The sequence below is a fragment of the Miscanthus floridulus genome, chromosome 1 (genome assembly GCF_019320115.1).
Source record: "Miscanthus floridulus cultivar M001 chromosome 1, ASM1932011v1, whole genome shotgun sequence".
NCBI lineage: Eukaryota > Viridiplantae > Streptophyta > Magnoliopsida > Poales > Poaceae > Miscanthus > Miscanthus floridulus.
Window position 1 is genome coordinate 178,776,245 of NC_089580.1, and position 72,089 is coordinate 178,848,333.

At 44.5% G+C, this 72,089-nt stretch overlaps 3 protein-coding genes, 1 long non-coding RNA gene and 1 pseudogene across 4 annotated transcripts; 4 read left to right on the top strand and 1 right to left on the bottom strand.

Annotated features, from left to right (window-relative positions):
* The first annotated feature begins 7,073 nt into the window (after positions 1-7,073).
* Positions 7,074-17,211, top strand: LOC136503730 (probable E3 ubiquitin-protein ligase ARI2). Its single transcript, XM_066498718.1, has 7 exons — positions 7,074-7,533; positions 7,637-7,669; positions 7,794-8,070; positions 8,752-9,232; positions 15,459-16,007; positions 16,087-16,259; positions 16,385-17,211. The coding sequence occupies exons 1-7, from the start codon at positions 7,360-7,362 to the stop codon at positions 16,537-16,539; spliced, it is 1,842 nt and encodes a 613-aa protein (XP_066354815.1). The 5' UTR covers positions 7,074-7,359; the 3' UTR covers positions 16,540-17,211.
* Positions 17,212-22,319: 5,108 nt separating this feature from the next.
* Positions 22,320-30,478, top strand: LOC136503739 (uncharacterized; annotated as a pseudogene).
* Positions 30,479-32,495: 2,017 nt separating this feature from the next.
* Positions 32,496-33,738, top strand: LOC136503748 (anaerobic nitrite reductase GLB1). The gene is made up of 4 exons (XM_066498732.1): positions 32,496-32,733; positions 32,857-32,971; positions 33,089-33,205; positions 33,370-33,738. Exons 1-4 carry the CDS (start codon positions 32,612-32,614, stop codon positions 33,508-33,510), a joined length of 495 nt encoding a protein of 164 aa, XP_066354829.1. The 5' UTR covers positions 32,496-32,611; the 3' UTR covers positions 33,511-33,738.
* A 1,668-nt stretch (positions 33,739-35,406) lies between these two features.
* Positions 35,407-38,219, top strand: LOC136503756 (uncharacterized). The gene is made up of 3 exons (XR_010770758.1): positions 35,407-35,925; positions 36,161-36,322; positions 37,994-38,219. It is a non-coding gene; the product is annotated as an uncharacterized lncRNA (long non-coding RNA).
* A 30,369-nt stretch (positions 38,220-68,588) lies between these two features.
* LOC136503763 (allene oxide synthase 2-like) lies at positions 68,589-70,496 on the bottom strand. Its single transcript, XM_066498739.1, has one exon. The coding sequence runs from the start codon at positions 70,319-70,321 to the stop codon at positions 68,876-68,878; it is 1,446 nt and encodes a 481-aa protein (XP_066354836.1). The 5' UTR covers positions 70,322-70,496; the 3' UTR covers positions 68,589-68,875.
* Positions 70,497-72,089: the final 1,593 nt, after the last annotated feature.

Consider the following 72,089-nt stretch of genomic DNA (forward strand, 5'->3'; position numbering starts at 1 on the left):
TAAGAACACAAATCTTTCCAATTCACCATGAAGTGGCTCAATGTTACCTTTTCTCATGCTCTTGTCCCCTTCAAATGATGTTCTCAAAGCTTCCCAAATTTGCTTAGCACTTTCTATTCCATTCACTTTGTTGAACTCATTCGAACCCAAACTTGAGACAAGCAAGGACACGGCTTGTGCATTTTGATGGAGGTCGAATGCTTCTTCTAGAGTTATCTCTCTATCTTCTTCGATAGGAATCATCACACCAACATCCACAACTTCCCAAAGTCTTACGGCGATGAGGTGCATCTTCATCTTATAAGCCCAATCGATGTATCTTGTTCCATCAACGTAAGGTAGCTTGCCAAGGTTGACGGAAAGAGAATGTAGAGGTGGACCTTTGATGAGTTATCCATAGTCGAAGCCCATGTTTGAATACATTCCCTTTCCATGAGCATGCTTGCCTGCTCCAATTTCATTTGCGGTGTCTTTGGTTGCATCATTCTTGCCACTTATAGCATCTTCAACCTTGTTGCTCAACTCTTCCTTCATCTTACTCATCTCATCTTGTATCTTCTTCATTTTATCTTGGAAAATCTTTGCTTGCTCGGCAATCAACTCCTTTGCAATTTGCTTGGCCATCTTGGTGGTATCGGCTTGCATCTTTTTGGTGTCCGACATTATTTCTTCTCACCCGGTGAAGCATTAAAAGAAGACCTTGCTCCGATACCAATTGAAAGGATCTAACAATGCCTAGAGGGGGGGGTGAATAGGCATATCTAAAAATTTACTGCAAATGCTAAGTTCAAATTTGTCAGCCACTATAGGAAGTCCCAACAGTTTGGGTCGAAATTCCTGACGTCGTCAGAAGTTTCGGCATAAACTGTCAAAAGTCCCGATGCCTAAATGAACTACAAAAGCAGTACCAAATTTAACTTTACAGATAAATAATCTTACAACCCCACTTTCTAGTGGTTTGATGTAGATGTTGGGTCACTCCCTTGATGCCAAAATGCCTCCAAATTGTAAAACGAGTCCAAACCCTAAAATAAAGTTTGGGAGAGAGAAAGACAAATAAATACAAGTAATCTTGAGCAAACACAGCAACAACAAGTATGCGGGACACACGGATTTATCTTGAGGTTTGGCAACCCCACAAAGGAGCTCCTACGTCCTCATTGTTGAGCTGACCATAAAGGTTAGAGTCTCTTTCACCTCCTTGCCTCTCTCAAAGCAACCACAAAGGTCACTTGAGATTTTTACTAAGAAATCAAGGGTAATATAAACTTTTCAAGGCTCTTTCATAAGATGGAAGCTCTTAGGCGATGCCTAGCCAGCTAGAGGCAAAGCCCCAAGAGTAATAGACGCAAATCCAACTGGCTTGATGAAGAAATCAAGTGCTCAAGCTTGCCAAAGTGATTTTCTCACTCAATCCACTCTCCTATCACTCAAATCCTTGGGGAATCGAAGTTAGGAGCAAAGGGGAGAGGAGAGGGAAGCCTTGAATGCTTGGAAGCAGATTTGGACGAAGGTTGGTGACAGTGAATGAGTGGGTAACGGTTAGAAGAGAGGATAGAGCTATTTATACTCATAGTAGAGATCTAAGCATTCAGATCTACATCGGAAGTTTCAGCACAGATCTCAGGACTTCCGACCTCTAAAGAAAACACTGTTCATAGCTAGGTCAAAGTCACTACGAGCAAGTCAATGTTGGAACTCCTGGCGTATGTCGGGACTTCCGATGGTCGGGACTCCCAACGTACGTCGGGACTTTCGACGAGTGCACATAGTAGGACAGCGAAGTGTCCAGGTGTCAGGACTCTCAGCCTGAGTTAGGACTTCCGACTCACGTTGAGACTTTCGAGGGCCACAATTAGTGCGCAGGCTAAGTGACTGGGCGTCGAGACTTCCGACCTCAGTCGGGACTTTCGACACCAAAAGTCTCAAAAATATTCTACGTGCCCGTGAAGTGCTAGAGTGTCTCTCTTTTGAGTTTATTTTTATACTTGAGCACTCTATCTTCCTTAGACCACCTAAATTTGTATCCCTCTTAATAGTGCAGCAAACCTAAACTCAAAAGCATGAAATTTAAACTTGAAGAGCGTTTTGAGTTCGTCTACCATTTGTACTTGAAGAATTTGAGGGATACCATTTCATCTTTATCAATTCCTTGAATCTTTAATGGGACTAATGACGGTGACATATCTCATTAAAAACATATTAGTCCCTAATTTGGATGTCATCAATACACCAAAACCCACATAGGGGGCAAATACACTTTTAGTAGGGCTTGTGTACATGTGTTCATAGGGGTGAGTATGCGTGCGTGTTATGAGCGTCTGCGTTGTACTGTGTAATAATTCTAAAAAATACAAAATCCTAATGTGCACCACACCTAAGGTTTTCATTGGTGATGTCTTTTGTCAAAAACTCTACACACTGTAGGATTTAGGGCCTTATTGGTTGGCTTCCAAAATATGCCACGCCGAAGATTTAGCAAGCCATGATTTTGGCTATTGTTTAGTTTGCTACTAAAACTTATCAATCTCTCACATTTGGCTCCCATGGCAAATTTTTTACCTAACTTTGGCTTGCCAAATCCTTGGCATGGCAAATTTTGCCTACAAACCAATCATGCCCTTATACTCTTAGAAGCATTTAAAACTTCGGTAAAGACTGAATTATAAGAAAAGGACAAATTGGCTCAGAACATCTGCGAAAAATGAACAACCCATGGAGGCCCACTAACAAGGAGCATGTAGACCATGATGGCCAGTGATTTTGTTCCTCTAGTCATTTGTAAAAAAATCTTTGTGGTCTCACATACTCTATCAACAGTCAAGTGATTTTTTTTGTTTTGTTTCATCTCAAATTTCTTCTCATCCAATAGAAATATGGCTTGCCATCATCTCTATTTTGGACTTTTGCCTCATTGCTATTGTTTAGTTAGATGCTTATCTCCCATTTTTTTTCCTTAATCATAAGCATTCAACATCTGACCCATTCATAAAAAGTCAGTGCAAAGTGCATATAAATTGAGAAATTATTGCTGACAAAGTTATCTAATTGAGCTGAAATTTAAGACAACCTGCGTGATGGGCTAAAGTGAGAAGCAAACATATACCACAACATGTCAGAAACATACTCCAGATGAAACAAAACAAAACATAAAAAATATATAAGTAGTAATGGCAGCACTTTGCACTAGGAAATGGTCGGAAAAAGAAAAGCCCAAAAGAAAGATAAAACCCACAAGGAAAACAAGGCAGAAGGCACACATAGTAAGCCTAGTAGTATCTCTATCTCTTCTTTACAACTAAAACATACTGGTTGTCAACATCTACTCGACAGCACCAAAACCACCATGTGATCCATGACTACTCGGCATAGAAAAAGAAATTTCGGCAAACCCCTCACCATGCAGGTAGATAATCACATGGAAAAAAAATCCAACCCATGCATGGAAGGAAAGAGACAAATCAAGGGGAATTGCCCTTCAATCACGCGATCATACGTGTTCGACCCTGCATACACGCCTGACAGAAGCCTCGCGCGATCACTGTCGCCTCGCCCATCAATAGATGCCACGACTAATTAGGAAACAGATTGCCTTCCTTCTCTCGCTAACATCAATCACAACATTTTTTCTCTACAAAGACCACACTAATTAGGAGATAGGAGATCACGACTAATTAGGAAACGGATTGTCTTTCCTTTGATCTCATGATGGCATCAATCACAGCATTATTGCTCCTAAAGGCTGAAGCTCTACTCACGTAGTTGTCAATCGCGCCTTAGCTCGTCCACCCATCATTCCAATCGGCATCTACGCACCCAACACGACACCAGCCAACCATGTACCGAACACGAGCAACGATATCACAGTCCCCACCGTTCAAATCGAAGCTTACCCCGATAATAGGAAGCAGCCGACACAAGCATTCAACTGCCTCCACCATTTCGGTCTGCTAGCTAATTGGCTAGCCCTCCATGAGGAACAAGGCCAGCATCATCTACATCTACGTAAGGTTGGTCCCTTTCTTACGTATTCCCATGATAGGTTACATGGTAGCCGAAGCTAGCGCCTTCACTGGCACTGTTTAGATCGGTGTCGGTGATAGCCTCTTGCTGTCTCCGGGGCCTGTAGCCTGCGCTCGCTCTAGAGGAGGAATCGGCGGCGCCGAGCTCATGCACAGCAGCACCGGTGCCACCACGCTCTACTGTCCTTGGTGGCCGTTGGGCTCTTCTTCCATACTATTCCAGCATGATCTTGTTCTCCTATTGTTGTGTTTATTATATAGCTGCACGTCTCATTCCTACTGCTTTCTTTTACACCATGGGGGAAGAAGCCCTTGCATTGCATAAGCATTAGTCTGATGCATGTCATACATCAGTCTCTGTGTTTTATTTAGACTGGTCATACATCTAAATTATATTTTTGCTAAATATCCATAAGTTTGTGATGCTTAAGTTTCTTGTATACTTGTACTATCTAAAAGGAATAAAAGATGCAACCTATTCAACACCAAGTTTGCGAGATTGATTGGTCTTTATGGAACTCTTCATAGTTCATAACATCAATGGTGGTTGTTCATTTAATCATTATTAATGGATGACACCTGCCACGTTCCTGTACAAAATCCAACAATAGGTGTGTGAGATTTTGCATATAGAGCGAGGAACCAGCTTTTAAGTTTCTGAGGTTTCATAGTGCTTTAGCAACATGAGTACCTCCCTGGTGTAAAAGAACTACCAGCCCAGCATCTGTATTTTCAATATTTTTACCTTTTAATGATAAATTTATTATCATGTTTGATTTTATCACTAACTCATTGTGTTTTTTCCATGGTCAGATCATTTGTTCTCTAAGATTGTAGATTTTCTTACTAAGCAACCAATTAGCCAGATTTGTTCTCCCTAGGTGCTTGTAATCTTGGGTCGATCATTCGAATGCCCTCTAGCTCACACAATCTGATCATCAAGAGTAAGGGTTTTGGCCTTCTGGGTCTTGGGCTTTCACATCGTATATGGGATTAAAACCTGAATAACTATGAATAGGCCGATCAACTTGGGCATTGGCTCGATTGGCTTTAAGATCTTGCAACAAAGCGCAATGGCCGAGCATTGTTTATGGGCAGATCCTAAGTGAGGGCATGACTGTAGAAGATGTTACTGTAATAAAGATAGGAGGGAGAAGGCGTCAATAGAGCGATGGCAAGGTAGGTAGATTGACCAAGATACTTAATGGATAGTTGTATGCAAACATGCGATTGTTGTAGTATAAAACTGACTGTTATAGCATAACTAGGTCCTTACAATATACATCAAAACTTCAATTATGTGCTAATTGTTTAAACTTTGTGAAGACTCGTGTAACAGTGACTATGGCTGCAAAACAAAATGTTGCGAGCATCACACTCAAAGTATCACTTTTTAGCAATGCTCCCTCCATATTGTTTTATAAGGCACACAACATTCAAACATTAACATCTTTGATCAATAACTTCAAAAAAATTTAACTATCAATTGTAAAACAAACTTGATACGATTAGATTTATATCAAATGTACTATATATCCAATTATCAAAAGTTTATAAGCAGCTAAACAATATAATATAATAGATTGTGTCATGTCAAGCTATGGAGTACAAGCATAAACAATCTAAGCTGAAACAGAGGTAGTAATACAACACACGTTTAAACTAAAATTATTGTGGTTATTTTGTTCCCGTTGCAACGCACAGGCATGTACCTAGTAAAGCAAAAAGGCCGAACTGTGAGCAATATTAAGAATACAAATTTGATTTTACTGAGTAACAAACACAAACGAGATTATAATTTTCTCTGAATCACATTACATAGGCATGTACTCGTATATGTACACAACTATCCCTATACACGCATGCATATACATCCTATTAATATGAATACCTCAGAAAGACTGAAATTAAGCAGTTAGACCTTGAGATTAATAAAGTCATCATAGGTGTTTCACCGTTGACGAACACGTCACCTGCTATTGAAAGAACAACACTGGTAAATTCAGAAAAATATGAGCACCTACATCAAATCGAGGATTTGAACTTGTGTGGACAGAAACCCAATAAGATTTTGATTCTATAATTCGGTATACATATAAAGCAAATTCATTAACTCAACAATTTGCAAGAAAGTTGCCATTGTTATATACAAATTCTATTGACGGCAACATATATTATTTGAAAAAAACGTTTCTCAACTTTGTAAGTCGACCATAAAACCGTTAACCAGATGTTTATTTTTTGAGCTGGAATAAGAAATATGTCTACCATGTGAGTTAAGTAAATATGAATCCACTATACAATACTACCTCTCTCCCTCAGAAAAATATATCTATAAATTTAATTTAAGTAAAACTCTTAAGTTAGTTAAGTTTATAAAAAATAGTATCAGCATTTATATGACTTAAAATATATACTAAAAATATATTTATTGAGAATTTTAGTGAGATTTATTTAGTATAATAAGGGTCTGTTTAGGTACCCATGGTCTATAGTTGTGCCTAAAATTTAGTTAATCTCACAAAAAAGACAGTGAGCTAAATTGGTTTAAAGTTTAGTCCGTAACTTTAGTCTGCTAAATCGTAGACCATAAAATCTAACCGCCTTTTAATATTTATAAATTTCTCCTCCACCAGACTCAGATCACCGTAGATCAGCAGTACCAGGTACCGGATCCACGATGAACAGTGCTCGGTTCCGTGACAAACAGTGCCAACCCGATAAAGAACACCGCCAACCCGATACAGAACAGTACAAACCCGATACGAAACAGTATGCACCCTTTATGAAACAGTGCACACCCGTTCCATCTTTTTTTCCCTTTTTTTTCCCGCCCTCCTTCCCACGCAAAGCGTGGGCACCCACGCTAGTTTATATGTAAGTTTGGCAAACTTAATATGATTTGATTTAGCACCATTCTGTAATCGTTGATGAATGGATTATAATAAATACTAAATAGTAAATGAAATGGTATCCCGTAGGTTAAGGTTTTACATTCACCTCCCTTCATTTTCTCACATGTATCACAGTAGGCCGCATTACATCAGCCCAGCCTTCCCCAATTCCGGCCACACCCACACCCACACCCGCTACGCCTGCGCCGCCGCCTCCCCTTCTCTTCTCTTCCCGTGCAACTGTGCAAGCTTCACAGTCGCCAGCTCCCCCTCCCTCCGCGCCGCGCCCGCTTCCGCGCCGCGATTCCTCTATCCCCGCCTTCCCCGCCCGCGCCGGCTGTTGCACCTGACCCAATCCGCCAATCTGTTCCCCTCTTCCGTGCGAGGGGTACTATCACCGCCGGCCGTTTTGATTCGGGTTCTGATCGGATCAGCGTCGGCAGATGGGTCGCGACGCCGAGGGGACCTCGCCGCCGGTGTCCTCGTCGGAATTGGAGCAGGAAGAAGACGACGACGACTGCTACCTGAGCGATCAGGAGGACGATGCCCTAGAAGAGTCCGTCCTCCAGGTCCTCGAGGACGAGCACCTCGAGGACTGCCATTGGTCCGCCTCATCCGTGCGTGTCCTATCCTGATTTTGTCCTCCGCATCTGTCTCCGTCGTGAGACCACCCTCAGCTGCTTCCTCTTCCTGACGCATTCCTTCTTTGCTTGGTTGCAGGTGATTACCAAGGAATCCCTCTTGGCGGCGCAGGTGACTGCGGGGGCTCTCCCCCATTCGGTTTCTACACTACACGCTATTTCTGATACTGATGCTTACTTTCATCTTTTTTTTTTCTCAATTCCATTTTGTGGTTTGGGCATTTGTGGGATTGCAGAGAGAGGATCTTAGGAAGGTGATGGAACTGCTAGGGTTGAGGGAGCACCATGCCCGGACGCTCCTCATCCACTACCGCTGGGACGTGGAGAGGATTTTCGAGCTTCTCGATCAGAAGGGCAGGGATAGGCTCTTCTTGGAGGCCGGTATTCCTCTTCAGTACACCAATAATGCTGGCACGACCTCCTCGGTGGAGGTGACCTGCAATGTTTGTTATGATGATGTGCCACCCTCGGCTGCCTCCGAGATGGACTGCGGCCACAGTTACTGCAATGATTGTGAGTAATGTCTGTTTAGGTTGGCTCAGATGATTCCGCATTTTCATCTTTTGCATGTTCCAGTTAATATATTCTGGTAGAGAAATGGTGTAATGCATTGTTTGTAGGGTGTTTGTAACAAAGAAATACTGAAGAATGACACCTCTTAACCACTATTCTTTCTAACAGTTTTGGCTCTTGTCTATTAGAACTTGCAAGATCTGTTTGGTATTCAGAAGCTGCTTTGTTTGCTAACAGCTTTCAATCCTCATATATTATCAATAAAATAGTTCAATATTGTTTCTTCCTTTAGCTCTGTATAACTGTATTGTATCATTTTGGGCCTTTGGGGCATTTGTATCTGTATGTCATGCATGAAACTGGCCTTGTGATTTTGGAGCTACTGATAACTGTTGCATGTATAGTAATAACATACTTTTGCTTCAAATCATTTCATATGTGTCGATTCATACACACCCATCATATATTTTATTTTAAAATCAATCTAGAGTGGGCTTTTTAATTCTATCGTTATATTTTTTATGTTTACACGAATCATATTATTTTTTCTTCCTACCCCTTACCACCAGTCCACCACCACAAACATAGAGGACAAAACAGAGAACAGCCTTTCTATGAATGATCTTTTGCTGCACCTAGTTTCTTCCTGGATAGCTACTAACTTTCCTGTCCCTCTCCTAGGTTGGACTGAATATTTCATTGTGAAAATAAATGAGGGTCAGAGCCGGCGTGTCAGATGCATGGCTCCAAAGTGCAATGCTATTTGTGATGAAGCAATAATTCGAAAACTGGTCATTGCGAGACACCCAGATATCGCAGAACGCTTTGAAAGATTTTTACTGGAATCATATATTGAGGATAATGATACAGTCAAGTGGTGCCCAAGCACACCACATTGTGGAAATGCTATACGCGTCAAAGGCGATATTTATTGTGAGGTGGAATGCACATGTGGATGCCAGTTTTGTTTTAATTGCTCCTTACAAGCACACTCACCGTGTTCCTGCTTGATGTGGGAGCTCTGGATCAAGAAATGTCGTGATGAATCAGAAACAGTGAATTGGATAACAGTAAATACTAAGCCCTGTCCCAAGTGTCACAAACCTGTGGAGAAGAATGGTGGCTGCAACCTGGTTGCATGTATATGTGGACAAGCATTCTGGTTAGATCTATGCTTCTTCATCTTGTTCCATTTCCAATTCATACTGTTGAAGTTGATTAACCCAATATTAGCATTCTTTGTATGATGAAATTTTCCACTTGATTGTTCTTTTGGTCTTGGCCATACAACACCGTTTTCTTGATCTCCTAGTTTTTCTCCTTTATATCATCATTATAATTTAGATTAGCCGTTGTATACTTCTACATGGCGTGGTCACAATTTCATATATCTAGTTAGAGGATGTTTCGTTAAAGAATCTGGTAAATCTACCTCCTTGTATCAAAATCTGGGAGGCAATTCATGCACAGGTTATTAGGTTGTCTTTTATGGAATATTCAGATAAACATATTAAGTTAACTGTTGCCAAGGGCACATGTTATGATGTCAGCCTTTTTATCTAAACCACAAGCATATAATTTAGGACTGATTGGTGAATTGCCTATGAGATGATTGTTGTGTCAATATTGGTACATATACATATAAATATATTTTAGTACCTTAGTCTTAGTATTGGTTGCTCTTTTCCATGCTCTTTTTTTTGCAAGAATAAGATATTTGTAATTTGTAAATCTAATTTCTTTTGGATAGAGACAATCATTTAAATTTGCTACATAAAATTAGTTGCTAGTGGTGTGAATGATTCCAGTATTTTGCTTGTAGTATAATACACAACTTGACAGAAACATATGTGTGGCTGGTCTTAATGGTGTATGCTAAATACTCTTTCTCCTGATTATAGGATGAGCATATAACACTTAGGCCTTTTCCCCAAGGGGATTGAGGGGGAAACGAACTAATATCCCCTCACCCATGTGGCAGATGTTGGTCGCAGTAAGCTTACCAGCGCACACACACTCACTCACTATGGCTAGAGGTAGAAGAAGGGGTGAGCACAGGCACACACACAGCACAAGCATCAGCGTTGGCCAGAGCTCTGCTCTTTTGGTTTGTGGCAACTGAACTGCCTGTTTTCATTGCATAGAGGTAGAGTATATACAACTCATGTACCAACTATAAGGTACACATGAGCATGGCTGAGTATAGCCCCAACTACTTCTAGTACTAGCAGTACAATTCCTACCTCAGCCCACTACCAAGACATGGCTGATGTATTAGCTACCAACTAATGTACCAGTTGTGGCCTATTGCCCTACTGCTACAGCAACTAGGACAACAGAGAATGACCTATTGCCAAATCTGTTGTGCAGCAAACAAAGAGTGAGAGGTCAGCAGTAGATTATGTCTTACAATTCTTTCCCTAATCCTGCTGCTAACCAAAAGCCTTGACCTCATCCATGCTAATCATCTTCCTCAGCTTTATGAACCGCAGGCGCCCAAGTGACTTGGTGAGGATGTCAGCGAGCTGTCTGCCGGTCTCGACAAACTCGATGACGATCTGCCCTCCATCGACGTAGTCCCGGAGGAAGTGGAACTTGATGTCGATGTGCTTGCTCCGATCGTGGAGGATAGGATTCTTGGCGAGGACGATGGCGGGCTGATTGTCCACCATCAGAGCTGGCGGGTGAGCTTCCTCGCCGGTCAGCTCCCCCAGCAGCCAGTTCAACCAGATAGCCTGGCACGCCGCCGTGGCCGCTGCAACGTACCCCGCCTCACACGTCGACATCGCCACAATCTTCTGCTTCAGCGATTGCCAGGCGATGGGGGCTGCTCCAAGGAGGACAAGGACACCAGAGGTGCTCCGTCGCCCGCCATGTCTGCGTCGCTGAAAACAGTGAGCTCCGGCTCACCTTCCTTTACCTTGGGGGGTGCCTCACTGAAGACCGTGAGCCGCAACCCACCCTTACCGCCGCTCTTGGGGAAGACGATCGCTTGATCGAGCGTCCCCTTGACGTAGGGCAACAACCTTTTCACCGCCGTCCAGTGATCCTCACGCGGTTCCTCCATGAACCGACTAACATACCCGACCGCGAACGCGATGTCTGGCTGAGTATGCGTGAGGTAGCGCAGCCCGTCGACGATGCTCCGGTAGCGCGTTGCGCCCACCTTTGCCGCCATACTGTGCTTGGACAGCTTCAGCCGCTGCTCCATTGGAGTTGCGCACGGCTTGCACTCCACCATGCCGCTGCGCTCTAGTAGCTTCTTCGCATAGGCGCGCTGGCCCAGGGGGATGTGCTCCTTCCCCTGCCTCACCTCAATGCCGAGGTAGTAGGAGAGCGTGCCAAGATCGCTCATTTTGAAACAAGCAGCCATCTCGCGCTTGAAGCCGTCAATGTCCTCCGCCCACGCTTCAATGACGATCAAGTCGTCCACATACACACCGACGACGAGCTCATTCCCCCGTCGCCGTGTGTACAACGTGTGCTCTGTGGCGTAGCGAGTGAACCGAAGCTCGCCCAAGGTGGCGTCGAGCTTGGCGTTCCACGCCCGAGGGGCCTGCCGCAACCCGTAGAGCGTCTTGCGCAGCTTGAGCACCTTGTGCTCAGCACCCTTGACGGCGAAGCCTGGAGCTTGCTTGATGAAGACCGTCTCCGCGAGCTCGCCTTTGAGGAACGCAAACTTGACGTCGAGGTGGTGGACGCGCCAATCCTTCGCTGTTGCCATGGCCAATAGCAAGCGAACGAACTCCATTCGCGCCACCGGAGCAAAGACTTTCTCGAAGTCGATGCCCTCGCGTTGCATGAAGCCACGGGCGACAAGCCGAGCTTTGTACTTGGCAATGGCGCCGCGCTCGTCCCGCTTCACCTTGTAGACCCACTTCAACCCGATCAGCTTGCAGCCCATCGGTGGATCCACTAGCTCCCATGTCCCATTGTCCTCGATCGCCCTCATCTCCTCCAACATCGCCTGGCGCCAATTGGCGTCGCGTTCAGCCACTGTGAACGTTGGCGGCTCCTCTGCGTTGACAAGTAGTAGTTCTGGGTCATCCAGAAGCCGGCTAACCAGCCCAGGTGCTCCCCTTTCGCCGACAAGGTTGTCCACATGCCCGAACCGAACTTCCTTGCCGTCATGGAAAGTATCCACGAACTCGTCGATGTCTGTGGGTTGTGATGCGAACTCCAGTGGGGGTGTCCCCTGTGCTGCCGTCGTAGGGGACTGTGGTGGAGGTGAATGCGCCACTACTGGTGGAGACTGCTCTCTAGCAGCAGCCTGTTCTCCAGCAGCAGCCTGTTCTCCAGCGCCATTATCTCCTCCTCCTTGGATCACCAAGTGCTCGACAACAAATGTGCTGCTGACACCAGCAGCTTCCCCGGCGCCTTGATCCTCCCAATCCCAAGCAGCCATCTCGTCGAACACTACATCCCTAGAGACCACCACCCTACCTCCCTTGGGATCATAGAGCCGATAGGCCTTGCTGCCCTCCTCATAGCCCAACAGCACCATGGGCGTGCTTCTGTCCTCCAGCTTGCCGAGGTGGGGGCTTTGTGTTCTTGACATGGCTAACGCAGCCAAATGTCCTGAGGAAGGACATATTCGGCTTGCGTCCATGCTAAGCCTCGAATGACGTCTTGCTCTTCAGGGCCTTGGTGGGCGCGCGGTTGAGGATGAACACCGCCGTGGTCACCGTCTCTCCCCAGAACTCCGCCAGCATCTTCGTAGCCTTCATCATCGACCTCGCCATGCCGACCACTGTCTGGTTGCGCCTCTCCACCACGCCATTCTGTTGCAGCGTGTACGGCGTGGTGTGGTGGCGCACCACACCTTGATCTGCGTAGTACGTTGCAAACTCTACAGAGGTGAATTCGCCGCCGCGATCAGTCCACAGCACGCGCAGCTTCTTGCCGCTCTCCGCCTCCGCGCGCGCCTTGAACTTCTTGACCACTTCCGCTGCCTCGGTCTTGCTGGTCAGAAGCTATAGCCACATGAACCGGCTGCAGTCATCCACCAGCAAGATGAAGTACTTGCGCCCATCGTGCGTCGCCGGCGTGATCGGTCCGCAGAGGTCACCATGGACCAGTTCGAGGGCCTCTGCCGCACGGTACTTCGCCGTCTTCGGGAATGGCAGCCTTCTTTGCTTCCTGGCCAGGCAATTGTCACACAGCTCGCCTGCGTGCTCGATGTGAGGCAGCCCCCAGACCATTTTTTCCAGCTTGCCGAGGGCGTCGAAGCTGAGATGGCTATAGCGAGCGTGCCACAACCACGGCTCCTCCGTGCGCTGCGCAGCCAAGCAGATGGACATCTCCACCTTCAAGTAGAGTAGGTACAACCGGTTCCGGGACCTCTTCACCTTTTGGCAAGAAGCCGTTGCTCCCGGTCCCTGATCCTGAGGACGCCGTCTTTGATCAGCACCTCGCTGCCGTGCTCATCCAGCTGGCCAATGCTGATGATGCTTGAACGTAGCTGCGGGATGTAATATACATCCGTCAGTGCGTGGTGCTCGCCGTTCTGGCACCTGAAGATGATGGTGCTGCACCCTCGGATCGCCACCCTTGAGCTGTCACTGAACTTCACCGTGCCGGTCATGTTACCGTCGAGCTCGGAGAAGGCTGTCTTGGAGCCCGTCATGTGGTTGTTGGCGCCAGAGTCCAGGTACCACCGCTGCTCCTGCTCGCCACCCACACGTTCGAGATGGACTTGGACGCGCGGTTCGTCGAGGTTGACACCCTTCATAGCCTTCCTGTGCTCATCCACCGCCATCATCTCTCCCTTCTCCTTGGCCTCAACGTTGTGCAGTGCACAGAACGTCGCCATCAAGAGAGTGGTTTCATCATTATCATTAGCCTGTGCCAAATGAGCCTCAACCTTCTTTCTCCTGCTTGCGATTTGGGTACTCCTTTGCCCAATGTGCTGATGAGCGCCGGCAAGCGTTGGGGTCGATCTTCTTCTTCTTCTCTAAAGAAGCCTTGCTGCGACGCTTGCCATCGCCACCGCGGCTGGAGGAGGCTTCCCCGGACTTCTTTTCCTTCATCCGGGAGCCCACTCCTCTGTCAGCAGCAGCTTGCCGCTGTCCGTTGTTGCTGTGGCCTGCTCCATGCGCTCGTCCACCACCCGCAGATAGCCTGTCACATCTTTAATGGTGAGGGTGGACAGGTCCAACATCGTCTCTATGGAGAGAGCGATCTGGATGTACTTCAAGGGCACAGAGTGGAGGTACTTGGAGACCGCCTCTTCTTCGTCGATGGTGATACCGTGGCTCCCCAGCTTGCTGATGAGCGACTGCAGGCGGAGGGAGAAGTCCTTCACCGACTCACCATTCTTGAACTTGAGGTTGTCGTACTCCTGCTTCAGCAGCTGGGCCGTCGCCTTCTTTTGCGCGATCAGAGCCAACGCGCATCGCTACAATGGCCTCCCACGCCTCCTTAGCAGACTTCTTCGCCCCCAACGGCTCCCGGTACTCCGCAGGCACAACAGCGAGGATGGCCTCCAGCGCTGACATGTCATCTTCTACTATGTCGGTGCCCTTGTCGATGGCGTTCTAGAGCCGTCGGGCTCTGAGCTTGACCTTCATGGTCACCGTCCACTCGCCATAGTTGGTGCGAGTCAGTTGTGGCCAAGTAGTGCCGTTGACCTCCCGCACTGTGCGCACGACGACCTCCTGTCGTGGCTGGGCAGCCCCAGCAGCACTGCCGCCTCCCGCAGCTCCGTTGCTGTCGCCCGTCTCCGAGCCAGGTGCCATCGCCGACGATTAGTCCGGCGATGCAGGCGAACCTGTACGGCTCTGATGCCACTTGTTGGTCCCTCACTGCCCTGCACAGGTAAGTAGTAAGCTTACCAGCACACACACTCACTCACTATGGCTAGAGATAGAAGAAGGGGTGAGCACAGGCATACACACAGTACAAGCACCAGTGTTGGCCTGAACTGCCTGTTTTCATTGCATAGAGGTAGAGTATATACAACTCATGTACCAACTATAAGGTACACATGAGAATGGCTGAGTACAGCCCCAACTACTCCTAGTACTAGCAGTACAATTCCTACCTCAGCTCACTACCAAGACATGACTGATGTATTAGCTATCAACTAATGTAGCAGTGGTGGCTTATTGCCCTACTGCTACAGCAACTAGGACAACAGAGAATGACCTATTGCCAAATCTGTTGTGCAGCAAACAAAGAGTGAGAGGAGGTCAGCAAGCAGATTATGTCATACAGCAGATAGTCATAAAAGTTACATTAAGTATCAAAATTAGTGTCCCATCGTGTTGTCTGATTGAGGTTGCCTTCTATTATTTTTTCTGTTCTAGATTTCATCCTCTTTTCCTTTCATGATTATGTTATCAATGTTATGTTACTTATATTTTGTTATGTGATACTTTTGAATGCAGTTGGTTATGTGGGGGTGCCACAGGTAGAGATCACACATGGTCAAGTATTAGTGGCCACAGTTGTGGTCGGTTCACTGATGATCAGACTAAGAAGACAGAACAAGCAAGGCGAGACCTCTATAGATATATGCACTACCACAACAGATACAAGGCTCACACCGACTCTCTTAAGCAGGAAGCAAAGCTAAAGAATGAGATCCAGGGGAAGATATCCATTTCAGAAAATAAGGAGTCAAAGATAAAAGATTATTCTTGGGTCATAAATGGGTTAAACAGGCTATTCAGATCAAGGCGTGTTCTTTCCTATTCGTATCCGTTTGCATTCTACATGTTTGGTGATGAGATTTTTAAGGATGAGATGACTCCTCAGGAAAGAGAAATGAAGCAGAATTTATTTGAGGATCAGCAACAACAATTAGAATTTAATGTTGAAAGACTATCTGGTTTCCTTGAGAAAGATTTTCAACTTTTTACTGATGACGAGGTCATGGATACAATGAAGCATGTCATCAATCTTTCCAATGTGGTTGATAAGCTCTGCAAACAAATGTAAGAACTCTTCTTGATAGTTTTTTTTTTCAGTTTGTAATTTCATATACAAATTATTATAGTAAGTACTCTTTTGCAGGTATCAGTGCATTGAGAATGATTTGTTATATCCTCTACGCACACCTCACAACATCGCTCCATACAAATCAAAGGGCCTTGACAGGGCCTCGGAGCTAACTATTAGTTGGGATTCTGCTGAACAAAGTTCACAGTCAACAAAATGTAGTCAGGATGAACACAGGAACCAACCAGGTATGCATAATAATGAATATGGTAATTTTATCGCATTTCCTTTATCCAGCTTACTATCACACGAGAAGGAATACCTTTTATTATTTATTTATAGTTGCCGATGCTTATTTCCATTTGCTGTGCAGCATCGACTATTCTGGGGAAGCGAACTGAGTTGCATGGCTCGAGTTCTGATAATAGGGGGCACCAATCTAACAAGCGAGAGAGGGTAGATGCTAATGGTGGTGGTGGTGCACTTTTTGATCTCAATGTGCCAGCTGAAGTGGTGGACAAGATCTGAAACTTCATTATCTGATGGGTGATGGCACATTCCTTTGAACTGTACAGCTGACTTAAGCTTCCTCACCAACATAAAGGAAAAATACTGTTCTTTTTGCTGCCTTACCACCATAGAGTACCTCCATGTCAAATTTTTACCCTGGTGCTAGGATCCCAAGATATATAGAGTAGCTTTTAAGTTATATGTTGCATTTCATGACATGATTTGAAGCCAATGTTCATAGTTCTGATAAAGCTAGTTCTACCCCTCAAGCAAGATGAGGATATTTTGGAATAGAACTTGATCATGCTTGTGTTGCAAATTCCAGATATAATGTATGCAGCATGGTGAAGGGAATTGTTTGTTGACAAGAATGGGGGTTCTTATTTCCTGGGGAATGGGTGGTTATAGTGACAATGCAGACAATGTTATAAAACTGCTACTGCTTCGTCGTACTAAATGTGCACTTTGTTTGTTGCAACTGCCAACGATCTTGCTCCAAAGACGGGCAGGTTTCTAGGCTAGCTTTGTATTGGACCTGTGAAAATCTCGGTTTTCTGGGCATGCATGCCAGATTCTTATGGCTAACTGTATTTAACTGTAGCAGTGAGAGGAGCGGCAAGATGTCAATCAGGTACGTGTTGATAGTGTGTTCCTTAACTTCGTTTCTTCAGACTCCAAGGACCATCCGCTATCGTCCTTGCAATTCCAAATTGGAAGTTGTACTTTTTTTTTTGTAGATAGATATATGACTTTTATTATGTATATCTAGACATAGCTTATATTTGAATTGGATCCAAATTGGAAGTCGTTCTGAATTTTCTAGACACATGACTTTTATTATATATCTAGACTTAGCCTATATTTAGGTCTATAACAAAAATAATGTACTTCCTCTGTTTTAAATTATAAGTCGTTTAGGATTTTTGGTACATCAATTTTGCTATGTATTTAGACATATATTATATCTAGATATATAGCAAAATTTATGTACTAAAAAAGTCAAAACGACTTGTAATTTGAAATGGAAAGAGTATGTGCATACAAAAGACAGGAGGACTTATAATTTGGGAAACTGAGGGAGTACATATTTGCCAAGTCAATCTTTGGACCGTGCGTTGAAACGTAGCATCTAGCCATGCTGTACGTTTCTGGAACCCATGCAAAGAGACGCATATGGTGATCCATGGAAATTGGGAGCGCTTGTACGATGCACACACATTTGTCCTTCGATTTGTGAAGTCTCTAGCTACTAGCTTGCCCTGTACTACTAGAAGAAAATTGTTCGAGCTCTGTAGCCCTCTGACTTGGCTAATAGGACGACGCCCCAATTTGCCATGGTAGAGGGCATCAGAGTACCCGTTCTCTACTGCAGCTGGTAAGTTAGCCTCTGACAGCTTAGAGAACCGATGAGAAGAATCTTTCTGGATCTCGGCCTTTGGGTCGATTCCATAATCAAATGCTCGTGGAGCTGGTTTCCAATGTGCATCGCCACCGCATCTGCGGTTTCTTACCGTACTGCCCCAATTTCTCGCTTCGCCTACACGTTCCAGCGATTGTTTACAGCCAGTAGCTGGACGCATCGGCACAAGAGGGTCCAAGAGCACATGAAACCTCGAGCATGTCTGTCGCTGGGGGCATTTGTTTACTCCCTCCCACTGAGATTTTGTTATGCGGATAAGTAGGGTTACCAAGGTTCCTCTTGTCGTTATAAGCGGCACGGCTTCCTTTGGCCGTCATTGGCAGCATCATTTGGATCTTGAGACTTTTCCCTGCGTGGCATTATAAAAGATCGTAATTTTTTGTGTGCCTTTGAAAAAATTCAGCGGTCTTCAGTACCACTACTCTAACTTTTTTGTGTCCTCCATACCACTTCCGTCAGTTTGGGATCTAACGACGTCAAACTGCAGGTGTGAAAAGACGAAAATGCTCTTAAGTTCAAATATGTTATTAATTTTTTTGAGCATCTTAACGACTTCAAATGAAAAAACTCAAAACGAAAGTTGTAGATCTCGTCGAGATCTATAATTTTCATATAAAAATTATTTTCATTTAATTCCGCAAAAAAATATGATTAATATATCTTAGAAAAATCATATTATTTTTTTACGGAATTAAATGAAAATAATTTTTATATGAAAATTATAGATCTCGACGAGATCTACAACTTTCTAGTTTTGAGTTTTTTTTTCATTTGAAGTCGTTAAGATGCTAAAAAAAAATTAATAACATATTTGAATTTAAGGGTATTTTCGTCTTTTCACACCTACAGTTTGACGGCGGTAGAGCCTAAACTGACGGAAATGGCATGGAGGACACGAAAAAGTTGGAGTAGTGGCGCTAAAGACCGTTGAATTTTTCTATGAGCACACAGGGGATTGCGATCTTTTTTATAATGACACACGGGGAAAAGTCTCTTGGATCTTAGTGCTGGTCTCTGGTCATCGCGAAAAATCATTGTAACCGAGCTCTCTGGGGATAAGATGCAGCAACAGGTGGCTAGTTCACAGAAACAGCTCATTTGACGCACACTGGACACAGAAAAAAGATGACCCAAAACTCGCGATCATATTTCTCTTCTCGAGCAACTTGCGGCATGATTCACAAAAAAGATGCGGCAGCCGGCAGGTCTGGTGATTGTTGTGCAGATCAGAAGAGAGGCTGATCAGATGGCGCTGTACCACGCGCGCATGTGAGACGAGAGACGCTGCGCCCTGCCCCTGCGTCCTGCTTCCTGCTTCTGGAACAGTTGGGGGGCACACGGGGCAGGCCTAGTGGCGCCAAGCAAGCCCACAGCTAATTGCACTGGGATTAGGTGAGATTCCGTGACAAGAGGCTACATGACGCCTGGGCCCGGACGGACGGGATGGTTGGGTTGGGGGCACACTGCAGATGGTATTGAGCACCTACCAATCCAACCGATACACCCTTCGACGTAGCGCTTGTCATGTAGGAGTATCCTACTACCGTGCTACTTGCCCAAAAACAAGACGCGACTTGACACCGTCGACGTCGGGCCATGTGTGTGGTCGTCTCGGCGTAGGATTTATTTTGTGCAGGGTTTGATATAGTACAGGAAATCCTGCTTATACTAGCAACTACTGCGCCTCGGTCTCACTGGACAGTCAAAGATTTGTCGAGCCATTTGAGTGAGTGACCAACAATGATTACAGATCGGACGATAAATCACGATTAATCGTGATTAGTCGTCCTTATCGTAAAAAGGTGCTCGATAAGGGTCCTCGATTAGTTTGGACCGATTAGAAACCTTATCGTCCGATAAGTTGCGACTAATCATGATTAGTTGTCCGATCAGACACACATGACGACTAGTTGGGCCAGTCGGCCCAGCTAAAGAATTCGGCCCACCTAATAGCTGGCCCATTAGGGTAAGATAAGAGTGAGTGTCTGAGTGACGACTGACGAGTGAAGGAGCTGGCTGCAGCCGCCGCACACGACACATTTCTCTCTCGCTCTGGCTCTGCTCTCTCTTGCAGCTCCGTCCGCGGCCTGCAGCTCCCTCGCCGGCGCAGCTCCGTCCGCGGCCTGCAGCTCCCTCGCCGGCGCTGCTCCGTCCGCGGCCTGCAGCTCTGTCCGCCGGCGCAGCTCGTCCGCCGGCGCAGCTCCGTCTGCAGCGGCGCAGCTCCGTCCGCCGGCGCAGCTCGTCCGCCGGCGCAGCTCCGTCTGCAGCGGCGCAGCTTCGTCGGTCAAGCGCCAGGGTGCGGACGATCTACGAGAGCAAGCTCCTGGAGCACGACCCTGAGCGCCACCTCGCCTGTCTCCTCCCCTGTCTCGCGCGGACGGCGTTCACGAACAAGGACTGCGGCAAGGGCGAGCGCGAGGCACAGTGGGCGGTAGAGCAGAGGGCACTCCACGGCCTGAACCAGCTCGCCACCTCCTCCTCCTCCTCCGACCTTCTAGTCTGCAGCTCCGTCCGCGCCTCTCGCTGGCGTCCGCAGCATCAAGATGAGCCACCACTCTGCCTCCTCTGCCATGTTTACATATCTTTACATCATAATATATATAGTATATACATGGTCGATCAGGCCATCTAGGCACAAGGACGACTAAATGTCCGACTAGCCGATTAGACCGATTAGGACCGACTAATCGTCCCTTATCGACGACTAATCGTCCCTTATCGACTTATCGGTGGTCATACGACTAGCCTCGATAATACGATCTGAAAACATGGGTGACCAAGGAACAGGAAAATGTTAGCTGGGGTTGGTCCAGTCTCAGTCCAGATATGAGGATCTGTATAAGGTGTAGCAGCATCAGGACAGCGTCTGTGGCGACCTTGCATTGCCATTGTGAGTACATGCACCGGTGCGATGTGGGCTGTGGCGACACCAGTGACCGCGTCACATGACCTGCCAAAAACTTTCTTTTGGAGGTGCAACAGAGGGCAGAAGTAGCAGGCTTAGTGTGCATCAAGGCAGAGCAGCGCCTCTTTCTAGGCGAGGCGGCGAGATGACAAGCTCACCGGCTTGTCCGGCCGCCAGGGCAGCAGCAGTTGTGGCCTCCGACTGCGAGCCTGCCAGTTTCTTGCCGTGTCCTCTGGCTTACCTTGCAACTCGCTCGCTGCCCCGGCACGAACTTGCTCACGTCTGTTCCTCTGCGCCGTGGGGTGTGTGTGGTCATGTAGGTATGCATGCAAGACATGGTCCCGTTTGGCTTGCTGAATCTTGACTGAAATTGGCTGAAAAATACTGTTTTAACTGAAAATATTGTGAGAAAAATATTGTTTCGATTGAAAAAAGAAGCCGAACAAGCTGGATATAGGGTAAGCCGAACGGGACATAGAACGAGCTCCATCGATTACCGGAGCAGAGTCGGTCACAGGTGAAACAATGAAACAACGCCATGCATGCCACTGTCCTGCTGCGTTGCTTACAGTCCTTTTTATCCGCATGTGACCTGCTCATCTCATCATTGCCCAGCAAAAACCTGCATGCACCGATGAAGTTGGATCACCATTTCTACCGACAGAAACAGGAACCTCACAATCTTTTGAACCGCTTGGTGAAAAAGAACCATTCCTAGCTTGCCTTGCTATAAAGAGCAGATGCTCAATGTGGCAGAAGATTCTGTTACTATTTAGTATTCGGATTTTCTGATACTAGCCTGATTATGATGTGACAGAGGTGAAAAGGTCAGCAGCCTTGGACGGAGTAAAATTACCACGCGTGCTGCGTGCATAAACAAAGTAAGGGCCTGGTAGGGCTCTGGGGGTTCAGTTCCCGCCCCTGTTCATCTATCGGTCGCCCACGGACCGATAGAGAGTTACTGTTCACTAGAGTCATTTTTCTTTTTCCTCTTTTTCTCTTTCACAGACACCGCCAGAGTTGGAGAAACTCGTTTTTTGGGCTCCGCGGCTCCAGCTCTCCTTGGCACCCATCGGCCCGTGGACGGCCGACAGGTGCGAGAGCCAGAGCCATCGAAACCCTGCCAAAGAGGCCCTAAACCGGGCAGATCTGGGTTGAAAATAGAGTGAGGCCCTTCTCTGAGCTTCTGCCCTGTCGACCTTGCATAAAATAGAAAAGAAGTTGGTACTCGGTCTTAGGAGTCACAGGCATAAATATACAAGGGACTTGTCACAATAAATAAAGCATCGGAATAACCGGACACAGGACCGATCTGGAGTGCTGTTCTGAGATAGCCTCTGAAACAGTACCAGCTCCACTGTACCGGCAGTGGAGTGGTGTGGTCCGTGTGACCGTGCGGAGTGGGGGACTGGGGGTGGAGTGCCTCAAGTTCATCGCCCTCAGGCCCCAGCCCTCGCACTCCTCACTCAGTTGTCCTCTCACCTCACAGTCACAGAGCAGGGAAGTAGGGGCCTGGGAGGGAAGGAAGGAGGATGAACTTTCAGCCGAGAAACAAAAGGCAAAAGCATCAGCAGGTCAAGGCTTTAGCAGGTGATCGACTCCTCGGCAACAACTCAGGCCTCCACTTGCTGCGGATGATTCACCTGTGATGTGAGGCAGGTAGACGCTGCCGTCTCCCTTTCTAGCCTCTACCTGTACCCCATCTGCTCCCTTCGGTTCTTTAACCTTCAATGCGGGTGGCGGATTTCAACGGTTTGCTTACCTAGCCGCAAGATAGCAATGGCGAAGGCCTGGTTGAGCTCTGTGTCAGCTCCGGGCGGAGAAGCTGTAGACCTGTAGCCCCCTTGCTAGCTGGCAATGTCTCACAGCCGCTCCAAGAGGTGAGACCTCCCTGTTTCCCTTATTCAGTCTGACGAACCTGCGTATTTAACTTTGATGGTTGCAATACCCTGTTTGGAGAACTGCTGTTGCCAAGAAAGATGGTTCTTGTGTTTTAGAAGCGGTTCTAGGCTAAGTGACCTTGGGGATTTTGCATTGGCAGCGATTCTATCAGAGTGATCAGAATGGATAGCGCGGATTCGGCTTCGCCGAGGTGCCACGCTCAGCATCAACAGGTAACTCTCCGTCTGCGCTTGTTGAAAAATGCGAGGCTACCACTTGCTTCTTCAGTGTCTTGAAAATATCTGGTACATATCCTGACTAGATGTTATCTGATTTCTGTTCTGCTTGACTCTTGTACAATGTCTGTTGAATAGAAGGATGCCGGAGAACTCAAGGACCAGAATAGCACCAGCAAGATGCAGTCCAGTGCTACTGAGCTTCCTCCATGCTCCTTGAAGCGTGAGGTAAAATCAGATATCAGATCTTCTCCCCCGTAGCCATAGGTTATTGTTCATTCCAGACCTGTCTCAACTAGTTGTTTCAGAGGTTATTGGAATGGAGGGAGTATTTATTTTGTCATGTTTTCTTCACCAAATGCCATATGTCAGTATAAGAATGTCAATATAATTTGTGATACCTCTTTGTGCTCTCAAGGATGGTAAAGAGCTCACACCTATGCACCAAATATCGCTTACTCACTGCTGCAAGCCTGCAAAGGAGGCGGCAACTATGGCGTTACTGCTTGCCTGCAGAAAACTCCTTGGTGGTGAATGCCTAGTGTTTGTGTTTAGCTATGTTTCCAAATATGTAACGCCCTTGTAAACTCGCTGTTGTAACTGTCGACGAAATCTAGTCGGCAGTCTACCGAGGGGTATACCTATGGTAGTAGATGATCGGTGGGGTTGCGCGTGATCAGAACCAGATGGTAATAGGGACACGAGACACAAGATTTATACAGGTTCATGCCGTCGATGTGACGTAAAACCATACGTCCTGTGCTATGTTATTTTGTATTGATTGTGTAACAGAGACACAAGACCCCGCACAGAGCGGGAGCTCCTTGCACTGGGTACGTCCTTTTGTGTAACAGATTCGATATCTCTCATCTAGGGGACCCCTGCTACTCCTTATATACTCTGGAGAGGTAAGGTTATAAGGAAAATATCATATTTGGTATTACAATATCTTTTTGTAGCCTTGCGGTGCACGCCGACCAGTGCCGTGCGCCACATGCCTTGATCTTGTGGTCTGGGCCACCTCTGATGGTGCGGCCCATGTCTTGTCCTATGGATACCGGAGGTCATATCCCCCACAGCTAGTCCCTGAGCGCCTTGTATCCGCTTGGTGACGTCGTCTTGATCAAGTCCGAGCAGTTTAACATGAAGCCGATCAGTTTTCCTGACGACCTGGACGGTAAAAATCGAAACCAAACTGTTAAACTGGTGACCTGGGCGGTGAAAGTCGAAGCCGACCAGTTAAACTGGTGACCTGGGCGGTGAAAGCCGAAGCCGACCAGTTAAACCAGTGACCTGAGCGGTGAAAGTCGTAACCGACCAGTGTAACCGGTGACTTGAGCGGTGGAAGTAGGAGCCAGCCAGTTTAACAGGTTAATCGATCTCGGACTTAGCCAAGTAAGGCTTGCCGGAAGAATGTAAGGGGCTCAAGATTAAATTGAAAAATTCTCCAGGCGAAGTGTAGCCACTTAGACTCCGTTTGCGAGGAATCATCCATGACTTAGGGTCCGTTTGGTTGGGCTTTTGGCTTTGGCTTTTGGCCCCAAAAGCCAAAAGCCCAACCAAAGGGACTGCTTTTGGAGGCTGCTTTTTCAGAAGCAGCTGCTTTTCCGTAGTACATTTTTGAAAGTTGGTTTGATCCTGCTTTTGGCTTTTGGCTTTCTGCTTTTCAAAATTGGTGGAATAAAAAGCTCTTTCATAGTTGTTTCAAGAGAGATAAAAATAGAAGGTATATTTTATACTTGTTTAACCAAACAACTTTCAGTTTTTCTACAGCTCACAGCCCACAGCAGCTTTCCCACAACTCACAGCCCACAGCAACTTTTTCCCACAGCCACAGCTCAACCAAACACACCCTTAGTCAATAAGGATGGTAAATCAAGAAAAGAGCACTACATTCACCGCCAGTGAAGTGTAGCCACTTAGTCCCCGAGTCTGCTGGAAGATGAAGAAATAAATCTTGTAGTAGTGTCAAAGAAAATAAGCTTGAAAGCTTGTCGATGTCATCTGTCATGTGCGTATCAAGACCCCAGACGTGCTACCCAAGATCAGCACCATGATCCGAACAACATGGAGCAAGTTAATAGCACACCGATGAGACGTAGCAAGATCCGACCACCAAGGGAGTCCCCAGCTTAGCTGGCGACTCTTGCACGAAGAATCCGAACGCCGAGGAGTCCCTAGCTTAGCTGTCGACGCTTGCATGAAGAATCCGAACGCCGAGGAGTCCTCAAGCTTAGATGGCGAGCCCCCAGCATGGCTGACGATGAAGCAACGAACAATCCAAACGTCGTGGAGTCCCCAGCTTAGCTGGCGAGCCCCCAGCATAGCTGACGATGAAGCGACGGACAATCCGACCAGTTGGTTGGCGTAGAATCGAGCACCGAGTAGCCCAACCAACTGGTCGGCGGCGAAAGTGAGCGCCGAGTAGAAGTGAACGTCGAACAGTCCGACCAACTGCTCGACGACGAAGTTCATGAACCTAGCGGTCCGACCAGTTGATTGGCGGAGAAGTCCGAATGCCAGGTGGTGCGACCACCGGGACGATGATCCTACAATAAATATGTAGAATGAGTAGTACATGATGCAAAAATAAATATACGAACTCGGCGATGAAGGCAGCAGGGCGGATTAGATAAACATTATGTTTGTATGTAGTGTTCATATTTTAAATATGAGTAACTTCCTGCCAGTTGGCTCTGTATCGCATCACCAGCCCCGACTAGCCCATACTCATTAGCATAGAGTGCTTAGCACCCGTTTACGCGTAAGAGCACAGGCGTCAACGAGGAGTCACTGTCGATCACCCATAACGCAAAGGGCTGTCGCCCGTGCACGTGTAGGAGTGAGATCGAGAACAGGGCTGTTTCTGGTAACACAAGTGAGAACGTGGCTGGTCAGCGAGTTGATGAAGAATATCTTAAATATATTGTAAACATTAAGTTTTCTTTTGGAGATGTGTTTATATTTAATATAAACTGCCTCGAGCCGTTAGTTTGTTGGTTGAGCCCCCCAGCCCCGGCTAGCCCGTAAACCGTAACGCGGAGCGCTGGAGCTCGTGTACGTGTAGGAAGACAAGCATCACCGAGGAGCCGCTGCCGACCACCCATAACGTAGAGTGCTGGAGCCCGTGCACGTGTAGGGAGAAGCCGGAGACATAGTCCGTCTCTGAAAAACACAAGTGTAAACATGGCTGTTTAGGAAGTCATTGAGGCGAAAACGTATGTTATCTTTAAGATGGTATACATGGAAAAAAGTCGTTTGTATAATAATCATGGAGAAAACAGCATGGAGAGACATCGGAGACATATGAAAGATTAGAGAATATTTAGAAGAATATTAAAGCGTGACTTAGCTTGATTGACGCCGAGTGGAGTAGAGGAGCCGGCGAGTCATGATGTCCGAGTAGATGGATGTGATTTGGACGGCTCGCTTGACAGCTCGAACGGCTCGCTTGACGGCTCGGACGAGTACGCGGAGTCGTAGGCGAATGGGCGTAGTCAGAGCCTGACGGAGTCAATCCGCGTGGGGAGGCGAAGCCCTTGGGCATGTTCGACCGAGGCGAGGCGCAGTCCGAGATCTTCCTTGCATGTCTGACATATGTGAGATTGCTTGCATGGTGGTGTAGATCCAGATGCATATGTGCTTGTATATCTCTTCAATTACTCCAATTCGCTTGTACGGACGATCAGCATCTTCGGTGTAAACACCGCTCCACATCGCTTTATCGTTGGCCGCCTTTCTTGATTGTTGGTCGTCATGATCTGCGGCAACGATCTTGCGTATCCGATTGGGTTGCTGCCAACAGAAATCATGCAGACAAACGGATATATGTCTGTTGGAGGCGCATGGCAAGGCGTCGGACTCTAGCACGTGCAGCCATTCGCCGAGGAAAGCAATCCGCTGCGTGTCAGCGTCGAGTTGCCGCCGAATGCTGAGTTGCCGGCGACGTTGGTTGAAGAAAAGATTCCCATCTGGTTCGCCACAGAATCAGCACGCACACCCCCTATCTGGCACGCCACTGTCGACGATCTAGTCGGCAGTCTACCGAGGGGTATACCCACGGTAGTAAATGATTGGTGGAGGTGCGCGTAATAGGAACTGGATGGTGACGCGGGCGCAGAGACAACGATTTAGACAGGTTCAAGCCGTCTGATCAACGTAATACCCTAAGTCTTGTGTCTTTGGTGGATTGTATTGATTGTGTATCAGATTCGATATCTCTCGTCTATGGGACCCCTGCTCCTCCTTATATACTCTGGAGGGGTAGGGTTACAAGAAAAATATACTATTTAGTATTACAATATCTTTTTTTAGCCTTGCGGTACACGCCGACCAGTGCCGTGCGCCGCACGTCTTGATCTTGTGGGGTAGGGCCACCTCTAATGGTGCGGCCCATGTCTTGTCCTATGGATACCGGGGGTCGTATCCCCCACAGTAACCCTCTCACAACCCCTCAATGCTACAGTAAACGCTGTTGAGTAGCATTTGTTATTGGCCCTCCAATGCAATCCAATCAGGTGGGAAGTCTCCTCCCCTCCATGACCTGTAAAAAGAGGAAAAAAAAAACTCAGCATTTTTCATTCTTCAAATGTATGTGATGATATTTCTACCTGATTATTCATACTTACGATGCTAGCTTCTGCAGGTCCAAGTCCTTGAAAAGCGACTAAATGATCAATTCGTCATGCACCGTGCTCTTGAGAAAGCACTAGGTTACAAGCCTTGTACTATTCATGCATCAAGCGAGAACTGCATTCCAAAGGTGAAAGTCCTTCTCTTATACAGTTCAGCATCTGGACGAGCTAAAAAAAAGTGTGGAAATATTTACCATATTATTCCAATGTTTTACTTCTACACCATGATTTTTTTTTCTGAAGACAAGAGTTTTCACTTAACACATAGCCTCTTTCTTTCTTCCATGCCATCTCAGCCGACTGAGGAGCTAATAAAGGAGATTGCAGTACTCGAGCTAGAGGTCATATGCTTGGAGCAACATCTCCTAACACTATACAGAAAGGCTTTTGAACAACAATTTTCCCCTGTGAATTCTGCTTGTGATGTCGAAAGTAACAAGCAGCCAGCTAGGTCTTTTTCAGGCATACTATCTGAAGCTTCAGAGCTCAACTTCTCCACCCCAAGGAAGCACCAACTAATCCAGTCCAGTCGAATGGTCATGGCACGCAAGTCCACACCTACAGCTTCTACGAGCGAGACTAGCAATGAAAAGATCAATAATGGACGCAGCCATTCCTCGCTCCTGCACCGTTCTGTTAGGGTATCTCCGTCAGCAAACAACCTTGCTAGAGCTCTGAAACCATGCCATACTTCACCTCTATCTTTTGTTGAGGTACAAAATGATGTCTGAAATCTCTTTGGTTCTAAAGTATTTTAATAGGTTTGCTGCAGGGCTTAGTTAGTGGTACCTTCGTCTTGAAGCTACAAGGGATTCTAGCTATGCACCTGGGCAGAGCCAGAATCCCTTGTATTTTATAGGATGAAGGTAGTACATGTTTTATAGTAGCAAATTTGATGTGCTGAAATCCTAACATAATCTCAACTGATGACCAGGAAGGAAAGTGCATGGATCCTGGCATTGTGAGTTTGGCAGACATCTTGGGTACCAGGGTTGCAGACCATGTTCCTCAAACGCCTAACAAGATATCTGAGGACATGATCAAATCCATTGCGGCCATATACATAAGGCTGAGAGACGTCCATGCCGTGCAGCATGCCTTCTTCCCCTCACCGTGCTCATCCTTTTCTTCAGCAAGTGGACTATCTTCCAAGTATACTGCAGATATATGGAGCCCCAGGTGCAGGAAAAAGAGCTTCATCGAGGCGTGGCAGGACAACGAACTAGGCAATGGTGAATCAAGGGAGCTTGGGCTGCAATATGATTCTGTGATAGAGGTGTCTGCTCTTTGCAAGGGTGATCAGAGGTCTGCTGACGTTAAGGATATGTTGCGCAAATATATGTGAGTATTTGACATGTCATTTTTTTTTTCTCTTCCAGTCCGTAGGGATGAAAATACAAGCCTTTGCTGACTAGCTGCAGGTTCCACTTTGTAGGTCACTTGTACAGCTTCTAGAAAGTGTTGATCTCAGTGGAATGAAAAACGAAGAGAAGCTTGCTTTCTGGATCAATGCTGCATAATGCGATGATGATGCATGTAACTATTTTCTTGCCCTGAACCTCGATATCTTACTCAGCTTCTTGAACTGATGGGTTTCAATCTAAGCATTTCTTCTTCTTCTTTTCAGGCCCATATCGAGTACGGGATTCCACAGAGTAACAGCAAAAGGATACTGCTTACCAAGGTAGGAAAGACCTATATCGAATTATAAATCTCAGCCTGATTTGAACTTGAGTCTGACGGCATGTTTTGCGCCACAGGTATCCTACATCATTAGTGGCCAAAGAGTAAACACGGAGCTGATAGAGTGCCAGATCCTGTGCTGCCGAGCACACTCTTCTGGACAGGTTTGTTCTGCCTTGTGCCTCCTCCTGTATTCTGTTTATTTTTGCCTCCCGGAGTCAGGCCTTAGCTTAAAAACTGGTCAGTCGATTCATGGTGGTTCCTTCTGGATGAATCCTGCAGTGGCTTCGGCTGCTGCTCTACCCGAAATGGAAGTCCAGCAGGGAGAAGGACGAGCTGCAAGGCTTCGCCGTGGACCACCCCGAGCCGCTGGTGCACTTCGCACTGTCCTCCGGTAGCTACTCGGACCCAGTGGTACGTAGCACGTAGCACGCTGCATCAAACGCACACCCAGTACCCCAACTCCCAGCTCCCAACGGGACGGGACACACGCACATCACGTACGAGTACGAGAGCTCCGAAGCATTCATCTCCTCGAATCCAATCCAACTGTAACTTTCCTTGCAGGTGCGGCTGTACAGCTCGAAGAGGCTGTTCCAGCAGCTGGAGGCGGCGAAGGAGGAGTACATCCGCGCCAACGTGGGCGTCCGCGGGCGGGGGCAGCACAAGATCATCCTCCCCAAGGCCCTGGAGCTGTACGCGCGGGACGCCGGGCTGGGCGCGCAGGAGGTGGTGGCCGCGGTCGAGTGCCACCTGCCCGAGGGCCTCCGGGACGCCGTGCGCCGGAGCCAGCAGCAGGCCGGGCGGGCGCGCGGCAGGGGCGGTGGTGGCGGCGGCGGCGTGGAGTGGAAGCCCCACAACCTCGCGTTCCGGTACCTGCTGGCCAAGGAGCTCGTCGGCGGGTCCCCCGCGTGCAGCCAGCCGCTCGAGAAAGGCGGCCCCGTCAGTGCGCCGCTGCGTGCTGATCTGTGATCCATCAGATCGCCGTGGGTCCGTGGCCGTGCCGAGCCGAGCCGGAGGTGTAACGAGTTTCGAGATGCGCGGCGGCCGGCGGCCGGCGGCAGCACACTGCGGGGCGGGGTATGTTGTATGTACACAGAGAGAGGGACGCGAGACATCATCTGATGGACTAGTACTAGTATGCCTCTTTTGTCGAACATAGTGAATAGTGGCACCTGAATTCCCCCGCTTACCTGGCCGTTTGGAACGCAAGAAATTCGTCTCAAGAAACTTTACACTAGGAGGTTCACACAAACCAGCTCGTTTCAGCGGAGAAAGCGGAACGATAACGATACATACTAGTCGACCGGACGGACTCATTTCCGCATCCCTCCCGTGCCCCTTCCGCCACCACGGCATCTCCGCACCCGCCGCGCCCGCGCTGCAAACGCTCCTCTACCGAGCCGCACCCTGCCCTTGCCCCCACGCGCGCACGAGCCGTGCGCCTCGCTGTCTCCCTCTCCCTCCACCTGCTTCGACGCGGCGGCGTCCCCGACGCGAGCACGAGCTCTGATCCACATGGCCACCCCCCGCGACCCCCTTCCTCTTCTCCGGCCGGCCACCTCTGGCCTCAACTCCAGTGCGGGGACGAGCGCAACCGCTGGCGACGGCCCCGTCGCGGGCGCGCGGCCCTGCTCCGGCACTGGGAGCCCCCAATGCCCGCAGATCCGGCGGCCATGGCGATCCCCGCGCCAGGCTCTCTCTCTCCCCCATGTTGCAATTGTATGTTTCAGTTGTTTCAGACGTTTCAGAGGTATGTTGCAGTTGAATCATATGGATGTTATAAAAGTAGATCGGGGATGTTGCACATGTTATGTATGTTGCAATTGTTTTAAGAGGCATGTTGCAATAGTATGTTTCGAGTGTTTATATGTTCAGAGGTATGTTTCATCTGTGTTTTCCAGACGCATGTTGCAATTGTGTTTATCTGAATATTGCACATGTTTCATATAGATGTTGCATGTGTTTTATTCGGATGCTGCGTATGGTTGCAATGGTTTTCAAGTGTCTTTCAGGTCATTTTTCAAGTGTTTCATAAGCATGTTTCAAGTGTTTCAACTGTCTTCAGACGTATGTTGCAGCGGTTGTATTTGGATGTTTTCAAAAGTAGATCTAGTGTTGTATCTCTCCTACTCCCACATTTTGCTTGCATCGCCTCTCCCGGAGCCGGTAGGTCATCCATACGAACGAGGGAGGGCGAGGGCACGGGACGAGGGAGTTGCGTGCGTCGAGCGCAAGCGAGGGAGCTCCGTACGGACGGACGTGGCCTCCGGAGCGGGATGGAGGCTGGGCGGAGGGGGCTGCGTACGTCACGGTTTAGGAGCAAGGGCGCATGCACGTGGTGACATGGGCGCGATGGGCGGGCGCTCTCCTGTTACGCTGGTGTAGCATATGAGGGGGCACGGAGGTTGCGTCGAACGGGAGCCGCGTTCGGACGCAGGTCTAGGGCCCGACGTCAGGGCGCTAGGCTCGCCGAAATCGGAAACGTTTCCACGTTCCAATGAAGGGCCTGGTTACAGTGAGTATAACACTGTACTCCGTACAAAGTTAGGCCCGTCGAGACCTGACCAACTCGGCCCAGGAACAACCGGACCGGACACTTAACTTTGCCCGGCGTTCTCGGAACGTCCCGTCGATGTTTGGAAACGAGAACAACTCCTGCTTCTTGGTGGAGAAGAAAGAACGGGGACGACGAACGAGACTTTGACTTGATTTCCTTTGCTATTGCTAAAACCCGCCGCTGTTTTGCTCTCCGCGCGCTTAGCCGCCCACGTTATTGACAAAGGCTTGCCTTTGAATTGCATTTCCTCTCGCAGCTCTCCTTTGCACCTCTCCGGACAGGTGTCTTCTTCTCGACACGCCTTTCCTCTCCTTCGCACTGACTGACGCTGGAGCCGCTGCCTGCTGGCCTCCTCGCTGCTGCCGCTGCGATGGCGGCCCGCGCCCCAGCTCCGAAGTCCCCAACCAACCCACCCTCGCTTTTGTCGCTGCGGCACATGGTTTTGGCCTTGCACCCCCGACTCCGTGCTGTATGCGTAATTGCGTACCGCTACTAACAGAGGAGCAACGCAACATGACCACTGCCCACTGGTAGCCGGTCCAAGCTTCTTGGCTCGTCAGGTGCCCCAAGGGCCAAGGGCCGCCCTCGCCTGGCCGATCCACCTATATAAATATAAACTTGTGCTCCACTTCGGTTCGTATCACACCCAATTTTCCCACTATAACCGGAACGTGCACCCATCCAATCCCACCAGTGTCGGGCTCAGGTAACTGACACAGCTCTACATCAACTCAGGAAGCTAGCCAGCAAGCCGAACAATCAACGACAGGCATGGCGCTCGCGGAGGGGAACGACGCGGTCGTCTTCAGCGAGGAGCAGGAGGCGCTGGTGCTCAAGTCCTGGGCCATCATGAAGAAGGACTCCGCCAACCTGGGACTCCGCTTCTTCCTCAAGTACGTTATTTGTTGGTATCCCTGTGCTATTTCTACTTCGTTTGGATTGCATTGCACCGGCGGTCATCGCACTTGCTCCTTGATTCATGGGCGCCGCCGTCCGCTCCTGCTGACTGACTGCAGGGTCTTTGAGATCGCGCCGTCGGCGAAGCAGATGTTCTCGTTCCTGCGCGACTCCGACGTGCCGCTGGAGAAGAACCCTAAGCTCAAGACGCATGCCATGTCCGTCTTTGTCATGGTACGTACGTTCTCATGCATTTCTCACGCTAGAATCAATCGAGATGGAAGCTTCACGCGATCGATCGAACGACAAGGACTGACAGGAAAAATTTGTGTGTCGCTATCAATGCTGCAGACTTGCGAGGCGGCGGCGCAGCTTCGCAAGGCCGGGAAGGTCACCGTGAGGGAGACCACTCTCAAGAGGCTGGGCGCCACGCACTTGAAGTACGGCGTCGCAGATGGCCACTTTGAGGCAAGTCCACATGCAACCGGGCCGGGCCCCCAATTGTCAATTCACCTTTATTCCCTGACTTGGAAAGACAGAACGAAAGCGTTCTTGTCTTCTAGATTGAAAATGATGATGTCACAACATTGAAATAATAATCGTAATATCGCGCGTGTTGATCACGAATACAGGTGACGGGGTTCGCGCTGCTTGAGACGATCAAGGAGGCGCTCCCTGCTGACATGTGGAGCCTCGAGATGAAGAAAGCCTGGAGCGAGGCTTACAACCACCTGGTGGCGGCCATCAAGCGAGAGATGAAGCCTGATGCCTAGTGCGACCACTGAGCTTCAAATTGACCCATACACAGCACCGTCTCAAATGTACCGTCGCTTGATTGCCGATTAACTCGTGTGATCTTGCACTTTAGCAATTTCTCTCTGGAGAAGCGTGTGTTATTATTTTTGTGAGAGCTTGTGTCCTGTCTTTTCTTCTTGTGATTAGTAATAAATAAAGATGTAGCATTCTCCAATTTGTTATATCAAATTTAAAAAGACTATATTCTATTAATAAAATAAATGGTTCATTAAAATTGTTCCAACTGTTTTTATTAGTTTTCATTATTTTAAATCGAGCTTTTAAAGTTCATAAATTAATATATGAAAGGAACAATAAAAGAATAAAAGATTATGTGCCAATATTTTCAAAGGTTGGAAGTAAATATGTAAATCTATACCATATATTTTAATTGATATTGACACAAAAAGGAAAAAAAAGACAAAAAAAAAGAGGTGTGTTGTACTCATGGGCCGTGCTCCCTTCGTTGCGTTGACTCAACAATAAAATAAACGACACTGGTGTGCATCCATTGACTCGTAGGTCGTACCCAGCAGGTAATCTAATTCTAATGCTTGCAATAAGCTTCAGTTTCAGTAGCACAAGTGGCCATGTCAGTTTACATGGCGTCGTTCGTCGTCATTATGTTGCTCTTCCTAGTCATCGCGATCCAGGCGGCGGCGCCGTGGGGGGCGGCACTGCTGCCGCCACCGGCGAGGGCGGAGACAAGGGGGCGAGCAGGGGCACATGCCCCCCCTATAAATGTGAAATTTCCATTTTAAAAATTCAAATAAACTTCGAAAATTTAATACTAGTGCCCCATCTGATGTTCAAGACGTGCCGGTACGACTACCAGTACGTCAGCGTGGAGACGGTCGGCGTCCTTGCCTATGAAGCAATCACTTTCGGTGATAAGGACCAGCAGGTCTCCCTGAGCTTAGGCTTTGGCTGCGACGCGCTCACCGACGGCAACCTCCTCGGCACCTTCGGCATCCGGGGGATGGGTTCTGTCGATGGTGTCGCAGCTGGTGATACCGAAATTCTCCTATTGTCTCACGCCTTACGCCGACCGCAAGAGCAGCCTGCTCTTGTTCGGTGCATGGGCTAATATGCAGAGATACAAGACGACGGCGGGGCCAATCCAAAGAGTGCCTATCTTGAGGAACCCGGTATCGTGGCATTGACCATCGGCGGAGCTTGCTCAGGAGCCTAGCAAGGTTCTTGCGTTCGAGTGCCCACCGCCACCGAGAGCACGCAAGGCGGCAAGGGCGGAGCAGGCGGCGGCAACATGTTGGTCGACCAAGAGGCGTACTTGACAAGGCAGCCTCCATCGTTGAGAAGGTCGCCACCAAGCTTTAGGCCTCTGGCAAGCCGCGAGCTAGCAAGGTGAAAGATAGTACTCTCTCCGTAAAAAAAAAAAACGTAATCCTAGCTTTGAACTTGGACAAGCCTCATGTGCAGGTTTAAAGCTAGGATTGCTTTTTTTTAGACGGAGGGAGTAGGCGTTATCTTGTTTGTTATAATTTAGACATAAGTAAGAACGACGTTCTCACGTGTGCTTATAATGATATGATAAGTGATCCTTCGTGGCCTATATAATGAGTGATCCTTCGTCGCGTAATGAAAAGTTTCTCTCCGTGTCCCATGGTCTTTTTTTTTTAGGGGATCCCATGGTCTGTCCTGATTAGGCCTCGTTCGGTTCTGTCTGATTGGCCCGTTCTGGAGCCCGTTCCAGGTGGATGGGAGCGGCCCATTTAAAAACGGATCCACGGTGAAATCAGCATTCGGTTTGGGCTGGCCCGGAAAATAAACAGGCTGGGAACCAACTTTCCACTCCCCCACGGCCCGGAACGCATCCACTAGTCAGACCTCCGGGTCGGAGTCTGGCGCTTGGACGTAAGCACGCGAGCACGAGACGGTGCAGGAGGCGACGGCGCGGTGGCCGTGAGACGGTGCAGGAGGCGACGGCGCGGCGGCCCGGCACGGCCACCGCCGCGACGGCAACGGCGACGGTGAACGCTTCCCGTCCGACGTCCACGAGCCTTTTCTCTGGTAAAGCGGTTCAAAGACTGGTTAACTTCGTGGGCGGCGAGATCCGGCCTCCGGTCGCTGGCGGACGCGAGATCAGGCTCGTCGTAGTGGATGTAGAGGGAGATGGGTTCCAGCTTGAGCCTCGAGCTCCAGTTATGCAGCATCCGGCGGAGGCGCCAGGCGCGGACACCGCGGAACAGCGGCTTGCGCGTGGGTGTGCGGCAGCCACCAACCGGCCGCGGCGGCGGCGCAATAGCTGCATCACGGCATCAGCTAGCGACCTGGGTTGGGGCCGCTGGACGGCTGGCAGTAAATTGGGTCGGAGGAATCCTGCCGTTTGCTCGTACTTGCGATGCAAATTGGGACCTGTTGAAAAGTGTTGGGTACGTATTTTATCGAGTGGGCGTGCACCCAAATAGGAGTACCCAAATTGGGACTTGTTTGATCTACATTTGAGATCTGGTTACATATATAACTCAGTTGTACTTGTTCAGATCATATACAAACTATTGGTTTCTTTGAAGCTCAACTACACTCCACATTGGTTTACTGATCTGCAATTCTCGTTGGTTTTCAGGCCAAGTTTGTATTAATCTTCATCATGCAAATCTTTTTCAGGTTGTTTGAGACCCAACTAGGACAATTTCTAGGTTCAGATGTGTTGGTTGGTCGTGCCACATGCAGAGGCTGCTCAGATCCCAGATAGTGGTGGTGCGTTACTTGCTAAATGATGTTGCATAAGTAAGAACATCTACTGATGGCACTTACAGGGTACTGAAGGTTGATTGTGATCATCTGATGACTGATGCATATGTGTTTCCATTTCATCATGTATTTTCTTAATAAGCATTCAAAATTGTTGCACAACTGTAGTTTAGCAATCTGTTTTTTTTTTCTTCAAAGTATGGTGGACATGCATACTCTGCAGTACTAAATCTTTGCACGCCTTACTACTGCAGTAAAAAAAATATGAAATTTTACTTTTTCTCTGAAATACTTCAATCATTTCCTACATCTCCATATCGTCCCTTATAGTATGCCTGGTAGGATAGATAATATTATGAAGGTATTTGGTTGCTGTTCTGAGGGGAAGATAATGATTCCTTATGTTCTGTATGAATATGTGTGCTGGAGGATTTTGCGTAAATGGTGGGGTGCCATCCGCAGCACTCTTATATGTTACCTATGGATCCTTTAATTATATGAATTGATAAGATTTGGCTGCTTACAAACTTGATTATAATTAGTTATGAAGAAGGGCGGGCCTGGTGCAAGCGGTAGAGTCTTACCATCTGTGACCGGAAGGTCCCGGGTTCGAGTCGCGGTCTCCTCGCATTGCACAGGCGAGGATAAGGCTTGCCACTAACACCCTTCTCCAGACCCCGCACAGAGCGGGAGCTCTCTGCACTGGGTACGCCCTTTTTATGAAAACAATCAAGAAAAGCTTTGGAGTCTTGCCAACAATACTAGCTATTCGACTAATCAGCCAGCCAACTTTGGTTACGATTACTTGCTTAGGCTATTAGGCACTGTGTTTATACACTTTCAACATTTCATGGAAGATAGCATCGCATCACCTATTGAGCTCCAACAAGTAATGCGTGTCCTCACCAATTTTGATATATATATATATATATATATATATATATATATATATATGAATGCGCACAAACATTATGAATCCCTGTCCTTAACTGTAAAATAAATTGTGCTGCAGTGCTGTCTAAGCCAGTTCCAGGAGATTTGTTTTCCTTTTCCTATTGCATTATTTGAATGAACAAGAAATAAATACCCTATGGTTTATTAGAGTATTTTATTTATCAAAATTACAATTTGGCATTGCAGATTGACCATTGTATAAGAACTACAAGATTGGTTCCTTCTAGCTTTGCACTCATCAGCTTTTAACTTCCAGTCTACCATTCACCAGTGCATTTTCAGTTCATATGCATGCTCTTACTATCATTATGAATTAGTTATTAGCGGTGTGTTCAGTGAAGTTATACTCGAAACAGAGAAATTACTAGCTTTTGTTGAGTTTTGAATGGACGCTTGTACAGTCAATATATATACTAGTAAATAACTGACTGACTGGCTCTGAGTTTAGTATGGTCTTAACATAATTTTCCTTGTGAATTGTAGTACTTCCTCTATTTATTTCACTTTTCAATTTAGACAATGGAATCTGAGTGTGACACTAGTACTCTTCCGATCCTCCTTTCCTTGCCAACTGGCATTTACCTGATACAAAAGCAAGTTCCTGTTGTGACATGGCTAGAAGCCTAGAAGGCTAGAACACAGTGAATTGATTCAGGTTGTTTAATGGTACTTTTTTTCTCCAATTATCTCCTGACACTTTTGTGGTATTAATTTTACTTGTGTAATTGACTGTTCCATAGCTCGTTTTGTTGAATAAGCATGTATTGAACACTACATGTTGGTTTGTTGCAGTAGGCTCCAAGGTCAATACTCAACTACTAGACAGGCATAGAAGGCCATTTTCTGAGTACAAGAAGAGGATTTATCATTCTATTTTATCCTGCATCATCATAAGCTACCTATTGAATTTTGAGAATAAGCCTTGTCAGTTTTGTTTATTTGTTGCTTTGACAACATAGAATATTTATGTTTTCAAACTGGTTACATAATTATGCTTTGGATTTATGCACTTTGGGTATTACCGTAATTTATGTTTTGGATCTAGGAACCATTTCCATGTTTAAACATGATATAATAGCACTTTGGGTCCTGAGTGTTTACCACCACCATGTGCACATGTGTGTGTCTTTGAGTTGATGACCACGCCATGCAATCCCTGGCTTAATCGCAGGTAAAACCGAATGCAGTTTTTGAAGTGGGGGATTAAGAAAAGGAGAGTATTCAATCCTCAAGAGGTTTGAGTGACATGGTAGGGATCCACTCAATCACTCCCTGGCGCGAGAGTAGTTTTTTTTATCAGGTACAACTTGGACGTATATAACCCACACACTCTGCACTTGCACCATAAGTACACACACGCGTGTGCGTCCGTACACACACAAAAAAGAGATTGGGAGGCTCTCTAGTCTCCAATGCGCGAAAAACGTGCAGTACCACCGAACGCGCACGCGTGCATGTACCATGCAAATTCTAAAAAAACCAAGAATAAGTACACACACGCGTGTGCGTCCGTACACACAAAAAAGAGATTGGGATGCTCTCTAGTCTCCAATGCGCGGAAAACGTGCAGTACCATGCAAATTTAAAAAAACCAAGAAAATAGGTGCGACATCAGAGTTTGAACCCTAGTGGCTAGCGTCCCACTAGACTATCCTACCACTGGACCACAAGCCCCGCACGAGAGTAGTTAGCTGTGTTTGGGCTGACCATCATCGCAAGCACGGGTAAAGCTCCCATAGGGAGACACATAGACCAACCGAGGAATAGGTCGTATGCTGCCATCCGGTGCAAAAGAGAAAAGGTTCTTTTACCTCCCCCAAACTATTATTGCACTAAAATTTTCCTCCTCGAATTTCACAAATGGTGAAATGACCTAGGATGCCGCCTAGAGGGGGGTGAATAGGCGTTTTTGAAAATTAACACCTTTAAATGCGGAAATGATTAGTAAAGGGAGTTTCCAACTTCAAATAAGAGTAATACCACCCCTCACAAGTTAGCCACATAGTATACAAGGTATAAAGAATATATCTAGAAGCTACAACCCTGCAACACAAAGTTAGAACAGCGAATAAATATTTTCAGGACAGAGCTCTAATACCGGACGTGTCTGGTATGCACGGTTTCTGCAGAACAGTCCCGAACTTGCTCCTTTCGATTTCTATCTTCAAACCAAACTGCAGGTACCTACTAGAGATATCAATATACACAGAGAACCTGCACAAGAGCTGGAGCAACACAAATATCAAATGAAATGCGAATTGAGACACGATATTTGTTTTACCAAAGTTTGGACTCGTTCGAGTCCTACTCTCCGTTGAGGGGGCTGCGGGCGACCTAGCGAAGGTCAGCCCTAGAGGGTACCACGAAGGTCACTCTAGCCGAAGTCTTATCCAACTCCTTTTTCTCCTTCCACTAAATGATTCCGAGGCGGTGGAATCGACCGTCACAAATTTTCCGTGGCACACCACAGTCTCTCGAGTGCTCTCCGGCGACGCCTAACCGTCTAGGACCGAAGAGTCCAAGAGTAACAAATGCGAATCACGAGATTGACAATATGCACAAGTGCTCAAGTGGTGGCTTGCTCTCCTTTTCAAATTCTCTCTTAACCCACAAATGAATTTTGCAATTTATATCACACACTCATAAGAGAGGGTTTAGGAGAGTTGGCAAGGCTCAAAAATGTGTGTGTATGTCAGCAAAATTAGCAGCCTCCAAAGGTGGAGGCTTGGGGTTATTTATAGCCCCCTTGAAAAACTAGCCGTTTTATAGCCGTTGCTATACCGGACACATCCGGTATGACTTACACTGCCCCAACGGTAACTAAGTTACAGTGAAGTTGTGATGCATCAGAACTCCCGACTCACGTCGGAACTCCTGACCCTCAGTATATTTGAAAACCATGTAACTGAGTTAAAGTAAGCGAGGTGTCAGAACTCTCGACATATGCCGGGACTTCCGACCGTCGGAACTCCCGACTCTCAAGGCATTTGAAAACTAGCCGTTGGCTTCTGGCCATCCACACTGGACACGTCCGGTATGAATACCAGACACGTCCGGTATGACCAGGACAGTGAACCCTCCAAGTCAGTTAAAGTGTGAGATGTCGGAACTCCCGACCCTTGCCGGGACTCCCAACGAACCAACCCGAGAACAACAATTTTACAGCTGCTGGGCAAAAACTGGACACGTCCGGTAGAAATACCAAACACGTCCGGTATTGCCAGACTAGTAAGAAATCAGTTAGCTTATTTGTCTCTCAAACACTCAAAACTCACATGGGTTGGCTTAAGCACTTATGAAACATTATCTATCAACATGATACATCCCTCTTAATAGTACGACATTTCTATTAACTCAAATTTAAAAATATAATAAAATTAAACCTTTTGAGTTGATCTCTTTCAATCCGAGGCCGTGTATTCTAATCTTCACCAAGTGAGGGTGCCAACATATTGATATTTATATTTTCACTTGAGCATAGCCATCTTGAGCACGTGACTTGATTCCATTCATCAAATTTGAATAATCCCAAATGTATCAAGTCACTTCCATCAAATACTTCATTATAGATTTGATCCTTCACATCAATATGACCATCTTAGCTTGATTAGTACCTCAACTAAATGCAAGTACTTTCTTCTTCACCCTAGCTAGGTTCTTCGGCCGCTAAGCCGTCGCTTGCCCTTCACCCTTGCTTAGTACCTCGAAGCCTTTCCTTGCTATCTTCACCATCGCAAGCCATCAAGTCACATCTTGTGTTGAATCATCCATTCATGTATTGTTATCTTTTTCATTTCAATTTAGCAAGCTTCAAATATGAGACCATTCCATATGCAATCCTTATGTCTCATTAATTAATTCTTACAAGCTTGCTTTCACATAGTACACGGAAATCCCACAATAAATAAGCCTTTGCATGAATTCTAATTGCATTGTTGTCTTATGCTTGAACTAGATTATTTATACAATAACACATCATTTTGGCTTTCATTAAGTACCTGTGAGATAATCTATTACCTGTCCACACTTAGCAAACATGTTAGTCCTTTAATCACGTTGTCATTCAATCACCCAAAACCCATTAAAGGGCTAGATGCACTTTTAATCTCTCCCTTTTTGGTGATTGATGACAACTTGATTAAAGCTTACAAAATGATATAAACATTTAAACTTTTGCGTTCAATGATTTATGAGAGGCTCCCCCTTAATATGTGCTTATGATTAGAATTCACAAAATAACCTCAAATGTCAATTGCACATACTAAAACATATAGGAGACTCCTCCTAAATCATTGCATCCGTGGGGTGCATGTGTGTGTGACAAAGTGAAACAGTGATGCATATGACAAGATATATCACACAAGAATAAAAATAAAGGCATCACATCAAATATTTGGCTTCTAGCATGCATAGTCTTTATGAAAATAAATATAACACATGTAATTCACACATCACACTCATTGCACATTTTCTCAAGTCCACAAGCCACTAATATATAAATAAAGATCATGTCTTACGAGATACATAGATAAAGCATAAGTGAGTCTCATATCTCACATGATACAATCTATCTCAAATCCAAGATACATCAATGAAGCCCAAAAACGAAAACTACAGCCTGCAGTACATATCATCAGGTACAAAGATAAGCCAAATGAAACAAATATCATAAAGCTTTAATCAGTCTCTCTCCCCCTTTGTCATCTATCACCACAAAGGTCCAACAATGACATACTAAGGACAAAGGGGCTACAAACTGTCACTGAAAGTTGAGATCACTCATCATCATCATCATCTCTACTAGCATCCTCGTCATTGGAGCGTGAAACACCGGCTGGACAAGAACCACCCACACTAGATGGGTCATAGCCACCAGAGCCGTAGTAGCCACCACCACCTGTCAGGTCACTCCACCAATCTAAAGCATAGTCGTCTACAGTGCTGGGACGTGGCTGAGAGTGAGTAGGCACACGAGCCTAAAGTGGTAGAGTGTCAGGGTGCTCTGGTGCCTGCTGCTGCTATCGCTGAATGAACTCAACATACTCTCTATCATATCTGGCCTGCGGCTGCTCCTCAGTCTCAGGCTCACTAGCTGCCTCATCTGATACTGGAGACCTAGGAGGCTCAAGCTCAAGCCTAGAAGCAATTTGCTTCAAGGTTCGAGTATCCTTCCTCCTAGCCTCCCTCTCCTTCTGCTGCTGGGTCTAGATGTCCCGGCACATCTCAAATATGGAGCTGAAAAGCCTATGGATAGGCGAGGGAGGACTGCCACGGTGTAAAGTAGAACGTGAAGGAGCACGTGGTGGAGGTGAAGCTCCTGCTGGTGCACCACTCTCAGGTGCATCTGCCTCTAGTGCTGCTGCTGCTCCTCCTGGTCCTGCTAGAGGTAATCCTGTCTTAGACAAATCTGCAACAATCTTTAGGGCCTTGTGAATCTTATCATACTTGAATGTGTGCCCTGTCACCTGCTCAATCATATACATGATATAAGGAGCAAAACCACAGCCCTTGAGGGGCCTCTCTCCGACACTCCTGATCTCGGACCAAATAAAGTCAAACACGCTGAAGGGCCGAGCATCAGGTGCCATCCTATGGAATAGGTTCCTAGAGTAATCAGCAATGTTGCCCTTGTCTCCACCCTTGCAGTCAATAGTCTTCCTAAACATCCTGTCCATGTATCTGTAGGTAGGGTGAAGACCTAGAACCTTCCCCACTGCTCCTCTCTCACTACCAGGAGGATACATATAGGCAAGCTGCTCAGGGGGTAACACCTGCTCGGTGTGAATCCGGTCTCTCTAGAGGCCATCCTCTGAAAAGCCAAGGTGAGCAGCGAAAACATCATAATCAACACTATACCACTGGCCCTCAAGCATCTGGTGCATCCGCCTCTCATCCTCCTCAACGAATAGAGTAGCATAGAACTGAGCTACTACCTTTGTGTTCCAGTCATGATGGAACTCTATGATCTCATAAACCCCAGTGCGCTGGCAAATAGCAATGGCATGATCAACTATGGCCTTCTGTAACTCTCTAATGTACTGCCAGTCAATCCACTGAGACCTGGCAATAACTGGGTTCCTGGTGAGAATCACACTAGAGTAGAAGTCCAGGTGAAAAGTTGTCTAGAAGCGGTGATCATACTAACCTTAGGTAAGCCTCTCGAATCAACCCTTCGGTCATCTCTAGCTTTCCTGGTCATACCCTTTCCCCTGTAGTCAACTCTGGGAACATAAGAGGGCACATTTGGCAAACGTGTCTCAAGGAGACCATAATGCATACCGTGACCAGGCTAGTGCTGAACTGGAGGAACTGGCTCCTCTTCAATCGCCTGCTCCTCATCTAAGCTATCACCATCAGATCCTCTGTCAGTGCTCTTCCTCTTTCTTTCTTCTCTAGACTCCACTCTGAACTCATCAGTGTTAGTGTCAGAAGAAGAGCTCCCTAATCCCTCTGCATACTGAGTTACTGCACTAGAGGCAGCCCTGGTAGACCTCCTGCTGGTTGGCTTGAATCCAGGATGCATTTTCTGTCTCGCCTTCTTGTACTTTTCAAGTGTGGGATCACGCCTGTGCTTGGACCTCGGCTCCTGTCGTCCACTCATGGCTGCTGTCCTGTATCAAAAGATTTTCAAGAAATTTCAAATACATGCCCAAAATTTAATCTCGAATTACAATTTAGACGTAGAATCTTTGATCCATGGTTTTACATCCATCTTTGACACATAACTGTCAATAGGTTTGCAAAACAAAGATACAAAAGAAGCTAAGCCTAACATACAATTCTAATATTGGATTGAATCAAAAGGAAGCAGAGGAGCTGCTCTGCTGGGCCATACCGGACACGTCCGATAGCATACTGGACACGTTCCGATATGGGCGCCCAGCAACCCTAACTAGGGTTCCATGATTCAAACCATCACGGATCAATTCCAAACTTTGGACATTGCTTCTATATCACCAATGCAGCATATTGACCGAAGGAATTTCAAAATCATGCATTGACCATGTAGATCGGACGAGGTCCGTGATTAGGGTACCTTGAGAGAAGAGATGAGAAGGCGATGAGAAATCCAAGTCCTTGGGCCTTCAATCTTGATGCAAGCCTTCTCCAATGCGATCTCCTTCTCTCATTTTTCTTGGTGAAGTCCTCGGTCGCCCTAGGTGAGGAAGAAGTCAGTGGCTGGGTTGGTTGGAAGGAGACAAGCATGTCTGGGCCGAAGGGGTACGTTCGATTTTATAGTCCCGCTCATACCGGACACGTCCGGTATACGCGGGCTGACCCAAATAATTCCAAAAAGTGCTTTCTCTCTTCCAATCCCCTTTTCTGTTATTTCTCAGTCCAAAAAGGTATATAATCTTGATCCAAACCGAGTATCATCACTTTCCTTATCCAATGCCATAAATTGATTTTCTCTTTTCCAAATATTTGGCATATACAAGATTTCACTTACTTGAGAGAGATAAAGTGACACATAGTAGATTGTGGACTTAAGAAAGCCATGTCATGTGTGATCAGCCAATCAAACAATCAAGGAGAGCTATAATCATCACATGGCAAGGCTAGGTCACAAAGACCAAGATTTAAATAGTTTTTTAAATTCACAACACCTACACATGCTAGTTATGGGTTTTGAAAAACATCTCTCCTATGTCACACAAATGCACATTCTAACATATAAAGGGTCTTAGATGCACTTACAATGCATGTATGTAAACACATACCTTTGCCTTGAGCCCACAAGAATTCCACTAAGAAGATATATAGCATGATAGTCTTTATGTTGACCTTAATTGTCAAATAATCATGCTAGTTATGAATTCAACTTTTCATCCAAAGGACTACAAAGAATGCTAGATAAATTTGTTAGTCCACAAGGTGCAAAATAGAAATTTAGCTCCCCCTAAATAAGTGCTTCAAGTAATTCAAATGACTTTCCATAAGCACTTTTATTCTATAAAGAATTTGAGAGTCAATTTTCTATTTTGAACCACAACTAAATAATTTGCCATAAGTAAATTTGAGTATAAGAGATGCTCACAATCCACTTAGATTTGGTAAACCACAAGCTTCTGAGTAAATTGAGGATATATGAAAAATATATGGATCAGAAACTCAGTTGCTTATCCAATTAGTGTTTTGGTTCCTACAATACCGGACACGTCTGGAATACACAGAACAGAAACACTCAATTTCTGTCCCTAGCCATACCGGACACGTCCGATAGTAATACCGGACACGTCCGGTAGGTGCAGGACAGAACCAATTAATTCGCTGCTTGTGATTCTTCGTTTAGCTCTAGTATTTATTATAAACTTGCAACTCAACAAATGAATTGGTTTACTAGAGAGCCGTTAAAAGCATCATATGACAAAGTAAAATTCTTTTTAATTAAATCTAATTAGCCACTTTCATTATTTCACAAATGTACCTATTGTGAACTATAGAACACGAAACGAACAAAGTGGCTATCCAAAAAGGTTTAGGTACTTGTTACTAATGGTGAGGATGAAATATATGATATATTCATTGAATTATCTTTGGGTCAACCATATAAGGGATTATGATAAGAATTGGTTGATAGATTGAGTGAATATTGTCAAATTGCTTGCTCAACCACCCCGAAGCCTTCATCTCATCACCAAGTACCTACATCATTAACCTAAGCATACTTTGATACCCAACTCTTGTTGGGTCCTTTTGAGTTAGTAAACAAGTGCTTAGGCACCCAAATGGCTTTATCACTAGTTTGTGGTGAACACATCACCTTACTAATGCTAACTCCATTTGTGGTCTTCCTAAGCATATTATTATAAACAAATGTGTTTGGCTTAGGTGAGTTACCATTTGGGCATTCATAGCTTAGATGCCCCTTTCTTTTACAAGCATAGCATATGCGGCCTTTGTTTGCTCTATGCTTGCTTTGCTTGTATGGACATCTATCAACCTTGTGGCCTATCTCATTGCATCCATAGCATCTTCTTGTTACAACTTGGGCTTCCTTTCTTGCCTCTTTGTACATTGGGCATTTTTTGGTAGAAGCCTTTTGATTTGTGGCTTCAACCTTGTCGGCCCAACTCTTGTGTGGACACATAGCCCACTTATGTCCATACAATCCACAACCATATCACATCCTTTTTCCATGTTTCTTGCTCTTGGTTGGGTTGGCCTTGCTTGAGATGTGATTCTTTTATTGGGCTTTGGAGGAAGCAAGGTTTGAACTCTTCTCAAGCTTCTTCACCATGTTATCACGGTTATCTTGAGAAGGTTGTGCTTTCTCCTTACCCTTCAACCGAATCACATCTTTCTTTAATCTTTTTACCTCTTCTTTAAGCTCTATGTTTTCTATGAGATTTAGCTCAATCAAAGATTGGCTTGCTTGAGGAGCATACTCATTAGTACAAGAAATATTTAATTGAGATGGTGTACTAGTGAGTGAATGTGTGAGAGGTTGAGAGAATTTTACCGATGTGATCACAACCTCATGAGCTACCTCAAGCATGATGCTTGATTCTACTACTTCATCATGAGAGCACTTTAGATGAACATAGTTTGCTTGTAGCACATTATACTTGCTTGATAGTTCATCTAGCCTTGCTTTGAGCTCCAAGTTTTCCTTCTCTAGTTGTGAAACACTAGAAGAGGATTTAGTAACTAAAGCATGCACAATTGACAATTTTTCATACCTTTCACTTAGAGCCTTTAGTTCTTCCATCTTGGAGATGAGAAACAATTCTTGCTTTTGAAGTGATTGCTCTTGCTTCTCAATCTCTTCTTCAAGCTCATCATTCTTTTCAACTATCTTCATGGTGATGAACTTGTCTTTGCGGTTGAGATGATCAAGGTTGTAGTTGTCTTCAACTTCAACATCACTCTCATCTTGATCATCTACTTATGCTTTCTCCTTTTCTTGATCTTTCTTGTTACTCTTTTTTTTTCTTTTCTTGGCCATGAGACACAAGTGATGAGTATCATGAGATACTGAGGTTGACTCATCACTTGGTCGCCATCGGGCTTGAGCATCGTTGCAAACAGCTGCTTGCTGGTCTGCTGCCTCGGCCATACCAGACACGTTCGGTATGTGCAGCCAGACAGCAGGTCATGCGCTGCTTGCACTTCTTGCTCCGGCTCGACACTCTTGAGGTCTTGTGAGGCTTCTTTGCTGTATGAAGACATAATGGACATACTTTCCATTGACTCGATCTCAAGTGCATCATCACATTTGGATTTTCCATATAAATCAAAAAGTCTAGTCCAAATGAGATGAGCACTCTCTAGAGGTGGTTGTCCATTGAAGATTGCCTCATCTTGAACCTCTACACTCAATGTACTCAAAATAATATTAATAGCTTGAGCATTGAGTTTCACGCATATCTCTTCCTCTTTTGATAAATTTTTGTAGTTGCTCCAATCAACTATAGAAAGAGATATGCTTGCATCCACAATATGCTCAACAAGAGGACTAATATCTCTAAAAGCATTGAGTACATATATTGACCAAGTTAGAAAGTTTGAACCACCATTTTAGAGAAGCACCGGCTCCAACTCGATAGGCATCGACATCCTTTTCTCACGGCGGTGAAGCTTTAGGTGAGAACCTTTCTCTGATACCAATTGAAAGGACCTAGGATGTCGCCTAGAGGGGGGGTGAATAGGTGTTTTTGAAAATTAACTCCTTTAAATGTGGAAATGATTAGTAAAGGGAGTTTCCAAAATAGAAACTCCAAATAAGAGTAATACCACCCCTCACAAGTTAGCCACAGAGTATACAAGGTATAAAGAATATATCTAGAATCTACAACCCTACAACACAAAATTAGAACAGCAAATAAATATTTTCAGGACAGAGCTCTAATACCGGACTTGTCTGGTATGCACGGTTTCTGCAGAATAGCCCCGAACTTGCTCCTTTCGATTTCTATCTTCAAACCAAACTGCAGGTACCTACTAGAGATATAAATATACACAGAGAACCTACACAAGAGCTGGAGGCAACACAAATATCAAATGAAATGCGAATTGAGACACGATATTTGTTTTACCGAAGTTTGGACTCATTCGAGTCCTACTCTCCGTTGAGGGGGCTATGGGCGACCCAGCGAAGGTCAGCCCTAGAGGGTACCATGAAGGTCATTCTAGCTGGAGTCTTATCCAACTCCTTTTCCTCCTTCCACTAAATGGTTCCGAGGCGGCGGAATCGACCGTTACAAACTTTCCGTGGCACACCACAGTCTCTCGGGTGCTCTCCGACAACGCCTAACCGTCTAGGACCGAAGAGTCCAAGAGTAACAAATGCGAATCATGAGATTGACAATATGCACAAGTGCTCAAGTGGTGGCTTGCTCTCTTTTTCAAATTCTCTCTTAACCCACAAATAGATTTTGCAATTTATATCACACACTCACTAAAAGAGGGTTTAGGAGAGTTGGCAAGGCTCAAAAATGTGTGTGTATGTCAGCAGAATCAGCAGCCTCCAAAGGTGGAGGCTTGGGGTTATTTATAGCCCCCTTGAAAAACTAGCCGTTTTATAGCCGTTGCTATACCGGACACGTCCGGTATGCATGCTAGACACGTCTGATATGACTTACACTGTTCTAATGGTAACTAAGTTATAGTGAAGCTGTGAGACGTCGGAACTCCCAACTCACGTCGTAACTCTCGACCCTCAGTATATTTGAAACCATGTAACTGAGTTAAAGTAAGCGAGGTGTCAGAACTCCCAACATATGCCGGGATTTCCGACCGTCGGAACTCTCGACTCTCAAGGTATTTGAAAACTAGCCGTTGGCTTCTGGCCATCCACACCGGACATGTCCGGTATGACCAGGACAGTGAACCCTCCAAGTCAGTTAAACTGTGAGACATCAGAACTCCCGACCCTTGCCGGGACTCCTGACCATCGGAACTCCTGACTTACGTCAGAACTCTCGACGAACCAACCCAAGAACAACAATTTTACACCTGCTGGGCAAATACCGGACACGTCCAGTATTGCCAGACCAGCAAGAAATCAGTTAGCTCATTTGTCTTTCAAACACTCAAAACTCACATGGGTTGGCTTAAGCACTTATGAAACATTATCTATCAACATGATGCATCCCTCTTAATAGTATGGCATTCCTATTAACTTAAATTTAAAAGTATAACGAAATTAAACCTTTTGAGTTGATCTCTTTCAATCCGAGGCCGTGTATTCCAATCTTCACCAAGTGAGGGTGTCAACATATTGATATTGATATTTTCACTTGAGCATAGCCATCTTGAGCACGTGACTTGATTCCATTCATCAAATTTGAATAATCCCAAATGTATCAAGTCACTTCCTTCAAATACTTCATTATAGATTTGATCCTTCACATTAATATGACCATCTTAGCTTGATTAGTACCTCAACTAAATGCAAGTACTTTCTTCTTCACCCTAGCTAGGTTCTTCGGTCGCCAAGCCGTCGCTTGCCCTTCACCCTTGCTTAGTACCTCAAAGCTTTTTCTTGCTATCTTCACCATCTCAAGCCATCAAGTCACATCTTGTGTTGAATCATCCATTCATGTATTGTTATCTTTTTCATTTCAATTTAGCAAGCTTCAAATATGAGACCATTACATATGCAATCCCTTATGTCTCATTAATTAATTCTTACAAGCTTACTTTCACATAGTACACGAAAATCCCACAATAAATAAGCCTTTGCATGAATTTCATTTGCATTGTTGTCTTGTGCTTGAACTAGATTATTTATACAACAACACATCATTTTGGCTTTCATTAAGTAACTGTGAGATAACCTATTACCTGTCCACACTTAGCAAACAGGTTAATCATTTAATCACGTTGTCATTCAATCACCCAAAACCCACTAAAAGGCTAGATGCACTTTCAAATGGACATTCTACACCCTTGATTCTTATAAAACAATTTAAATTACCATGCTTTGGTTTAAAGTCGTTTTCGAGGTGATTTTATCCTTTTTTCTTTAAAAAATCTGGTAAACACTAGATAAAATTTTCAAACACATAAAAATGCTTATAAGCTTCTAAAAATTCCAAAACATTTAAATATTGGGACTAAATAAATGCAAATAAAATATTTAAATCTCATGAAAATATCTCTAAAAGCTTCAAAAATAATATTTACCTCTAGGAAAATGAGAAAAATATAGAAAATTATAAAAATCCCCAAAACATTCTAATAGATGTCTAAACACATTTTTAAAAATTTTTAAAACAAATACATGACATGCAACCAGCATAAATGCATAGTATGAACACATTCAGTGTTGTCCTCATGTTGGTTGCATCTCATTTTTTTTGTTGTGGAAAATTTTAAAAAGTAGTTTATACATTAGTTATAATGTTTTGTAAGTTTTTATAGAAATGTTGTACATTTTCCCATTTTCTTATAGCTAAATATAATCTTTAAAGCTTCTAAAGGATTTTTTTGCGAGCTCAAAATATTGTATTTGGGTTTGTCGTGTCTCACCCTGTTTCTAGTATTTTTCTTGGAAACTTTAGAAGCTTATAGTCATTTTTCGTGATTTATAAATGTTATCTAGTATTTGTCGGGTTGTTGTTTAACTAAAAAAACATGAGGCCACTTTGGAAACCACTTTAAACTGAGTTAGGGGGTTAACTTAAAGGTTTTGGTAGTTGAGCGCCGTAGGATGTCTGGTTTTGAAGGCTTGTTAAAAAAGTCTGGATTTAAAGTTCGAGAAGAAAAATTAGACTGTTTTAATTGTTGAGGGAGGTAAAATGAACTTTTTTTCATTACAAAATGGAGGAACACGAATACAAGTAATAAGGGCAGCCCAACAATGTTGGCTATAATAGTTTATTGCATTAATTAGGTTGTACAATTTGATGATGTGGCAAAAGGGTTATCCAAGAGAGAAAATGATTTTTTATCTACTAAAGCTATTATTAGTGCTAAGTTTCCTGCATTTTTTCGACGAGTGAGGTGTGGATGATGAAACGAAGCATGCTCCATAATACGTATTTTAACGTGGCATGATGTTACGTAATGAAATGTTTCCTGTGAAGTTTTATTCAGTTCAGCACGTGGGGATGAAAAAAATAAACACTTTCGATGAAGTTTCGCTTAGTTTTCAATTCGTTGGGAACAATACGCGTACGGTTTCGTCTGCATGAAACTCATCCTCTATCTTCTCATAATTTCTATACCATATCACTATTTTTGATGATGTATGTGTATCTCTTTGTTGCCTAAACCCAGTCCTTCCGTTTCCTGATGAAAGGAGCTAGATTAGCGTCCGGCCGATTAATCGGGTTCCATCCGTATGGGCCCTTCGCAGCTGCCGTAATGCCGTTGGGTTGGTTCGCCCATCGCCGAATGCATGCGCAGCCGCCGCGCAGGAGAAGGAAATTGCACGGACGGACGGAGGCTCCATAGAGACCCATCAACAGCCCAACCAAGATAACGGCCCATATCACTGTGTAGTATTTTTTTTTCTAAATAACAAAATTGACGGACACGCGCAGAAGTACTCCAAAGCTAACGGTTAAACATACAGTAAGCACAAAAGCACACACGACAGGCTGATGAAAATTAATAATTGATACAGTGCACCAAACTGACACGCATGTCTCGCCCAACTGCAAATCGTCAGGGATTGAGAGCGTGTTTAGTTCACGCCCCAAAATCCAAAAAAGTGCTACAGTACCTATTACATCGAATCTTACAATACATGCATGAAGTATTAAATGTAGACGAAAAAAAACTAATTACATAGTTTGGTTGAAAATTGCGAGACGAACGTTTTGAGCCTAATTAGTCCACGATTGAACAATATTTGCTAAATAAAAACGAAAATACTACAGTAACACAAATTCCTAAATTTTGACAACTAAACACGCTCTGAAATAAAAAAAAAGAAAAGAAAAGGAATCCTCGATCAACGTGGTGTTGGCGCAGCGGCAGATCGAACTCCGTACGAGTATCCGATCGAACCCACACCCAATCGGTGCGCTACGGGCTCGATCGGAAGATCTTGGCTGCTAGCCTGCTACCCTGCTACCAACGGGACAGTGCCGCACTGCTGCAGTGCAGTGGTGGGCTACGAAAAGCGAACGGCTAGATCTGTGTGCGCGTCTCTCTATGCGTGTGACTGAGGAGAGCAGGTAGCCCCACCCACTCCTATCCGTGAGGCGTGACCCTGGCCTCTGCATCGCTCCATCTAGTGCTACAGTATTTTTTTTTTTCCATCTAAGAGCCTCTTTGCCAGGCTTCTGCAGGAGCTTCAGCTCCGGTTTCTACAGGGGCTTCAGCTCCGGTTTCTACAGGGTGAAAAGGACTTTATATGGAGAGCCGGAGCCATTTTTTGCCTGCGCAGGAGAAGCCTCAAAAACGAGCTTCGTGCGGCTCCTTGCTGTGGGTTCACGTCGTCTAGTGTGAAGTAGCCGTTTTGCCAAACGTTTTCCAGAACGGCTTCAGCTTCTCCAGAGGAGCTAGAGCCGGAGTCATTTTCAGAGAAGCCAAAGCCCTACCAAACAGGCCCTAATGCTACAATGTCATGCTCGTTTGTCTTGTAACCCGTACTTTTTAGCTTGTTTTTTCACCCGGAACAATATTTTTCTCTCACAACAAATCAGCCGGAACAGTATTTCGGTTTATTTTTTCAGCGAAGCGAACGTGACCAATATTTCAGTATAAATATCAGTATAAGCCAAATTTTAATATAAGCGAATAGAGTGATGCATTGTTAGGTACCTTCACCAAATTTCCAGACAATTTTGTTTGGTAGGGAGGAGTAGCTCGGCGACGAGATCGACTGGAGGACGCTCTAGTTAAACCCATCATTGTTTTGGCTTACGTATATTAGTATTATATATAACGTACGTACTATATTTGGTTAGCAATAATAATACTGTCACGCCGGCTAAGGCTGGCCCCGTCGCAATCGCAACACGCAATGCGGATGCAGCCGTTCCAGCACAGCATGCATCAATCAGTCCGCTGCCGCCATTCGCCACAGCACACCAGCGCATGGTGGGCACGGGCGTGCCGGCATGGGCTGGCAAATCGCAAAGGACCGGCGGTGACGAGGGGCCTGATGATTTCTACGCTGATCGGTGCTGATTTATTATGAAAAAAAATATTATTGGCTAATTAATTTAAGCTGACCGAAATCAATAAGCGATCAGGGTCAAGGTTGCCATCGCCACCACCGAAATACACGGAGCCCACAAAAATAAACGAAGCCGTCACCTATCGGGCATGTGATGCATGCATCCATCATTTGTCACACCGTGCTCACCAACACCTCCGATTATTGTAGTTTGCCTAGAGCTCTAGTACCGCTCTAGCGACTCAAGTGGCGTTTAAATTCATGAGTAAAGTTTAGGAAGTACATCGAGATATCACAAGCAAGTATTTATATAGTAATAATACAATAAATTACAGAAATTCTTAATTCACGGGACAAATTTATTAAATCTAATTAATCTGTTATTAACACATATTTACTGTAACACCACATTATCAAATCATGGACTAATTAGGTTTCAAAAATTCATCTCACAAATTAGTCGCAATCTGTGCAATTAGTTATTTTTAGTCTATATTTAATATTCTATGTATGTGTCCAAATATCTAATATGATAGGGAGTAAGCTTTAGGAGAGCAATTAAACAAGGGCTTATGTGGTGTTTGGTTCACTCATCGCCTCCTAAATCTAGTCCCATTTAATCTCATTTAGTTACTTTTATTCAAACACGGTGGGCCTGTTTGGTTACCCCTACTAAAATTTAGCTACTAAACTTTAGTCACTTTAGCTACTAAACTGCCAGATAAACTGACTAAAAAGAGAATAAAGTAGTTTAGTCACATTAGTCACCCAAGAGTAGCTAAAAGTATGCTAAAGTGTCCGGTGGACAAGGGTTGCCTCTCATTATTGCTAGTCTCCCACCTTGATTTGGGCATTCATTAGGGGTAGTTTGATATTTGTTGAACTGTTTTAATGGTCTTTAGTCACTTTTACATCCTGTTCGGTTGGTCGAAAAAACGGCTGATGATGATGCTGATTTGTTGTGAGAGAAAAAACACTGTTATTTCGCTGAAACGGTACGGCTGATAAGTTCAAGCCAACAGGGCTTAGTGACTCGAACCAAACAGGAGTGACTAAAGTTTAGTCATTGATTTTATTAGCTAAATTTTAGTCATGTGAAACCAAACAAAGCCTATGACTAAATGGGACTAAAAAGTGCATTAGCCAGCCAGTCATCTAAGTGTTGTTAAATGAGACTAAATCTCACCTTTTAGTTAGACTGTTGTATTTTTTAGTTACTTTGGATCAAACACCCTAAATAAAAAGGACTAAAAGGGCTCTTTTAATCTCTCTAAATTTTAGAAGCTATTTTAGGTGACTAAATTTCAGGAGACGTGAACGAAACACATGCTTATTTACCACAATATCTATGGTACTGGCACCGGATTTTCGGCGATGGGCGTGACGTGTTGTACTTAGTTATTACTATAGTTAAAAGTAAAGTCCCGCGAGGTACACGCGTGAAGTTGACAGGGGAAAAGTTCGGCATACACTTGGTATGGTATGGCTGCAGGCCTGCAGCTTTCTATATTCTGCTTGCGTGAACAGTCTTGCACTTTCTACCTTTTAACATTATCAGTTATCATTAGTTGTTGTGCTTGTGCCGAGACGTCAAAGGATTGTACTACATGAAATCCCTGTCCTTTTTAAGTTTTAATCTATTTTAGAACAAAGGGAGTAAATATTGTTGATTAGTTATATAATATATTTTGTTATATAAACATATATGGAAGTATACTAGGAAGGATCTGAGTGTTCATGTATAATTTATTGACCCTCTAGGACAACGCTAAGACGTGTTGTATGAATTTTTTTCCCTACCTTAATATAAAGACGTGCAACAGGGCCACTAACGCGCAAACATTTTGCATGTTCGAGAAAAAAAAATGAAAGTAACTGATGCTTTTTGTTTTGTAAAAAGCATTTATGAATTTAGGACTATATTTCTTTTTGGATGGAGGCAACATATCAGAAAGTTTGACCACGCACGCTTGAGAGTTGGAAACAAAAGTTAGAAAAAGGCATATGGAGTAGGCGAGTAGCTTGTGGATTACGGTAGAGTTAAAAGCGGCAAATTTTAGTAGCAACTTGCAACACACTAGTTGCCACAAGTTGTGCTAGAAGAGCCGTTACATTATTCAATTTCAAGCTTCTGCGTTGTCGATCATCAACACAGGTTTTAGCTTGCTCCTCTGTCATTTTAATTTTTCGAGTACTTTGCCTTACTTCATTGCATCAATTTTATAAGATCACCTTACTTCATCGATGTCTGCTCTTTGTTTTTAATAAACTGTCACATAACATTTTTAATAATATAACATTATTTTTAATATGAGAAAGAAGAAGTGAGTTTTCTCTCTTGGCGCAATTACCAACTATATGTATATCATAAAATTAGATGTCTATAAAACACTAGAATGAAACTTACGCACTGAGAATGGAGATTTCATCCGAATGTGACAGTCTTGAAGACGTTATAAAATTCTCCAATGAGAATGGCCCAACAAGTCGAAAGGCAAGTACCTATTAACTACTTAAACCTCAGCGTATACATAATTAGATCTATTTTTTTTAAAATAATGACACCATTATTTAACGAGAACACATGTGGTGATTTTGTCAATTAATGTCGATAAATATTGGTTTGATTTTTGAGATGATAGTCGGAGTAGTGTTTACATGTGTGCGTTGTAGAGGTGAGTGTGCATGTGTGTTTGTGGACATTTTCATTTATTAAAATGTAAATTAAACAAAATCAATATGTATAGGACTCCTGAGGTCAAGTGAGCTTTATAAGGCCAGTCCCAACTCAGTGACTAGGATATAGTTTTCATAGAATTAATTACATTGCCACATAAGCAAAACTCTGAGGTGGCAAACAACTTAATGAAGAAAGAGAAGAAAACGCGAAGAGATCGTTATCGTTTCCTGCATAAGAAACGAAGTCCCCACGGTATTTTTAATATGAGAAAGAAGAAGTGAGTTTTATCTCTCTTAGCACAATTACTAACTCTATATGTATCATGAAATTAAATGTCTATAAAACACTAGAACGAAAGTATACGTTGACAATGTATAATATTTTCATCCATGTTTCATTTGATTTTATATGAACGTGATAGTCTTGAAAATAACGCTATGAAATGCTTCATTGAGAATGGCCCATCACGTTGAAAGGCAAGTACTTATTAACCGCTTAAACCTCATTTCTCAGTACAAGCGTATACGTAATCAGATTTTTTTTTTGAAAAATTAGTGACACCATTATTTAACGAGAACACATTGGTGATTTCGTTAATTTTGATAAATATTGGTTGAGTTTTTAGAGATGCGCTAGTCAGAGTAGAATATTTACATGCATGCGTCGTAAAGGTGGGTCTGCATATGTGTTTGTCCATGTTTCCGTTTATATGGAATTTAAATTAAACAAAATCAATATGTATAGGACTTGAGGTCGAGTGAGCTTTATGATAGACGATATGGACGCTTCAACCAGCTATTGATTTTTTTTATATTAAAATTATCAGTTGGAGTCTTACACGTGTTATCAGTGGTAAAGTACATGTACATCGGTACATGCAAGGGTAGATCTTAATCTTAGGGCCTATTTGGTGGCTCCTCCTGAAGTTTAGCTACTAAACTTAAGTCACTTTAGCTACTAAGTTACCAAACAAACTGACTAAAAAGGAACTAAAGTAGTTTAGTCACATTGGTCACTCATGCGTAGCTAAAAGTGGGTTAAAGTGTCCAGTGGACAATGGTTGTCCCTCATTATTGTTGGTCTCCCACTTTGATTTGTGCATTCATTAGGAGTAGTGTGGTCTTTGTTGAACTGCTTTAGTGGTCTTTAGTCACCGAAACCAAACAAGGTGACTAAAATTTAATCATTAGTTTTAATAGCTAAACTTTAGCAAGGGACCGAACAGGCCCTTAGACATTTGTTAAGGTGCACCCACGTGCGTATGGACGTGCACTTAGACTTAGGTGTTTGCACTTGCAGAGCCCTGGCGGATCCAATTTCCACGAAACCTCGTGCCTGCACAGTTCGTGCATGGTAAAGAGCGTCATTTCCCTGAAGCCCACGTAGGTCGGACAGAAGGCAGTATGCAAACGGTAAAGATCTAGATCGTCGTGTTGTCGTCGACGTGGTAAAGAGCGTCATTTCTAAACGGGCTTGAATAGTATGCAAGGCAGGGCTGCTAAGAGATTAGGTCGTCGATTCGTGCAGCGTATGTACCTACTGTTGATATGCTAGAATAACGTGTCTGCTCACTACTAGAGAACAGACTTTAGAACGATGTCCTAATTTGACATTAGCTTCAGTATTTTTTTTTTTTTTTGCCTCCGGAACTAAAGAACTCTTTAGTCCCGGTTGGTAATACCAACCGGGACTAAAGGTCCCTGCCCAACGGTCGTCCGCGGAGCAGGGGTCTTTAGTCCCGGCTGGTATTACCAACCGGGACTAAAGGTAATACCAGCCGGGACTAAAGCTTTTAGTCTCGGTTTGGGTGATGCCCCGGGAATAAAGATTAATCTTTAGTCCTGGTTTGGACCCCTAATCGGGACTAATAATCCCGGCCTATAATTCAGCTCATTTCTTCCTTCCCGAGCCCGAGCCATTCCATTCAAACTCACTGCCTCTATTTTTCAGCTTGCTGTTGTTCTTGCTCTCTCCTCCTCTATTGGTGTTGCTCTTCGATTTTGGAGGTAACAAACTTAATCCTCTTATGTTTTATCAGTAGCTTATCTCATTTTACGATGTAGATGCATGTGTAACTTTATATGTTGGACTTTATTATGATTTTATACGTAAACTTAGAAAATTATAGAAAATCCGTACTAGTTGAACTTGCGGACCGTGTTCAGCTCGACGAGCATGTTCTCTGCCGAGCGGTAACGGACGTCAAGGAGGAGCTTTGATTCTACGAGGGAGAGCGGCAACGGTCGTGGAAGACTGTGTTCCCTTTCTCGTAGAATCGGAGCTCTTCCTTGGCCAAGTACGGTGCCGTCCGGTGGAGAAATGCTCGCCGAGTTGATCACGTAAGCAAGGTCAACTAGTACGGATGGTTATTTATTGAAACATGTTTTTGAGCTATAATTTGATGGATATTTGATAACTTCAGATCTACAAATATCATCTACAAATGTTACTATCCTCGGCAACCTAAACGTCCGCGAGCTCGCCGATATCGAGCAGGTCACTTAGAATTATTTTTTCCATGAAATGAACTACTTAGAAATCATGCCTTTTATTTTTTAGAATTAAATTTTCCATGAAATGAAAAACTTAGAAAATTGTTAGAAAATTGTAGAAAATCCGTACTAGTTGAACTTGCGGACCGTGTTTAAGTCGGCGAGCATGTTCTCTGCCGAGCGGTAACAGATGTTAAGGAGGAGCTTTGATTCTACGAGGAAGAGCGGCAATGGTCGTGGAAGACCGTGTTTCCTTTCTCGTAGAATCGGAGCTCTTCCTTGATCAAGTACGGTGCCGTCCGGTGGAGAAATGCTCGCCGAGTTGATCACGTAAGCAAGGTCAACTAGTACGGATGGTTATTTATTGAAACATATTTTTGAGCTATAATTTGATGGATATTTGATAACTTCAGACCTACAAATGTCGTCTACAAATGTTACTATCCTCGGCAACCTAAACGTCCGCGAGCTCGCCGATATAAAGCAGGTCACTTAGAATTATTTTTTCCATGAAATGAACTACTTAGAAATCATGCCTTTTTTTAGAATAAAATTTTTCATGAAATGAAAAACTTAGTAAATAGTTAGAAAATTATAGAAAATCCGTACTAGTTGAACTTACGGACCGTGTTCAGCTCGGCCAACATGTTCTCTGCCGAGCGGTAACGGATGTCAAGGAGGAACTTTGATGCTATGAGGGAGAGCGGCAACGGTCGTGTAAGACCGTATTTCCTTTCTCGTAGAATCGGAGCTCTTCCTTGGCCAAGTACGGTGCCGTCCGGTGAAGAAATGCTGGCTGAGATGATCACGTAAGCAAGGTCAACTAGTATGGATGGTTATTTATTGAAACATGTGAAATCCGTACTAGTTTTGTTTAAATATATCATTTTAGAAAATATGAAATTTACACTAGTTTGCATCCGTACATCGAGATACATAAGGAGTTCTTACGATCCAAATTTCCAGGGAAGACTAAAGCTTGGATTAGGCGTCAGCACATGGAAAGTTTCAGTGGTTGATTGCGAAAAGAATGTCAAGGTGATGACAATATTGATGAGCAACTGTATTTGTTGGCTAGGCAGCCATCGTGGCATATCCTCACGTACCAAGGGTACAAGATAAATGGGAATATATTTTACACAGTTGCCAAAGATAAAAGGAGCACCAATCAAAATAGTAGTGTTCGCATAGATGGAACAGATCCAAATGGAAATATACAAACATATTATGGCCGCATAGAAGAGATATGGGAACTAGACTACGCACCTAATTTTAAAGTCCCTTTGTTCCGGTACCAATGGGTGAAGCTGACCGGAGGAGGGGTAACAGTCGACAAAGAGTATGGAATGACAACAGTGGACCTCAACAATATTGGGTACAAAGAGGAACCATTCGTTCTTGCTGTCGATGTGAGTCAGGTGTTCTATGTGAAAGACATATCTACAAAATCAAAGAGAGAAAAAAACGAAGACATCAACTCAATGATCAATGAGCCAAAATGCCACATAATTCTTTCTGGGAAAATAAATATAGTGGGAATTGAAGACAAGTCAGACATGTCAGAAGATTACGAAAGAAATGTTCGAATTCCACCCTTCATACTGAAGAAAGATCCAAGCATCATGTTAAATGATGAAGACACTCCATGGTTACGACAAGATCATAACCAAGGGTCATACGTCAAGAAGAAATTCACGGTTGTGCCCGTATGATACAACGATGCATGTTTAATATATTATGTTTTAGAGACGGATATTATGTAATATGTTATAACTTCACAATTATAGATCTTGCTGAGATGATCAAACTTGGTATTTAAAGTTTTTTCATCTGAGGTCATTTAGTGTCTCATTTGAGCAAGTTTGACCAAGTCAAATTTGGTCAAATAAAAAAATAACACTTTGACTCTAGTATTATGATCTCTAAATGATTTCAAACTGAAAAGTTTTGAATACTAAGTTTGTTAAACTCAAAAAGATCTACAATTATTGTATTGGTCAACTTTCCATTTGAGAAACTTTGAATGGTTTAAATTTGTGATTTTTAAATTTCGACACCTACAAACTAGTTTTCGAGACCCTAGATTATCTTAAATTGAAAAGTTTTGAATACCGAGTTTGTTAAGCTCATCAATATATACAATCCTTATATAGGCCATTTTTCATTTGAAAAAGCTTGAACAAAATGTAGTTCAAATTTTACAAGTGTGTGACATAGTTTTAGAAAGTATATATGAGATTCAAGAAGTTGTGACTAGTGTTTGATAAAAATTTCTCAAATGGGAAAATAAGCTATGTAACAATTGTAGATCTTGCTGATATGATCAAACTTGGTATTCAAAGTTTTTTCATCTGAGGTCATTTAGTGTCTCATTTGAGCAAGTTTGACCAAGTCAAATTTGGTCAAATAAAAAAACAACACTTTGACTCTAGTATTATGAACTCTAAATGACTTCAAATTGAAAAGTTTTAAATACCAAGTTTGTTAAAGTAAAAAAGATCTACAATTGTTGTTTTGGCCAACTTTCCATTTGAGAAAGTTTGGATGGTTCAAATTTGTGATTTTTAAATTTCAACGTCTACAAACTAGTTTTCGGGACCCTAGATTGTCTCAAATTGAAAAGTTTTGAATACCGAGTTTGTTAAGCTCATCAATATATACAATCCTTATATAGGCCATTTTTTCATTTGAGAAAGCTTGAACAAAATGTAGTTCAAATTTCACAAGTGTGTGACATAGTTTTAGAAAGTATATATGAGATTCAAGAAGTTGTGACTAGTGTTTGATAAAAATTTCTCAAATGGGAAAAATAAGCTATGTAACAATCGTAGATCTTGCTGAGATGATCAAACTTGGTATTCAGAGTTTTTTCATCTGAGGTCATTTAGTGTCTCATTTGAGCAAGTTTGACCAAGTCAAATTTGGTCAAATAAAAAAACAACACTTTGACTCTAGTATTATGAACTCTAAATGACTTCAAATTGAAAAGTTTTGAATACCAAGTTTGTTAAACTCAAAAAGATCTACAATTGTTGTTTTGGTCAACTTTCCATTTGAGAAAGTTTGGACGGTTCAAATTTGTGATTTTTAAATTTTGACACCTACAAACTAGTTTTCGGAACCCTAGATTGTCTCAAATTAAAAAGTTTTGAATACCGAGTTTGTTAAGCTCATCAATATATACAATCCTTATATAGGCCATTTTTTCATTTGAAAAAGTTGTAGAACAAAAAATACTATATTTTCTCTATTTTTATAGGTTCAACAAAAAATTCCTGTCAATTTTGGTCAAAAATAGAGAAAAAATTGAAACATTGACGTTACAATAATGTGATAATAAATTTCCTATCGAATAATATTAGTTCTGTTAATTTTAAGTTACAAATATATTTTTGCATTAACAAAATACTTAGTATTAGTAACATTTATATTCTATATTCATAAAAGAAATTAAAAACTTTAGGTTATAAAATTTTTCTATTTACAATAAATAATTAGTTAATCAATAGTATTTTTTAAAATAAATATTGCAAAGTATTGAAGTTGCTATGGAATTAATTGATTAACCTAGTATTAAACAAAATCAAAATCCCAGGCCTTTCCAATTACGCTGGTGGGTTGGCAAAATTTTTAGGGCTTCCGTCCTGGCCCAGACCAAGAACCGGGACTAAAGGGTGGGTGGCAATTTCGGTGCCCGCCAAAAAATACCTTTAGTCCCGACTGATAGCACCAGCCGGGACTAAAGGACATTTAGTCCCGGCTGGTAAGACTAACCGGGACTAAAGGGTTGGACCTTTAGTCCCGGGTGGTATTACCAGCTGGGACTAAATGTCCTTACGATCCCGGCTGGTGTTACTAGCCAGGACTAAAGGGTCGCGGGCTATATATATCGAACGTATGTTCTGTTCATCTTCGATCTCGCCTCCGTCGCTCAGCCCCGCCTGGCCACGCCATCCGCCGTCGTTGAGCTCGTCTCTGCCACGCCGACGTCGTCGTCTACCCCCACCCGGCCGCGCCATTCTCCAGGCCCGCATCGCCGCATCCCATCTCCACCGCCGCACCCGACCCCACCCTCCGTCGCCGACGCTTCCCGCGCGCCCACGCCGTACGGCCTCCGTCGAACTTGATCTTGATCTGCTGCTCTCGATCGGCCATGTTTTTTAGATTTTTTTATAAAGTCTCGGTTGTATGTTTGATTAAAATATATTAAATTTTAATTAGTAGTTTATTGTTAGTTTTTTAGTTATTTTTAGATAGTTTTTGATATATTAGATTTAAATGTATTAAAATTTAATTAGTATTTTATTTAGATAGTTTTTTATTATAGTTTTTGATATATGTTAGATTAAAATGTATTATCTATTACTAGTTTATCTAATTTCATGTTAGATTTATTTAATTGGATTTAGTAATTATATATTCTATCTCTCTATATATATTATATCTAGAGAGAGATTCTATATGTATACATATGTACTTAATTATTTATATATGTATATATACATGTACTTATTTTCATGTGTTGGGAGAGAGAGAAAATTGTATTTAGAGAGACATTCTATGTGTATTACATGCATATCTAGAGATATAGACATATGCACTTATTTCTATGTGTTGAGAGAGAGAAAAAATATATTGTATCATTCTATGTGTATATATATACATGTACTTATTTCTATGTTGATGAAATATTATGTGTTATTATATTTAATTGGATTTAGTAATTCTATATGTGTTATCACATGTACTTATGTTATGTACCATAGTAATTCTATCTATGTGTTATCCTGAAGATACAAATGGCTGCTTCGGATGATAACTTGAGTGATGACATAATGGCGGATATTATCAACGCTGGCACCAATGTGGATGTAGATAACACGAGTCAGTACTTTGCTGATTATGAGGATATCCTAAATATGCCGTTGGTTGAAGATCAACAAATTGTCGCGTAAGAAAATACTGGTGAGGTATATTCGATTATCTATCATCTCGATCGGCCATGTTTTTTAGATTTTTTTATAAAGTCTCGGCTGTATGTTTGATTAAAATATATTAAATTTTAATTAGTAGTTTATTGTTAGTTTTTTAGTTATTTTTAGATAGTTTTTGATATATTAGATTTAAATGTATTAAAATTTAATTAGTATTTTATTTAGATAGTTTTTTATTATAGTTTTTGATATATGTTAGATTAAAATGTATTATCTATTACTAGTTTATCTAATTTCATGTTAGATTTATTTAATTGGATTTAGTAATTATATATTCTATCTCTCTATATATATTATATCTAGAGAGAGATTCTATATGTATACATATGTACTTAATTATTTATATATGTATATATACATGTACTTATTTTCATGTGTTGGGAGAGAGAGAAAATTGTATCTAGAGAGACATTCTATGTGTATTACATGCATATCTAGAGATATAGACATATGCACTTATTTCTATGTGTTGAGAGAGAGAAAAAATATATTGTATCATTCTATGTGTATATATATACATGTACTTATTTCTATGTTGATGAAATATTATGTGTTATTATATTTAATTGGATTTAGTAATTCTATATGTGTTATCACATGTACTTATGTTATGTACCATAGTAATTCTATCTATGTGTTATCCTGAAGATACAAATGGCTGCTTCGGATGATAACTTGAGTGATGACATAATGACGGATATTATCAACGCTGGCACCAATGTGGATGTAGATAACACGAGTCAGTACTTTGCTGATTATGAGGATATCCTAAATATGCCGGTGGTTGAAGATCAACAAATTGTCGCGTAAGAAAATACTGGTGAGGTATATTCGATTATCTATCATCTCTTATAGATGCATGCGTACGTATATTTGTTGTTAATCATTGTGTTTCTACTCATGTAGGCGGTCTCTGGATCTACATCAACCACCGATAAAAGTAGAAAAGTCTGAGGGCCAAAAAAGCCATTAGAGGGCCGTTTCATAATATCAGAATTCGACACTGACACCGGCAAACCATTGGGACCACATGCTTAGACATATGTCAATCAATGTGGGTTCATTGTAAGGGATAGGATCCCAGTTAGTGCTCGTGAATGGAAGCAGAAGATATCCGCTCCTAATGTTAGTTTTGTATCTGATCGTGACAAGAACCTAGCTTGAAGAGATATCACTCAGCATTTCACATTACAAGCAGATGATGCTTTGAAAGAGCTAGTGAGGGATTAGACAATGAAGAAGATGGCAACATTGTTCCAGAGTTGGAAGAAGACATTGTATAAAAAGTTTATCTTGAAGAATGCTACGCCGAATTACAATGCTAAGGCGTTTGTCAAGTTGGAGTCCCATTGGGATGCCTTCGTAGAATACAAGACATCCCAAGACAGTGAGGAACGTGTGATGAGGAATCGGCAGAATGCCCGACAGAAGCAATACCATCATCGCATGGGATCAGGTGGTTATAAAAGTGCTATTCCCAAGTGGCAGAACCTAGAAGCAGAGATTACTGCCAAGGGAATCATATCTGAAACAATAGAGAAGAACTGGCCTCAACGCGCGAAGAATTGGTTCTACGCTCATGGGGGAAGCCTAGACCCAGACACTGGCAAGCTAATTTTCGGCCAAAAATTGAGAGAGCAACACAGAGACTAGCTCGTGCTAGGGAAGAAGCTAATAGTGGTGTTTTCAAGCCCAATAGAGAGAAGGATGAATTGACATATGCCCTAGAGAATCCCGAACACGGTGGTCGAACAAGAGGCTATGAGACAGTTCTGTGGCTACACGCATTCCTAGTAGACAAGGATACGTACAGAAGCTGCCAGAGAAAGAAGGATGAGGAGGCAGAACGAATCCGTGCATTGGAGCAATTTGTTGATAAATCACGACAAGCATTGCTTGAATCACGTGAACGAGAAAAATCTCTTGAGGCAAGAATGCAGGAGGAGATCTAGAGGCAAGTGTAGCTAGCAATGAGTCAAATGCAATCGCAATCAACGCCGGGAGTCACCATTAGCCCCGTTGGTCAGATAAAAAGCAGTTGTGCTTCTACGGAGCTGTCAGTTATTCAAGACGACGCTAGGTTGCGCTTTCCTGTTGATGACATTACCGAGCCTCTAACAACATGTGAGCTGCACATTCCAGATGGTAATAATGCATCAATCATGGTGGCTGTCGGGGTTGTATCTCCAATAGACTGAACGAAGACACCAAGAATCCATGGGTCAATTATTCAACCTGGATATGCTAGTGTCTCGGTCGATAGAGTGCTCAAAGGTTACAGCAATGTTACTCTTGACATTGAAGGCGGTGATGGGGAGAAGACACTAGGAGAAGCAGAGAAGACATTTATTCAATGGTGCAAACGCTTCATCATCATTCCTGGGGCACCATCGCTTCCCCTACCTCACCCTAGGTATGAATGAAAGTGAATGAAATATTATTTTCCATTAATTTTCTATTAACTTAAAAAATAATTGACACACAACTTATTTTTGTAGCAGGGTCTCCCCCAGCCTAGCCTAATCATTCATTCCCCATCTCATCACAGCGTCGCGGGGGGTGAGACGACTTCATCCCCATGGTGATCGCTAACTCCTACACCGGCCCCATCGCCTCCGCAACGATCTCCAACTCCTACACCGGCCCCACCACCTCCACAACGATCTCCAACGCCTCCACGCCGGTCTCCACCAACACCGGCCACATCGTCTCCACGCCGGTCTCCAACACCGCCCCCACCCCCTCCACAGCGACGCACTACAAAGACGTTTAAGGTCCCGGCGGCAAAGAAGACCCTGAGAAAAAGAGTTATTTCTCAAGAAATACTTTCTGAAAAGACTAATGAGCAAATAGCAGCTGAAGAAGACAAAAAAGTGAAAGATTTTTTTATAGATACCAAAAAGAAGAGTCAAGCGAAGCTTAAGGAGAAGCCATACTTTTACCTACCACGAGAGGTGCTGAGGCAGAAGGTCGATGCTCATAAGAAAAAGATGATTGAACTTCGTAAGCCTTCACCACTATCAGACTATGACCGCTCCCTCGTGAAGTCACATGATGCAGATAAGAAAAGAAAAAGAGCATTAGGGAAGGATGTCCCACAGCTCGGACAACAGAAGCAACCAATGCAAAATCTTGTTGTTGCTAATCAATATGGTTCCAACATAGAAGTCTATCGACCAGACAACTCTGGAGAAGTGTCGGTTTAAGCCCTTAATGCTTTTTTTCAAGATACTGGTTTAACCTTGGATCAATTGACAGGTAAAGCTCCAATCCAGAACCTAGAAGTTGATATCTGGAAGACTTATAAATATGACAAAAGTCTGTACAACCCTACGGCTCTGAATGAATTGGGTACGTAAATGTACTTGCTTAACAAGTGGTACATGCAGGCGTGTGGCAGGGGTGAGCAGTGGATCTTTGTCAGATTTAGAGACCATCATTACTTCCATGGCGATGACATCTTACATATTAGTTTCGAAGAATTGCATCAACTATACCACATGGACGCTCTAGACAAATCAATCATTAGCTCCTTTTGTTTATAAGTGATTCTTACTTTTATTTAATAAACTCACTTCCATGCGTACGTGTATATAATTATCTTCACATGTAACTTATATTTATATACAGATTCCATATGTCAGAGCTCCAAAAAATACAAGACACCAGTGTTGGCTTCATTGATCCTTATATCGTATTCAAAACCGGTATTATTGTCAAGGAGCGATGGGTATCTGAAGCACAGGAGAATATCATGATGTTCTTTGTGAAGCAACACGACAAGACAACAATACTTTTTCCGTACAACTTTGAGTAAGTGTTAATAATAATGTAGTCTACACATTTTATGTAATATCAATACAACTTATATGCATGTATGTGTGTGTATAAACCAATACAGTTTTCACTGGATACTCAATTTGTCATTGAGTTAAACTCAAGTCGGTTACTAATCTTTGACTCGTTGAGAAAAGAACGAGCACTATACCAAGATATGATAGACATTATCCAGGGGTAATTTCGATCTCTCGCGCACAACTATTATTGAATAGACTTTGCCATAATTTATTAACGATCGTACATTATTGGTCGCACAGGGTTTGAAAAGAGTTTATTCGGCAACATCGCAAGGATTGCAAGGCACCGCTTAATGTAGTTGAAATACCAGTAAGTTGTACTATATACACTTCCCCACGTGTTTAATTACTATATCGTACTTCAATTTACGTGTGAGATGATGGGAATAATCTTCTTCTTATACAGTGGTGTTTGCGGCAGGAACCAGGTAATAACTTGTGTGGATACTACGTTTGTGAATTTATCACTGCGCACATAAGAAGAACTCCTGAAGATGTCCTCAGAGTACGTATATATCAATTTTTATTTATTTTTAAATGAATATATATGCATACATGTGTATTAATACTTTTCCTTTTATTTCAAATGCAAGACTGAATGGTTGAAACGAAGGGTCATGCAAAAAGACCATCTGAAAGCAGTTCAAGAGTCAATAGCAGGATATCTTCTAGAAAAGTGCTAAATCCCAACGGCGAGTTCTACTTTGATCCTAAGGAATAAATGATGTAAATTAAATATTTATTGATATCGTTATTTTCGAGAACAAGATTATGAAAGTGTTATATATATATATATATATATATATATATATATATATATATATATATATATATATATATATAATATATATATAGTTTCATACTTTATTCGAATATAATAATGCTCAAGATAAGAATTATATGTAATTATACGCATGCGTGTATTTATATTAGCAGCGTAGAATACGTACATAAAAACATATTATATATTAAACAAATACGTGTAACTGAACTGAAAACAAATTAAACAAAAAAAAAGAAAAGAAACCTTTAGTCCCGGTTGGGGTTACCAACCGGGACTAAAGGGCGCCAGGTTTGCTCGGCTGGAGGGCCTTTAGTCCCGATTGGTGTTACCAACCGGGACTAAAGGTCTCTCTTTAGTCCCGGCTCGATAACCCGGGACTAAAGGTTCCACCTTTAGTCCTGGGATCGTTGTCTCGGCACGGTAATCGAAACTAAAGGCTGTTACCGCCCGAGACAACAAGTCCATTCTGTAGTAGTGGCTTGTGGCCTAGATTTCTTTGTGAAAGATAAGATTTTTGGAGCAAATTTATGCAACATGGCAACATGCATTACAAAAGCGTCAAACGCCTCTAACCACACGTACGTGAAGAGAAGAGAGAGAGAAATCTTAAGCCTATTCGTTTGATCGTAAACGATCGTGGAGTATAAACTAGAACAATATTTTTCTCTCGTACCAAACAAGCCAACAGTGATAATCCACGATAGCCAAAACGAACAGGCTTACAAGCGGAAAAAGGGAACGAAATATAATAGGAAATGGGACCCTCCAATCATATCCAACCAATGACGCTTACTCGCTGCCCGGACCGGTGGTAGCTTTCGTCACGCCGGTGAAGACGACACTTGTGCCGAGCAGCTCCGTGCCGACCTCGGCGGTGAAGGTATCGTAACGGAGGAAGAGCTCGACGAGGAAGAGCCTGCCGACGAGCACCACAAAGTTCTTGCCGGGGCACTGCTTGTTGTCGACGCTTGGGTTCTCGGTCTCGCGGCCGTTGGACCAGTACACGTACTGCAGCAGCTTGCTGCCCTCCTCGCCGACGAACCGGTCGGGCACGAACTCCTTGGCCGTGTCGCCGAACACGCGGGGGTCCCTGGTGGCGCACGGCTGGTAGCCGAACAGCATCTCGCCCTTCTTCACCTGGAACACGGCGTCGTGGCTCTCGATCTGCAGGTCCTTCTTGGCGTGCCCGTACTGGAACTTGACGGGCGGGTCCAGGCGCAGCGACTCCCACACCACGGACTTGGCCAGCTCCATCTTCTCCACCGCCGCGAGGGTGACCTTGCCGCCGGCCTCGGCCACGGCGCCGCGGATCTCGGCCACCAGCCGCTCGTGGAGCTTCTCGCCGGCGCTGGCGACGTTGGCCAGGAGGCCCGGGAACAGCACCTTGAGCCCGCCGTAGCTGTTGAAGGTGGTGGCGAAGAGCAGGTTGTGGCAGGCCTCCACGCGCGACAGGCCCAGTCCCTCGGCGGTGTCCAGCGCCTGCTTCGCCGCCGTGGAGAAGTACTTGTACAGCGCCCTGTAGTCGCCCTTGACGAGGAAGGGCGGGAGGTGGAACGTGTGCAGCAGCGGCTCCTCGAGCACCATGGGGAGGCCGAGCGTGACGAGCGGGTGGAGCTGCCAGATGAGCCACTTGGCCGCCTTGGTCGGCCCGCCGCTGCCGAGGTCCGTCGCCGAGGGCCGCACGCCGAAGTAGGCCTCGCCGATGAAGTCGAAGGAGGTGACGTCGTTGAGCTTGTTGAACTCGGCCTTGCCGCCCTTGGCGAGCTCCGACTCGACGGTGGCGAGCAGCGCGGAGAAGTTGGAGCGGAAGGCCGGGATGACGTCGTCCTTGCGGGAGAGCAGGAGGGAGAATAGCATCTGCTTCACCTTGGTGTGGGTGGGCTCGGAGGGGTCGAGGTAGGAGCAGACCCGGTAGCCGCCGGTGAGGGAGGTGGAGGGCATGTAGGTGCCCGTGAACAGGTCCTTCTTCTCCACCTTGTCCATGTCGAAGAGCACGGGGAAGCTCTTGGCGTCCAGGACCGCCACCACCCGCGGGTCGCGCGCCATGAAGGGGCCCGGCGGCACGTTCATGCGCACCACGGTGGAGCCGTAGCGCTCCACGCGGGACTCGAAGTACTTGTCCTGCCCCTGGAAGTAGTAGAAGTCGAGGCGGTCGCGCACGGCGCCCACCAGCGGCAGCCCGTAGCTGCCCGGCAGCTCCTTGGGGGCGCTGGAACCACCATCGGAGCTCGCCATAGAGGCTTGGATGCTTGCTTCCGATCCGATCCCCTTACAAAAAAAACTCGACCTCTCTCGCAAATCGCAACTAGCTAGCTAGCTGCTTGGATGCTCGCTTCTCTCTAATCGATCGCTGTGGGCTCTGCTCAAATTCGATCGTCCCCTTCACTGCAAGGGCGTTTGAAGGTTTCCGGAGGACTGTGCGTGTTGGGTAACGCAAGGGCGGGGGTACAAATAGCCCGGCTTGGCGCGCGGGAGAGAGGGCCGTGGCAACTTGGACCACATGCTACTGGTACGTGTGTTCCGCGTGCGCCTTGGGCCCTTGCTTGGCCTGTTGTGGCCCGGTCCAGCTACAGTAATACTGGTGGCACGGGGCAGCGGTGAAGATCTCGACGGGGCAGCGGCAGATCGACATCGAGGGCCGGGGTGGCATGGGTGAGAACGGTAGCGCCTTGGGACGCGTTTCTCCCGCTATCTAGCGTGCTTTCGGTACGTCCATGTCCTCCCTTGGCGCTGTTAGTGCGATGACCGGCCGCAAGGGTGGGCGGCCGGACGGGTGATGTGAATTTCAGTTTTCAACCAGAAATAACTTCGTGCAAGTGCAAGTCCATCGCGAGATAGGCCCTGTTCATTTCAACTTATTGGTCGTACCGTTTCAACGAAATAAGAGTGTTTTTCTCTCACAACAAATCAGAATCAGCATCAGCCATTTTTCTAGCTAGCCGAACAGGCCCATAAACTTAACGCCCAATGAAAGGTCGTCGTCGAGCTGCGATATATAAACTACTCTTAGATTTGCATATATAGTTTGGGATCCAAGCAACCAAGCAAGTGGGGGAAATCATGCACAACTTGACGTGATTTCTTATGCTCACCCGATGTTAGATCAGTACTACGAGCAAGTATACTAAGCGTTTTTCAGCCGGCGGGAAGAGATCCACGTCATACAAAAAGCAGTCACGTTAGTAGACTGGGGAGCGGGCGTTAAGCTCTTCGCCTGTATGCAACACATGTTATACGAGTAAAAAGGTTCTCTTGCTTTCTCTTGCCTAATTCGGGGTAGATGTACAACACAGCAAATCATTTACAAGACAAGTATTAAATACTTATCTCTCTAGTAGAGCCATTCAAATAGCTAACCTATAATACTAGTTGACTATGGTCATCTCTTTAGTAGAGCCATTCAAATAGCTAACCTATAATACTAGTTGACTATGGTCTGTTCGCTTATTGACTGATATATTATGAAAAAAAAAATACTATTTATTAACCGAAAAAATATGACTTATAAATCAAACGGACGTTAGATTCTAACGCCACCGTTCCCCCAATCTCCCATTATCGTCGTTGACACAAGGCCGGAGTGGTGACTCGTGACTCGTGAACCACCTGCTTCGAGCTGTAGCATCAGAGCGAGCAGTTGCAGATCCCTTTTTGACCACTAGATGCCGTGCCAGCCGAGTCGTCGCGCCAGAGTTTTTGCTTCGTTGCTGACGATTACCCGGCTCCCAGAATTCAACCACCCTCCGATCTCCACGATCTCGTGCTGCTCAAATACACCTCGTCCTGGACTTTTTGGCAAGGCGGCGCCGTGCATGCGGTGGTGAATCCGTCCCGGCGGCGTCCCCTCCCCTCCCCTGCACTGCGCGGCTGCGGCATCCCTGTGCGTACACCTGTGCGGTAGTAGATAGGACAGTTAACCGGGCGGCGAGTCAAGGAGAACCTGGACCGGAGCAGCAGCAGCAGCAGTTTGCGACCTGCCTGATGGCGATAGAACCGCACGCGG

Excerpts from the sequence above, each read along its gene's own strand:
- LOC136503763 (XM_066498739.1), bottom strand. The coding sequence starts at position 70,321 with ATGGCGAGCTCCGATGGTGGTTCCAGCGCCCCCAAGGAGCTGCCGGGC.
- LOC136503730 (XM_066498718.1), top strand. The coding sequence starts at position 7,360 with ATGGGTCGCGACGCCGAGGGGACCTCGCCGCCGGTGTCCTCGTCGGAA. Across the intron at positions 9,233-15,458 it reads ATATGTGGACAAGCATTCTG|TTGGTTATGTGGGGGTGCCA; the intron begins GTTAGATCTATG and ends TTTTGAATGCAG. Across the intron at positions 16,008-16,086 it reads GATAAGCTCTGCAAACAAAT|GTATCAGTGCATTGAGAATG; the intron begins GTAAGAACTCTT and ends ACTCTTTTGCAG.
- LOC136503748 (XM_066498732.1), top strand. The coding sequence starts at position 32,612 with ATGGCGCTCGCGGAGGGGAACGACGCGGTCGTCTTCAGCGAGGAGCAG. Across the intron at positions 32,734-32,856 it reads GGACTCCGCTTCTTCCTCAA|GGTCTTTGAGATCGCGCCGT; the intron begins GTACGTTATTTG and ends GACTGACTGCAG. Across the intron at positions 32,972-33,088 it reads CCATGTCCGTCTTTGTCATG|ACTTGCGAGGCGGCGGCGCA; the intron begins GTACGTACGTTC and ends TCAATGCTGCAG.